This window comes from Ctenopharyngodon idella, chromosome 11, assembly GCF_019924925.1.
Source record: "Ctenopharyngodon idella isolate HZGC_01 chromosome 11, HZGC01, whole genome shotgun sequence".
In the NCBI taxonomy this organism is placed as follows: Eukaryota; Metazoa; Chordata; class Actinopteri; order Cypriniformes; family Xenocyprididae; genus Ctenopharyngodon; species Ctenopharyngodon idella.
The window spans coordinates 28,975,596-29,044,644 of record NC_067230.1 but is presented as its reverse complement, the minus strand read 5'-3'; the positions used below and the strand labels follow the sequence as shown (position 1 = coordinate 29,044,644).

The window sequence follows — 69,049 nt, the reverse complement described above, 5'->3', positions numbered from 1 at the left end:
TTGTCCATTTTTTTTTGTGTCCAAAGGCCATAATAATAATAAAAAACAAAGATATGACATCCAAAGTATGTAAGGTAGTACAACTAGATCTCTTTTATTGAATCCAAAAGGTTTTAATTATATTTTACTACATATAAAGGTATTTTAAAGATTTTGAAGTGTCAAAAGGTCATTCGGTTTAACCATCCAAAGGCCAATACGGCCATTTCATTTGTGATTAAAATATCTTAAAATGTAATAAATGTATATATTTTTATTCTGGCATGATTTTATAACATCATATATCAACATAGTGCAAAATGGTATTAAAATTATGTGTAGAAGTCGTTGCTTTGATATGAGAAAGAATGTCTGGAAAAATGAATTTCATTGATGTCATTCGGAGTAACCATTATAAAGGGACCATTTTGGATCAAGTCATGCGGTCAATATCATGTGACAGGATGTGACATCATTCAGACACCTGCAAAGGACCACATGGTCATGAAGCAAAGTAACTAACTCTCTTTTAACTATTTGAAAAATTCATGTTTTCACTTGCTCATACGCACATCCCGAAACATCAGGTCATTTGGTACAACCGCTATAAAACATGGAAAATGTTGTAATTTTTTAAAAACTTGTGCTAAATATAAAATGTTTGATTGTCCTTTTGCTAGCTAGCTATCAAGCTAACTAGCTAGCTAGCTAGATATCAGCCTGTTAACATTGTTTGAAAATACTGTCATTCGGTATAACCAAAAGTGTAATTCGGTAAAACCGAAATTTTGGTTAAACCGAATTACTTTTTTGGTGAAAAATTTTGGCCATCTTGATATATATCATATGGCATGCGGTTTTAAAATTAGGTATTCACAGGGATTTATCAAATGTAAATTCATGTCCCTGTTACGCTTAATGCCACATTTTTTCTGGTTAAATAAACATTACATAAAAAAGAGAGATCAAATACAATTCTATTGTATTTTTACACTATTAAAACCAAGTATAAATCTCATCAAGTTAGTGTTTTTACGCATTTTTACATTTATTTCAAAATAATAACTAAAGGCAGTAGCAATTCAAGCAATATATTTTATTTTTAACTGATGTTCAGCTGTTCTTTTTAAGTCAACTTATTTTCATCAGTCATCAAGCTCTGTAAACACTGATCACAGACATAAAGATACAGTGTGTAAATATACAGATGCAGTGTGTAAATTATAGCAGCATCTAGCGGTGAGGTTGCGAATTGCAATATAGAGAAGCTACAATGGCAGACACAGGACAAAAATGTTGTTGTCTGAGACAGCAGAGAGTAGCCAGTCAAACAAACGCGCTCTGTAGAGCAGTTTGTCCGTTTAGGGCTACTGTAGAAACATGCCGGCACAAAATGGCGACTTAAATTTAAGGGGTCCCGCAGTGTATGTAGATAGAAATGGCTCATTCTAAGGTAATAAAAAAACATAACAGTTCATTATGTTAGGTCTTTATACACCACTGAAAACATAGTTATGTATATTATATTGCATTTCTGTCAATAGATCCTCCTAAAATTGGAAAAACACATTGCACCTTTAATTTCACCAAGCTGATTGCTCACTAAAAAACCTTACAGTCATCATGTTTTCAGGCCAGTTCAAGCTTTATTTTGACGTGACATAAAGCGGTGACATCTAAGTGGCATTTCCTTCATTCAGGCCAATTCGAGAATGTGCACGAAAGCAAGAGGCGGGATTTTTTGCACAAGCCAATCATATTTAATCAGAACCAATCATATCCAATCATAGCGCAATGGAGGCATTGCCTCCTCTCACGTGACTTTCCCCCATTCATTCTAAATTATCCCCCAATAAACCCACTGCACGCTTTAGGGGGTCTGTTAAAAGTAAATGGGCTCAGGGGAGGCAAGCCTCTTGCTGTAACTTCACGTGTGGGTGTTACTGTTGGACACTGTTATATTATAAAAACGAGTGACTTTTACACTTTTTAATGTCACATTTTGTAATATTTGCGTTTTTTTTATTTTTGTAATATTGATATGTATATGTAACCCCTCTACCCAGGTCCTACTCGCCCCACTCTGCACAGGCCTCGAACCTGGGTCTCTGCCGTGGGAGTCGGACGCTCTACCAAGGAGGCTAAAGGCTGCAACCCTTAGCATCAGTCGCTAGAGCATCTCTTGAGATCAGAGGAGTGAGGTTTATTCGCACAGCGACTACTAGCTGGCCTCCGTTACACACACACATAACATATATATATTGTTACTCTGAGTTATAAGCCAAAGTATAACACTTAGAATTAGTTGGTTTGTTAATAGTAGTACAGTAAAGCAGAAAAAATCCCAAAGCTCTTATTTATTAGCCATCTTTATTTCACCTCACAGCGCCTGTTAAACAGAGGTAGTCCAAATCTGGAAGAGCAGCACGCAGGTTAATGTCCGCTGGCCTCTCATTATTCATAGGCCAGGTGGACTGAAGATCGCTGCGCAGTCGGGGAGATGGCAGGAACTGACATCAGCTTGGCGGGGAAGTGAGCTTCACTCCCACCGGTGTCAGATTGAAATGGCATGGTGCCCATACTCATTACCAGCCTGATTAACCACTGTAATTAGCTGATATTAGAGAAAGCGAGAGCCACCGGTGGCGGCGATCAGCACTGGTGCAGAACTGCCCAGCTGTCCATATCAGTTAGCCCATCATAACACAAGTCGAGGGATAAATGCTAGAGACCAGAATAGAATTAGAACAACCTTTAGCTCACAATAGGGAACATGGGTGAATGGCTGCTAATTACCGCCGTCCATTAAAGATGATGAACTTCTGCAGGGTGATCTCTACTCAGGTTTAGACATAGAAACAAGATGAGTGTGTCTGTGTTCAGTTCTGCAAAATTATTATTATTATTTACAAATGTATTCAGTTTAGTGCTGCCTGCTAAAGTAAGCATATTACTTAAGATTAGTGGTCTGAACAAACCCCTAACCCTAATAAAAGCAATAAAAAAAATATAGCTGTGAGCAGCAATTATCGGGGTTCAAGGCTTTAAGGCCTTTAAGTACATGCGTAAAAAGGAATGTTTTAATTAGCAAGCCTGTAACCATCTCGATCATAGATGGAAAAACCATTTAAAGCCAATACAGGGAATTTACCATAGGAAATATATGGTTAAAGTTTTTAACAGTTATCGAGGTTGAGCCAGAAACCTAGGATTAGTTCGCCAAAGTTGGTTTTTGAAATAATCTCCAATATTTAACAAATGATTAGATGGACAGCGGCAGTCCTAGAGGCAAAGTTGCTCAGAATGAGTTCTACCATGTGGTAGGAATGTCATGGGTGTGTGCAAAAAATCATGCGGCACACAATCCTTTACACACGTGAAAAAGGCGATTTCTTTCGAATTTCTCACAGTCAAACAGCCCCAGAGAGTTTCGTTCCGATCGGCCTCCTTTAAGCTTGTCTGATAGCTGCTCAAAATTCATTGGCCAATGGCGGACATGTTTTTTGAGATACATCAATGTCCTCATAGACAATCACAGCACATTGGACAAAGACACTGCATGCCAATTTTCAAGTCATTCAGACTAACAATGAAGTAGTTTTAGTCATTTTCATGTTTTTTCTGTTATAGCGCCACCAAGTGGCCAGTCGTCACATCCTTTTTCACATGACCACAGAATGAACTCTTACAGCTGAGTTTGGTGAAAATATCTCATTCCGTTCACGAGTTATAGCCATTTTAGTAAAAGTGGCTCCTCCCACTTTGAACGTTTTGGTGGCCCTTAGGGACCGTGAATCGAAAATTCAACCTTTTTTTTTGATAATTATTGACAATCAGACTCCAGAGAATCTTGCTGCACTGGTTTGGTTCCGACTGGGCCAAAAACCAAAAAATCCAAAATACCCAAAAATTTCACCAAAATTTTAGGAGTTATGAGCGATTTCGTACTTTTCACCGCTGTAGCGCCCCCGTCAGGCCAATCGGGGCGAGCCTTGGGGCACGTTCAAGCTCAAATCAGTGTACAACGTTTTGCTACAGTTTCCAGGTTGAACGATATGTTTCCTGGAAATGGTGTGCAACAGGGTTTGAGATACGTTTTCGCTTGTTTGGTGGGTGTGTCAAAAATGTCAGCCCAATCAGCAGCAACATGTATATAATTAAACATGTATATATTAAAGAGAGAGCTCGCACAATGGGTCCAAGTAAAGTCGTTTACAAATGTCTCCGCTGCAGCTCAGTATACGCAAGGGCAATGACTGTAACATCGACCGTGTTTTGCAGTATTAAACATGTATTTATACCGATTTCATCAGGCTCCAAAAATTCTTCAAAAAGAACACAAAGAATGGCTTTCTTAGCCATTTTGTCGGGGCTGAACGCAGCCTTGGTGATGATGCAGAAAATATGGACAGAAATATGGTACAGAATTTACACATTTCACCTTTAAAATCAATGTGAATTACCATTCACAATATGATGCATTTTTTAAATGAAACGACACATTCAGTAGGAAAAAAAGTGGGATGGTACTTGAATTAATGCATCGATTGATTGGATTGTGAAAAGTGGGCATTACACACCAGAGTGGTGCAAATCTGAACATGAGCTTGCTACAACAACTCCTTAAATAATATTAATAAAAAGCAATAAAAACCATCAAATTATTCATTTTAAACAATTCAAATCGACATGTCACAGTAAAAAAAAAAAAACTATTTTATATGTATTATTGTAATACTTAACAACAGAACTCATAAAAGAACAAGTATTACTCAGAGAACCAAATATCATTGCAATAAATATTAGTTCATCAGCAGAAACCTCATTTAAATAATGGGCTTTTAGCAAATATCAGCTAAGCTGCTCTTTTAAGATACGAGTTCCGCCTTAACAGCTTAATTAAAAAGCTTTCAAAGCTTGTTTTTTTCTATGTTCCTAATCATTGAGACAGTGAAGTATTTACCTGAGCGAACTCAATCCCCGGTCTTACACAGCATGGCAAATAAATCTCTAATGACTGAATTTGTTCTCCCTGCACTGGTACACAATTAGACACGTTTTGCCAAGAAGAGCTGAGTCCTCAGTCTGCCTCCAGGTGCCTGAGCATTCAAATGACAAGCCATGAAGCCAGTAATAAGTGCAAGCAGACATCTGAGACCAAGAGCATTCATCTTTGCTTCATGTCACATTAGAGGCCGCAGGTTCACGTATCAGCTAGAACTCAGAGGTAGAAGCACGACTTCACAATAAAGCCTATATGCAGGAGAGGTTTTATTTTAATAAGAGAGTTCAGTGTGCTACATAAGATTAAAGTGCAAAGGCGGACGATACAGCTTGGAAAATCTGCTGAATTTACATTTAATAAGCATGCATCTTGGTTCCAGGAAATCAGTGCTGCGGAGCAGCATGTATTAATGTCAACACTCAGGCAAATGCTCTTTAAATGGCGACAATCAAACTGGATTTTGACATTTTCCAGAGAAAATGTGAGTGGTGCGTGATTGTAAAACTCATGAGCATCTAGGATGTTATGGGGGCTTGCTGGGGCATTGCTATTTGGTTGGGTGTTGTGGATGGTTGCTAGGTGATTATGTAATATGGCTTCAATTTAACTTTAAGGAGTTATCATCCGCCAGGTGAAAAATAAAAAGTCTGATTGCTTAGAAAAGTAAATGTACAGCTCTTCTCATGATTTGAGATATCATTCATGTAGCTAACCCCTAACATTAAGTATTAAACTAGCACATAACTTGTCTGAATGAATGTTATATCAAACAGTTTGCCTGAAATTTTGCACATTATGCTATTTTAACTCAACAAACCTTGAGTTTGTGTGTGTATAGGACCTAAAACTTTTTTCCACACCTCCCAATGGCCAGTGACTTAAAGGGATAGTTCACCCAAAAAATGAAAATTTTGTTATCACTTACTCACCCTCAAGTTGTTCTAAACCTGTGTGGGTTTCTTTCTTATGAACACAAAAGATATTTTGAAGAATGTTGGTAACAAGACAGTAGACGGGCCCCATTGACTTCCATAGTATTTTTTTCCTAATATGGAAAAAAATGGCATTTTTGATTACCAATATTCTTTAAAATATCTTCTTTTGTGTTCAACAGAACAAAGAAACTTGTACAGGTTTAGAACAACTTGAGGGTGAGTAAGTGATGACAATATTCATTTTTGGGTGAACTATCCCTTTAAGAATATTTACTGGCCACAAATCATTTTTACCAGCCATGAAACATAGATTAATCCTTATTAAAGAGCATCTAGAGCAGAGTGATTTTTCTTTGTCTTTTGTTGTTTAATTAACATTAAAATCACAGCAGCAGGAATATTAGGCTGCTGTCACTTTAAAACATAATGCACGGATTCAATATACTGATACACATGTGTTTCTTTCTCAACTGTTTACGTTCACTTAAGACATAACTGACTATGTTTATGAGGATACTTGCCAAGACGGGCATTTTGACATAATTTTGTTTGAATATATCTGTTCAAGAGCAAAAACACATGAAAGAGATCTCAATTCAGTCTTTGCACTCTGTCTGAGACGCGGATTTCTGGGCGCTCGCTTCAGGTGTTTGCTCACAGAAAACTTCCCACACAGCGCGCGAATGAATTGAGTTCTCTTTCATGTTCTCACAATATTGCATTGTTAGAAGAATTAATAAATATGTTACCAGCCAACTTGCGATATGTACTCGCATTTGGCGTTTGGCGAGTGTTAATTTTAGATGTATATATATTTGTATCACCTTTTTTGGCTGTTTTAGTAACTGCATTCAATTATGTATTAAATGTAAAAAAATGAAAATGAATACATGTATTGATAAATAGACATTGGCAAACAACTTCACAATAAAATTGAAAGACACCATAAACTAAACTGGATTTAGACAAAAAAACGTGCTTGCCTGTGCAAAATTTTGCACATGATGCTATTTTAACTCAGCAAATCTTGAGTTTACTTGCACTTAAAAGAAACTTATTGACGTATTACACTATACTGCATGAATTCCTCCAAATTTATGTTCAAATGTGCCGGTTTGTTTCATATAAGCAAATGCATTTCTGTATTAGGTGAATATATGCACAATATTGTCCAATTAACATAAATCAATACAACTTACTATGATGGCTTGAGTTAAAGATAAGGAAATGCATGCTGGTGTTGAGCGACGCGAATGCTGAAGACGTCCATCTTTTGTGCAAGCAGCTCTTGGCAGATTCATGTGCTTTGGTCATGGTGTGGTGACCTGCCCTCCATCAAACACTCATTCCATTCCTGACTGACTGCTATGTTCCCTTCAGGAGATTTACTGCTCAAATTGAACTCATCCGACAAGGAACAGAAGGTGCAAAACAAGGAGATAGCAAGAGGCCATCAGTCACAGTACACCCTGTAATCAGAATGTAACTTTTTGTTCGGCCAATTAGCTCATGAATAACCTAGAATTAAACTAGCCTTGGTCTTAAATCTAATCCTATTGGTTAAGCTCTGTAAGCTAAGCGGTCAAAATACTGTGAAGAACAAGAATCAAATAAAAATGGACCTTTCTTACTTTCTTAATTCATATTCTTGGTCAGATTGTAGTTATTTTTATTGGTGTACATTATTTCAATGAAAAAAGTTTGACTTTGTAATGTTTCATCAGAATTAATTAACTTTTTTGGCTGACATCATCAAATCCTCTTATTTTTCAGCTCTTTCAACCACCTGTTACCTAAAAAGCAATCAAAATAAAATTATGAAATAATTCTTTTTCCTGTTGTCGCTTCATATGTAGAACCTTTTAGGGGTTCCCATCATGGGATAATTTTATGGATTTAGTTGTAATTCTGTCATCACAACTCTGTCATGAGTGTTTGACAATGTTGATATGTTTGGTCTTGGGGGAATAGATCTGTTAGGCTGCTGTTGGTTATTGCTTCTGCTGCTGCTGTTATTGCTGCTGCTGTTGCTTATTTCTGCTGCTGTTATTGCTGCTGCTGCTGCTGCTGTTGCTTATTTCTGCTGATGTTGTTATTGCTGCTGGTGGTTATTGCTGCTGCTGCTGTTGGTTATTGCTGCTGCTGCTGCTGCTTGTTATTGCTGCTGCTGCTGGTGGTGGTTATTGCTGCTGCTGCTTGTTATTGCTGCTGCTGCTTATTGTTGCTGCTGATGTTGTTTTTTGCTGCTGCTGCTGTTGGTTACTGCTGCTGATGTTGTTATTGCTGCTGCTTGGTTATTGCTGCTGCTGCTGTTGCTTATTTCTGCTGCTGTTATTGCTGTTGCTGCTGCTGTTGGTTATTTCTGCTGCTGTTATTGTTGCTGCTGCTGCTGTCGCTTATTGCTGATGCTGTTGGTTATTGTTGCTGCTGCTGTTGTTATTGCTGCTGCTGTTGCTTATTGCTGCTGCTGTTGTTGTTATTGCTGCTGCTGCTGTTATTGCTGCTGCTGTTGCTTATTGCTGCTGCTGTTGTTATTGCTGCTGATGATGTTTTGCTGCTGTTGTTGCTTATTGCTGTTGCTGTTGGTTATTGTTGCTGCTGTTGTTATTGCTGCTGCTGATGTTATTGCTGCTGCTGATGTTATTGCTGCTGCTGTTGCTTATTGCTGCTGCTGTTGTTGTTATTGCTGCTGCTGCTGTTATTGCTGCTGCTGTTGCTTATTGCTGCTGCTGTTATTACTGCTGCTATTGTTATTGCTGCTGCTGATGTTATTGCTGCTGCTGTTGTTATTGCTGCTGCTGCTGCTGCTGCTGTTGTTATTGCTGCTGCTGATGTTTTGCTGCTGCTGCTGTCGCTTATTGCGATGCTGTTGTTTATCTGCTGTTGTTGTTATTGCTGCTGCTGCTGTTATTGCTGCTGCTGTTGCTTATTGCTGCTGCTGTTATTACTGCTGCTATTGTTATTGCTGCTGCTGATGTTATTGCTGCTGCTGTTGTTATTGCTGCTGCTGCTGTTGTTGTTATTGCTGCTGCTGCTGCTGCTGCTGTTGTTATTGCTGCTGCTGATGTTTTGCTGCTGCTGCTGTCGCTTATTGCTGATGCTGTTGGTTATTGTTGCTGCTGCTGTTGTTATTGCTGCTGCTGATGTTATTGCTTCTGCTGTTGTTAATACTGCTGCTGCTGTTGCTTATTGCTGATGGTGTTCCTTATTGCTGATGCGGTTGGTTATTGTTGCTGCTGTTGTTATTGCTGTTGCTGATGTTATTGCTGCTGTTGCTGATTGCTGCTGCTGATGTTATTGCTGCTGCTGTTGTTATTGCTGCTGTTGCTTATTGCTGCTGTTGCTTATTGCTGCTGCTGATACATATTGCTGCTGCTGTTGCTTATTGCTGCTGCTACTGTTGCTGATTGCTGCTGCTGATGTTGCTTATTGCTGCTGCTGATGTTATTGCTGCTGCTGTTGTTATTGCTGCTGTTGCTTATTGCTGCTGCTGATACATATTGCTGCTGCTGTTGCTTATTGCTGCTGCTACTGTTGTTATTGCTGCTGTTGCTTATTGCTGCTGCTGCTGATGTTGTTGCTGTTGCTGTTGTTGTTGTTATTGCTGCTGCTGTTGCTTATTGCTGCTGTTATTGCTGCTGCTGCTGTTGCTTATTGCTGCTGCTGTTGTTATTGCTGCAGCTGTTGGTTATTGCTGCTGATGATGTTCCTTATTGCTGCTGCTGTTGGTTATTGTTGCTGCTGTTGTTATTGCTGCAGCTGTTGGTTATTGCTGCTGCTGCTGCAGAGCAAGTACTGGACTTGCTACTGACAATACATACAAGATACACTGCTGTGAGCAAGTAAGACATTCTGCTGCTCTACAATATAGCATACATGAATTACCTGTATGAGATCTATACAGGTGGAGCTGGGGAAGGTGGAGGGTTTCTGAACGCGTGCTGCACTGCTATAGCAAATGCTGACCAAGTATTAAAAGGCTGAGCAGCGAGTTCATTAGCTACTGAAACAGCTGGAACCAATCAGCTGCGCCCTATTGAGAATGATATGATTGCAAACAGATTGAGTTAAGGACATATCAGCCTGTGCCATCTAGAGTTTCATGACAGAACTTTGTATTTAATTAATTTTGTTTTAATTCTAATTAAATTTTATGAATTAAACAGCATACTTTATCACTAGAAAAAAAATGAAATTACCCATTAAACATGAAAGTATTATGCAATCATTTAATACATTTCTCCTAATATAGAACCTTTGTGGCATAAAGCGTTCTTTAAAACTGAGTCAAGAACCATAAGGTTCTATACAGGAACCTTTTTTCTAAGATTGTAGTAATAAACCACAGAAAATTTCTCTCAGAAGGGTTTTGCCATTTAACAGACTCTTTCTGATCCAAAGTGACTCCAAATCTTCTAGTACAACAAAGTGCTTTGCTCAAGGTTTCAGGGTCTAAACCCACAACATTCGGGTTATTAGCCCGGATCTTTAACCACTAAGCTGCACTTCCCAAAAGTGCCTTGCAGTAGCACTTTTAATCACATGCACAACAAAATAATTATGCTGTACTTTAGGCGCCCGCTAACCTGTTATTACTGCCCATGTTTCCAAGGCAATGCGAGGAAGTGCATGAATTCCCTTGTGTAGAGGATGACCCCTCTCCAGAAAATGCATGTTGTGGATTTTTCTTTAGCATCACTACAGCCACTTTACTGTTGTGTTATACTGCACTGAAATTATTTTGATAATGCCAAAACAGCAGTTCATAAAGTGAACCGTTAGACCTTGTTGCCCTGAGCTTGTCATCCAGTGTGTTCTTGCTATATTCAACAGCACTTGGCTCAAGACTTTTCATCTACCCGACTAATCCGTCTTATCTTAATAACATCCACCCTCTATCTGGCACATTGCAGAAACAATCGACCCAAAAGTGCTCTTTTATCAGTGCATTCACAGCCTGTTCAATATCAGGATACCTGTTCTATACAGCAACCGCCTCTGCTGATCTTATCGGTTTGACTTTTTCTCTGTGACAAGTTCACATTTTCATGCTAAATATTCTTATTCTGTTCAAATGTTATGCATTTAAATTCATATTAAACATTTGAGCATGCAGTTAACAGTTGAGATTTAAGCCTGTCATTTATACACAATATAGGCCTACAGAAATCCAGGCATTCACCATGACATTTACTTACTTGTCTAATTTACCAAATACTGCCCTCTGTTGGAATATCTCAAATACACATGCAAATAACAGACTTTATTTCACATTAGGTCGTGCATTTGATTAGTTTAACTGATATGTTTTCTTAGGCCCAAAATGCTCTGTTTGTTACTGCAACCTATTTTGATCTATTCCACTATTTACATCTTGTCCACATGTTTGTTTTTCTTCCTGTAGCGTGATAAATGATCCCTCATTAATGAGCTATGAAGTATTCAAGCAGCATGCATTAATTGTCCACAGCACAAACTGTGAAGCGAGAAATTATAGGAATGGTTAGAGGTGACCTGACTCCATGACCAGCACCGTTTAACGTTAATGGGATGCAGCACAACAGTGCAGTGGTCAGTCTAATGACATTGCACTTGCCTGGACAGCTCTGAACACATTAGATACGTGCTCTGAATATGGAGAGCTAATGCGCCTACACTAGTCTGCACTGCGCTGCAGGGCCACGTCCATATCATTACTGTCCTCACTCACGGTCACATGCTGTGCTTTGATTACTGCCATTACATCTGGACAGCACTGAGAGTGAAGCTGAACACTTAAGAATCAAAATACAAGGTGAATAAACTAATGTACAAATAAATATGAAGTAATATATGAGAGATTTTAAGCATACTGGGGTGTTATGCAAAAATGAGTGTAGCATTGCCAATGTTGTAGGTCAAATGTAGGCTCAAATTTTCTGTTGATTGTGGTGTAAAAAAGAGGATTTATTTAAATGAATCTCAATAAAAAAAGTTTTATAAAATCATGTACTGATGCTGACCTTTTACCCCCAAAATGCATTAAAAAAAAAAAGATAATAGAAACTTAATAAAAATAATAAAAATCATTGAATGTATATATTTTTTCTTTCTTTGTGGAACTTGCAAAATAAAATGACCAGCATTTTTCAAACAGATGAGAAAAAAAAATCAATAAAAAAAATCTAATAACATTTTTAGATAGATAGATAGATAGACAGACTAGATAGATAGACAAGATAAAGAGACAAACAAGATAGATAGATAGAGCGATAGACAGACTAGATAGATAGATAGATAGATAGACAAGATAGATAGATAGACAGACAAGATAGATAGATAGATAGATAGACAGACTAGATAGAGAGACAAACAAGATAGACAGATAGATAGATAGACAAACAAGATAGATAGATAGATAGATAGATAGATAGATAGATAGATAGATAAGATAGAGAGACAGGCAAGATAGATAGATAGATAGATAGATAGATAGATAGATAGATAGATAGAGCAATAGACAGACTAGATAGATAGATAAGATAGAGAGACAGACTAGATAGATAGATAAGATAGAGAGACAGACAAGATAGATAGATAGAGCAATAGACAGACTAGATAGATAGATAGATAGATAGATAGATAGATAGATAGATAAGATAGAGAGACAGGCAAGATAGATAGATAGATAGAGCAATAGACAGACTAGATAGATAGATAAGATAGAGAGACAGACAAGATAGATAGAGCAATAGACAGACTAGATAGATAGATAGATAGATAGATAGATAGATAGATAGATAGATAGATAGATAGATAGATAGATAAGATAGAGAGACAGGCAAGATAGATAGATAGATAGATAGATAGATAGATAAGATAGAGAGACAGGCAAGATAGATAGATAAATAGATAGATAGATAGATAGATAGATAGATAGATAGATAGATAGATAGATAGAGCAATAGACAGACTAGATAGATAGATAAGACAGAGAGACAGACTAGATAGATAGATAAGATAGAGAGACAGACAAGATAGATAGATAGATAGATAGATAGATAGATAGAGCAATAGACAGACTAGATAGATAGATAAGATAGAGAGACAGACAAGATAGATAGAGCAATAGACAGACTAGATAGATAGATAGATAGATAGATAGATAGATAGATAGATAGATAGATAGATAAGATAGAGAGACAGGCAAGATAGATAGATAGATAGATAGATAGATAGATAGATAGATAGAGAGACAGACAAGATAGATAGATAGATAGATAGATAGATAGATAGATAGATAGAGCAATAGACAGACTAGATAGATAGATAGATAGATAGATAGATAGATAGATAGATAGATAGATAAGATAGAGAGACAGGCAAGATAGATAGATAGATAGATAGATAGATAGATAGATAGATAGATAGATAGATAGATAGATAGATAGATAGATAGATAGATAGATAGATAGATAGAGCAATAGACAGACTAGATAGATAGATAAGACAGAGAGACAGACTAGATAGATAGATAAGATAGAGAGACAGGCAAGATAGATAGATAGATAGATAGATAGATAGATAGATAGATAGATAGATAGATAGAGCAATAGACAGACTAGATAGATAGATAAGATAGAGAGACAGACAAGATAGATAGATAGAGCAATAGACAGACTAGATAGATAGATAGATAGATAGATAGATAGATAGATAGATAAGATAGAGAGACAGGCAAGATAGATAGATAGATAGATAGATAGATAGATAGATGATAGATAGATAGAGCAATAGACAGACTAGATAGATAGATAAGACAGAGAGACAGACTAGATAGATAGATAAGATAGAGAGACAGGCAAGATAGATAGATAGATAGATAGATAGATAGATAGAGCAATAGACAGACTAGATAGATAGATAAGATAGAGAGACAGACAAGATAGATAGAGCAATAGACAGACTAGATAGATAGATAGATAGATAGATAGATAGATAGATAGATAGATAGATAGATAGATAGACAGGCAAGATAGATAGATAGATAGATAAGATAGAGAGACAGGCAAGATAGATAGATAAATAGATATATAGATAGATAGAGCAATAGACAGACTAGATAGATAGATAAGACAGAGAGACAGACTAGATAGATAGATAAGATAGAGAGACAGACAAGATAGATAGATAGAGCAATAGACAGACTAGATAGATAGATGACAGACTAGATAGATAGATAGATAGAGAGACAAGATAGAGAGACAAACAAGATAGACAGATAGAGCAATAGACAAACTAGATAGATAGATAAGATAGAGAGACAGACTAGATAGAGCGATAGACAGGCTAGATAGATAGATAGATAGATAGATAGATAGATAGATAGATAGAGCAATAGACAGACTAGATAGATAGATAGATAGATAGATAGATAGATAGATAGATAGACAGGCTAGATAGATAGATAGATAGATAGATAGATAGATAGATAGAGAGACAAGATAGAGAGACAAACTAGATAGATAGATAAGATAGAGAGACAGACTAGATAGAGCGATAGACAGACTAGATAGATAGATAGACAGACAGACAAGATAGATAGATAGAGACAGACAAGATAGATAGATAGATAGACAAGATAGAGAGACAAACAAGATAGATAGATAGATAGATAGATAGATAGATAGACAGACAAGATAGATAGATAGAGAGACAAGACAGACAAAAAAGATAGATAGATAGATAGATAGATAGATAGATAGATAGATAGATAGATAGATGTGCTTGTCCCTTTAAATAAGCCCAGTGGTCACACAGTTGCATTGTGGGAAATGTCCGGAACCAATCACTGTTCTCCGTGTACTGTTTAAGTTTGACCGTTTTACGCTTGTGGGGGACGTTTAGAATCTCTTATTCTTTTATTTTAATAATATTTCACACAGCATGGTTAAATAAGCTAATATTTAGCTACCAAAGATGTAACCGTTATCCGATGTTGTGTGTTTAATTTGTTCCACGTCTGATTCGCGTGCTGGGGTTTTTTAACTCGTTGCTATGGTGACGGAATGGCCGAGCTCAAGCAGATCGACGCTTTGCGAAAGCAGAACAAAGATTTATTGAAGAAACTCAAGAAACAAACCGAAAAACTGCATCAGCTGACTCCCTCGTGGCCGGATGAGAAAGACAAAAGTCAACGCTCTGAATACGAAGCGTTTACCGTCGAGAGTGTCTTTTTAACGGAGAGAAACGGAGCACAGTCGCCGCGTGTAGGTCGCCCGAGTATGGCGCGAGCTTCACCTTCTTCACCAACAGCAGTGAAAACCATCAACATATCCGGTCAGAATATTAAACTTCCTATCCCTTTGAACGATGATGTCTTTTAAGATGTGTTCAATACACGGCGAGGTGTTGTTTACAACTTATGGGCTCAGTTTAATCTGTAAATAATATATTTAAATATTTTTGTAATATTTGCCATTTACCAAACACGTCGTGTTTATGTCTATTGTTTATCTTGTTTTATCTTCTTATCTGTCTTTCAGTATGTCTTTTCATTCCTGTCACATATTAAAATGTGTGTGTGTGTGTTAAAATTAGCTGATAAAATGTCTTTGTATCTTTAGATGAACAACTTTCTGAACACTGTGAAGACTCCACACCGGACCAACATAAACCCAAACACAAGCAAAGTTCAGAAGTGACCAAATACAGCACACTCCTGCAAGACACAGACAACAGTCGCTGGAAGGGACGGAGCAGATCTGTGAGACTGATGCTGCCCAAATCTGCTCCTCTCACAGCAGACAGTGACCAGGTGTGTGTACTTCAACATTGAGACATTCACATTTTAAGACTGCTGGGCTGGTCAGCTGATGAATCCCGAGTCATGCTAGATGGCGCTACGTAACCAGACTACAGCAGAGAGGGACAAAAAAATGGTTAGTTAATCTAATGGAGATCTGGTGGTTTATATTGATTTACAAAAGTGAAAATGTGAAAAAGCACCTACGAAGAAAGAAATCCCCACCTGTTACAGTTTAGCCAGAGTGTTTTCATTTCAAGAGTAGCAGAAGTATATGGTTTTATGTTTTTTTTCTCCCTTTCTTGGGACTGCAGAGAGAGACTGACAGCGCAACAACTGCTGGGCTGGAGGAGACCGTATCCGAGAGACACATACAGCCTTTACTGGGTTATGATTGGATAGCAGGTAAGTTATTTGGATAATGTATAAATAATTAGTTTCAAGTTTCAACTCAACAGTTTTCCGTGCAGGTGCTGTTTGGAAACCAGTGAAGGGAACGGTTTGATTTGTTTGTAGGCCTACTGGACGCTGAGAGCTCTCTTGCTGATCGTTCGGAGCAGTTCTTCAGCGAGCTCCATAGCTTCCGTCAGGTCAACCGAGACGAGTGTGTCCACAACTTGTTATATGGGTCGGTCTCTCTCTGTAAAACTTCAGACTGTGTCATCTGTTAGACAATATGATTACCTGGTAATATGAAACCCCCCTTGAACATGGCTTTTGTTGCATAATTCTATCATGACTCTTCTGTCAAGAAATCTTGTGCTTAATTTTGAGACACATCACAAGGCCTCCATGTCAAAAGATGTTGTGATCATGCAAATGCTGTTTTTTATTTTTTATTTTCACAGACTTCCGTCTGTTGCTGATCTTGCGTCTTTCACACTTGGCGAAGAGCCGCAGCCGCATGCAGACACACATCAGTGTAAGAGATCTGCTGATTTGTGTTTGCATAACATCGCTTTGTCATGACATGAAGGTACCGGAAAACTGAAGTCTCCATTTTCCATTTGGCCTTCGGTCCACAGGCACGTTCTGCTACAGAATAAACAGTCGACTGTTTGCGGTTCCGCTGGACACACAGGCCGCCTGTCCCGTGTGCAAGATGCCCAAATCTGAACACCCTCATACTGAAACAGAGCCTGCTTTAATTAGGTGAATACAGCAAAGTGCTTGTTATGCAAAGATGCAAAAATGCATAAACAGTTTTGTGTGTGCCTGCTTATTCATATGCTGCAGTTAAAATGTATATTGTTATTCAGCAAGGATGCATTAATCTGATTCAAATTGACAGTAAAGACATTTATAATGTTACGAAAGATTTCAATATCAAATAAATGCATTTATCAAATAAACGTTCTATACATCAAAGAATCCAGAAAAAACACAGAAAGATGAATCAGCACAACTGTCTTTAACACAGATAATAATCAGAAGTGTTTCTTGGGCAGCAAATCAGCATATTAGAATGATTTCTGAAGGATCATGTGGCACTGAAGACTGGAGTAATGATGCTGAAAATTCAGCTTTGTATCCCAGGCTTAAATTATGTTTTAAAAGTTATTCAAATAGAAAACAGTTATTTAAAATTGTAATGATATTTCACAATATTCACAAATAAATGCAGCCTTAATGAGCAGAAGAGAAGAGACTTTTTTTCAAAAGCATTAAAAAATACTTCCGCCCCCAAACTTTTGAATGGTAGAAATCTAAAATAGTTTAGAATAGTCAATTGTGGTTTAGTTGAATTGCTTTAAACGGTCAATGACAAATTAAGATGTTTGAAGATGATGAAAGAGAAATACATATGGCATTTCCTTTAGAAATATGTTTGTAAATAATGTTGTTTATACCATTTTTTTTTTTTTTTTTTTTTTTTTAAACAAAATGTTTATTTTAGTGATTAAACTTGTAATGGCATGGCGTTAAACCATGAACAAACTTGTAATGTTTTTTTTTTTCTTTTTTGAATAAATTATTGTATCTGAATTCCAGACAAAGACACTCAAAAAAAAAAACAATGTTCGACAGAATTTAATGTGTCAGTTGCATATAAAATAGTTGTGTGGATCTGTAGACATTACAGCGCAGACATTATTGCCATTTCCAAGACTTGATTCATATTACCCTGTGAATGAGTGACTCTGTCTGACCATCTCTCTGCGTTTGTTTCAGGGTCAGTATTCCTCGCTCAACTCTGCTGCCAGCACACCAATACAAAGCCCATCGTCGCTGCAGTTTTGATTCCTCTGACAGTCTGAGTTTACCCTCAGTGAGTTTCATTATGGGAAATCAGCATATTATATATATGTATGATTTTAATAAAGACACAGAACTGTTATTTTGTGATAAAACACAATGAACATTTTTACTTTCGGTTTCACTCTTTTTTACTTTCGGTTTCAACAACAACATATATCTCTTAAAGGATTAGTTCACTTTCATATGAAAATAAACCCAAGCTTTACTCACCCTCAAGCCATCCTAGGTGTATATGACTTTCTTCCATCTGATGATCATAATCGGAGAAATACTAATAAATATCCTGACACATCCGAGCTTTATAATGGCAGTGAACGGGACCAACGAGTGAACGAGACCTATGATATTAACGTACGAAGAAAGTGTAAAACTCTTGCAGTTCACAAAGCTTACACTACTTCCTACACCTTCCCTATTCAATTTACGGGAAAAAGTGTAACTGATGCGAAGCCAGTTTACACTTTCTTCATAACTTGAATACGGAAGGCGGTCTGGAGGAAGCTAGATATTTTACATCATAACTTGTTAAATATGGATTTAAAAAAAAAAAAAAAACCTATAGCTTTGCTTCAGAAGGCCTTCATTAACCCCCCGGAGCCGTGTGGAGCACATATTTATGATGGATGGATGTGGATTGAAGCACTTTCTTCAACTCATACTCGTTGATCCCGTTCACTGCCATTATAAAGCTCAGATGCGTCAGGATATTAATATTTCTACGATTATGTTCATCAGAAAGAAGAAAGTCATATACACCTAGGATGGCTTGAGGGTGAGGAAAGCTTGGGCTAATTTTTAGTTGAAAGTGAACTAATCCTTCAAGGGAAAATCAATCAAGGATCACATGCCTTGAGCACCTCCTAGTGGTCATTATTTAAAACACAAAGGAAAAAACCTACAATAAATTGCTTAACGTCCTTAAGCTACGCAGTTGCGTGGGTCCACTTGTTTAAAGGATTAGTTCACTTCAGAATTCAAATTTCCTGATAATTTACTCACTCCCATGTCATCCAAAATGTTTATGTTTTTCTTTCTTCAGTCGAAAAGCAATTAAAGGATTAGGATGCGGCACCAGTTCTGTTTTTTCCGTAAGTTGAATAGGGAAGGTGTGCGGAAGCACTTGCGAGGCGATCATTTGTGTTTATAAAGCATATACATTTTATTTTTTTTTTAGAAAATGACCGATTGTTTCACTAGATAAGACCCTTATTCCTAGTCTGGTATCGTTTAAAGCCCTTTGAAGCTGCACCGAAACTGTAATTTTGACCTTCAACCATTTGGGGCCAGTTGAAGTCCACTATAAGGAGAGTAATCCTGGAATGTTTTCCTCAAAAACATTAATTTCTTTTCGACTGAAGAAAGAAAGACATATTCTTGGATGACATGGAGGTGAGTAAATTAACAGGAAATTAATTCTGAAGTGAACTAACCCTTTAAGCAGCAATGGAGGCAAAACAGATCCAAGTGAAATTTCAAAAGAGAATAAAAAAAAAAAAATAAAAAAAAGAAAGGAAAGAAAAGTACCATGTGGGAGCGTTTTACTGAAGTAGTTAACCAGGACGAGTCAAGTGCTGGCTCTTTTCATCCTCTCTCTTTAGCGCTTTACATTTTGCGTGCTAGTTAGCTCCGTCACGTGACAACGGAGCGCAGTGAAAGGGAGTGATTGATGGCTAATATTAACAAACCTAAAATCTGCTTTTAAGTTAAGAACGTAAAGATGAAGTTTAATTGGTTATGTGATAGAATGGTGGACCAGCTGACAGCAGGCACATACTGTGCAGTACTTAGCCAACATTTTGTAGAGAAATGAAAAGAGGTCGCACCTCAACAATAATTCGCACTTGCACAAAGGCTCCCAAATATATTTTGAGGTCGCACAGATTAAATTTCAGGAGCACATGCAACCAATTTTGCAATTTTGAGTCTATATAGATATAGAGAGACGGAGAGAGACCCATTATATGTTTGATATTTGGTTTTTGGGATTATTGGCTAATAATGTGCTCCTCAGCTTTGAATGGATAATTCACATTTTTCAGTGTTTGATTATTTTTGTATCATAATGACTATACATCATTATGATGATTATGAACATCTGCTAACCATTTTATTCTCAAAAGCTAAAAACATGCACATACGTATTTTACAGCACTGTTTGTCGGGGTGGTCCAATCCCACGCTGAACTCTGGCTCTCAGATGAGCAGTCTGGATCTGCGGGGCTCCATGACAAAACCAGCGGCCACGAGAGGCTCATTCTCATCCTGGTTTGACAATAAACTGGTGAGACATTATAGGAGAGCACAGTTCAGGTGTTTAACTGTTAAGCAACCATTGCGACTACAGCATATTTATAGTTGTCACTTTAATTATTAATGGCATTTCAATATCACTTCATATGAAAACAGTTTCATAATGCACTTGCTTTAATGGCTACAACTGTTCTTTCTGCTATCATGTTTCAGGCATCATGCAAATCAGGTTATCTATACAAGTTTACTTTACAGTCAGTCAACGGATAGGAAACAAAATGTAGTTTTCTTGGGAAACTCTGAAAGAAAAAAATTATCTGATCTTATTTAGAAATCTGACTATCTACATTTGAATGGCCAACGACTCAAATGTTTGCAGAGAAACACGTAGTCATGTTTGTTTTGCAAATGCATTGGAAATTTTGTGTGTCAAATCAGTAATGTTTGTTTCCATGCAATCTTCTAATATCACATTTGCATACACGTGCTAGTGTAGGAAAAACTTAGCATGGAAGCGAGTTATTTGTAGATTAAGAATAACATAGCTTCGTGTCTGTTTATCTTGGATGATTTGAGTCAGCTCAACATTTTTAGCAACTCTGAATGACTTTTAATCATGTTTTTAGGATTCATCCCCGACCAATGCATCAAGACAACGGCATTCTGACCAGCTTCAAAATGTGTCCCGTTTGCCACGTTATGCCTTTCAGCATTTAGACACAAAGAGGCCAGAACCTCACAGCTGCTCTTACACGCTTTACTGATGTCACTGAAGAAGTTGCATTCAAAATGAAGTAACACATGAACGTGTCACCATCCAATGGATTATCTGTAATGAGTGTTGTTTTTTTTTTGTATGTGTAATAATGAACAAACATGAATCATTTGTATAAGTCACGTCTAACATGTTGGTGATGTTTGCTTCTTTTGTTCTAAAATTCATGTAAATAAATGAAATGGAACATAAAGTGTTAGTCATTTCTGTTTTCATCTGTAGCTTAAAAAAGCATCACCTGGCGAGTCTTTTAATGTTCACTGAACAGTAAAACTTCAGTGTAAGTGCTATACGCAACCAATTTGTGAATACTCATAAATGTGTTATGGTCAATTATGCACATATTTAAATGCACATTACTGTGTTACATTAATTCACTTTATATTCACTAAATAAACTGCACATTTGGCAAAGCTAAAAAGGGATAGTTCACCCAAAATTCATCATTTACTCACCCTCAAGTAGTTTCAAATCTTTATGAATGTCTTTCTTCTGCTCAACACAAAAGAAGATCTTTTGAAGAATAAACAGTTGATGGACCCCATTGACTTCCATTGTATTTTTTTCCTCTTCTCCATACTGTGGAAGTCAATGGAGTCCATCATTTGTTTATTCTTCAAAATCTCTTCTTTTGTGTTCAGCAGAAGAAAGAAATTCTTAGAGGTTTGGAACAGCTCGAGGGTGAGTGAATGATATTTTTCATTTTTATGTGAACTATCCCTTTAATTTCACGTTACAATATTTATATACATAATTTACTGAATGTTGCTAATATGCAGAATTTGACTGCATGCATGGAACTTAATGTTTATACAATTAATGCTTAAACAAGTTTTTGAGTAATTCTTTTAAAATATGTAAAGGTAGGGTATGCGCATAATGAAAAAGCTTGTAAAATGATATTAATGTGTAAATATTGACTTAATCATATGGACGTGCTGATTTAGTGTAGATAAGTTAATTGTAGCGAATACTACAGTTAACGCCCCCTTGCTCTCACATAAAAGGCATCAAACTGAATGACACATTTACTGCAGCTCTCAGAATCTGTGTCTGTTCATCATGACACCATCTACCTCAAGAAGCAACACTTTTATTCTGCTGTTTTATCTGGTGAGTTTGGCTTTTCTTTCTATTTTCTTACTTTCTGTTTTCAATAATATTAGTTTATCACGGGTGTTTTAAAAAGGGACTTTTATTATTATTGTCGCTGTAGAATTTAGCTATCATAACTCGGACGGAGCTTCAAAATAAAGGTTCCAATTAGCGCCAAAAAATGTTACAATTTGATGCCACGGAAGTTTATATTCAAGTTCCACAAAGAATTTTACAGAGTTCTTCAGAAAACAAATATGATTTAACATCAAACAACTTTTTAGAATTCCAAACAACCATATACATTCTAAATGGTTCCTGCTAAGACGAGTGAGTGTTAGAAAGAATCTTTTAAAATTGTTTAAAGTCCAAATAAAATGCCGCCTAGAAAGGTTTTGAGACATGCAGATAATTTTGTGCCATCTCATTCTTGGTCTTTAATGAGATTTAATAATTAGTCAAAAGTTTTGCATGTTAAATCAGGTGACTGCTATTAAATATTCACACTAAGTAAAAGAGTTTAAACCAAGAGGCATTGAATGCAAAACGCGGCTTCTCAGTTCCAGCACATTGACCCTTTAAAAGGCTTTAACCAAGTGCACTTCATAATTTAGTCACAAAAGAATTTCCAGTCATTTTAGTAAGAGGACAACAAAGCCTGTCAATTACTGGTAATCTTCATCTGAACCTACTCATTTCTCATTTCAAAAGGAGAGCTTTGAGTTGTGATAGTTCTACCACAATATGACCAAGATAAAATAACCGATCTATAAAAGGATCTTTCAAAACAGATCAGTGAGATGAACCCTGGATAGAATGGACATTCAGTTTAGTTGGTTTGATATTACGCAGGGATCCCCAATGCAGAACCAGCCCACACTCACAACAGGAATGAAACCGTGTCTCTTGACTTGCTTTTCATAATTTGTTTCCCTGTACATTTTGTGTGGTTTTTAGTGACCAGGTCAGAAGAGCAAACCTGATAAGAATTTTTCTGTGGGTGTTTCTCGGGTTGAGAAATTTCCATTTTGTGACCTGTCCCTTATCTGTTTGTTCTCAGGCAGTTTGACAAAAAACGAGTATGTGTTTATGTGAATTTGGCAGTCACATTGATTGTCCTTTATTGGCATTTTTCCTAGAAGTTAGCCGACATCAACAGGTGGACGGTACCTGTTTTTACTCTGCGATAGGGTGACACGGAACTGTCTGTTTTCAAATTTATTAAACTAGATGTCAATTTCTGACTCATCTTGTCAGCTCATTTGTTTCATCTGATGATAGATTTTTTACTTTAAGATAATCTAGTTAAAAGCATCTGTCACAATAACGGCTATCAAACATGTTGGCAGACCTCCAAAATAAACACAGTTCGTCATCAAATGACTCTTTAAAACCGCACACCCTTCCTAGTAAATAGAATAATGCTAAGTTCATGCACTTTTCTCTATGTCATCTATTTAATAATGTCACAAGCTTATGTTACTACCTTGGAGACTTACTCAGTGATGTTACCTAGTTGTTTTTGAACTGATTGTGCAATCCTAAAACTGGTCAAAACAAAGAAACTTCTGTTGGTTACAAATGTTTTGAAGCTGTTTTTTTAACCTTTACTTCTTTTCCCAAAGACATTTAGATTCAGGGTGTGTTCACACTTGGCAGGTTCAGGTTCAATTAAAATGAACTTGATTGTTCTATAGATATCATTCGCTATATCTCCAGGGCACACGCATACCCAAATGTTTTTTGGCAGATGCAATCATAGAGGCTTGTTTGCTGTCGTCATCTTGGCTGCAACTGTGTATTTTCGTTCAAGTTTAAACCTTATAGTAAACAAGCCTAGTTTACTATGTCCGGTTTAATGATCGACAGAATACAGAAAAACAAAGAAAGGCCCAAGAAAAGTAGAAATTGATTTGGAACATTTGGGTCATCTGATATAAGTAAACAATATTTATGATTAGGATCCATGTACACATTTGTATTTCCACTGTTGTTCTTCTTTTTCAGCTTTTTCCATTTATACACACCAGCTGTCCTAAAAAATGTGCCAATGGTAAGTTTACCACTTCCTGAGTTGAATTAGATCCGCCTGTAGTATTCTTGGTAACTATGCCCATTATGACCTCAATGACTGGTCTCAGTTTATTACTCACTCATGATATATCTTTAGGCTGTTATCTTGAAATAGCTGGAAGAAAAAAAAAATATGATTAAGAGAGTTGGAAACAAAAGTACACTTCTTTTGAAGGCTGATTGATGTCAATGACATTTAAACAGCTGGATCTTATTTTTTTTTTATCAAAATTGCCCAAGTCTGGGTTTAAAACTTAGGTTCTAAAAGGAGGTTTTGGTAGCAATGCAATGGAAGAACCATTTTGGGATCCCCAAAAGAACCTTTTAGAGAACAGTTCTTAAAAGAATAATAATCTGAAGAACCTTTTCCCAATTTAAAGAACATTTTGTGCAATGTAACGGGATTTTAAAGACATTCTGGGTTGTTTCACCTCAAAATTATGACAACATCACCAATACTGAACACACCAAATTATACGCTAGACATTAAACAACCTTGCGTAAGCAGCATGACCTAATGCATGACCTAATGTCTTTTCATAGTAAAAAAAAGTGGTTACTTACTCAACCTTTCCATTTAGTTTCATGCAATTTTGTATTGCATAAGCCTTATGCTACATTTAGTGGTGTATTTTAAGCCAAGCATCACTAGACAAATGCGAGAAATGATACCTTAAAGGCAAAGTTCACCCAAATATGAAAATTCTGTCATCATTTACTGACCCTCAAGTTCTTCCAAACATGTATGAGTTTCTTTCTTCTGCTGAACACAAAAGAAGATATTTTGAAGAGTGTTGGAAACCAAACAGTTGATGGACCCCATTGACTCCCATAGTAGGGTGAATTCAGGTTTATTGGGACACTTTTTCCCAATCAGCTCAATGGCAAAAAGTGTCCCAATCACCCTGAATTCACACCTATTTTTTCATACTATATTTCAAAGAAATGCATACAGGTTTGGAAGAACTTGAGGGTTTGTAAATGATGACAGAATTTTCATTTTTGGGTGAACTGTCCCTTTAAATTGTGCAGCTTGAGGAGAAGTGTGCTCTTACTTTAAGCGGTCAGACTCCTATATACTATAGTTATCTAAAGACTAGAATATTATATAACCAACTCTTGGAGATGGATTCTTTCAACTTGGGCAGTAAAAAACACCTAGAAACTCTTCTGAACACCTTAGAAACCACATAGAAACCTTTTGGAACAGTCATAAGGTTTTTGCAACACTCGTGTTTCCTTGTGAAATTGAAAAATCTAGTGTCACGCTGCCAGTCAGCATAGGTTAAAGTGACAGATGGGTTGTTTAAAACAGTCAGTCTGTCCCTAACTTGCATTTACAAACATGAGCAGATCATCTCCCATGTTTTTTACAATGACCAAAAGCTTGCACCATCTGTCACAATAAAGCCTTGACTTGAGCAAACTGACTATAGGGAGTTTACTCAGCCTTTAACTGAATGCCTTTCCCTCAGGTTTCAGAATGTCTGTATGTTTGTGTATGAGTATGTGCTTATAGAAACCCTCCACCAGTCACTTCAAAACTCTTGTAATCATGCTGCTTAATGTGCTTTTACTCTTGCACATCCAGCAGAGTATCACATAAAGATTACTTTTGATGTCGGTGTTGTTTGTGTTCTGTTTCTCATGTAGGTTATAACGTACACGATTGTAAGTGTGAAAGTAATTGTTACCGGCAACTCAAACAAGGAATCCAGACATGTCAACGCTGCACTGAAATGTGTTCTGGTTAGTGATTGCATGACATTTCCCAGCATTTAAATGCTAGTAAGCTTTAAAAAAATATTTAACAAAGGGCCATATTTAATTAATGTAATCCTTTATTTAATTTCTTCATACATATTCCTGGTCTTACTGTGTGTGACTCATTATTATATTGAAAAACGTTCTGTTTTTCCTATGTACAGTAATAATTCATAGATTGTCTTTCAACCATATGTACTACCTTCCTCTGAAACATTTTTCCAATGATGTCACTAAGGACGTTAAGGAAGTTTCCAGGAGAGTAATAATCTGGAATGCCCACATTTCGTCATCCAATTCATTCACACTGGATAAAATAAAAAAAACTTATTCACATTATTCAGTGACAAAGTGGGGTGTCATTTTAACACTGAATAATGTGAATATCCCATTTCACTCAGGAAAGTGTTGCCTTTTACAGATGTAAAAACTGACAAATCGTGCACAAGACTGGGAATGTGATATAAGAAAGTAAACAGTCAATTTCATGTTGACTTTAACTCATGGTAAAACATCTGCATCGTCTTGCACATGACAAGCGTTCTAAAAAACGCAAGCTTAATTTAAAATAAGTTCAATAACGCATCTCGAGACCTTGCATTTTTATCTATTCCACTGCTGGCGTCTCACGTTTTTCAATGTAAAAAAGCGTTATGTGTGAATGGCATGTTTTTGCATTTTAAAACTGCCTGGCATTTCATATTTGAGCACTGCGTTTTAAAGGCCCACTGAAGTGCCTTGAAACGTGCAGCTTCATTGTGTTGACGTAATTTCCAATGAAACAGGAAGACACGGCGGGATATATCTAGAAGCTCCTCCCCTTTTTCAAAATAGCCAATAGCGTTTCGCCTAGATCACAGCACGGCCAGAGCCGTTAAGCTCGTAAAACCAAATTTTCTTCATAATCTCTAACTGTTTCTCCTCCATATTGCTTTAAAATCATAGCATTGTTTGTAGAATTCAAATGTGCCTGAACGTTTTGTGGTCTGTGCCAACCAGTATTGGGCACGTTACTTTAAAAAAGTAATTAGTTATAGTTACTAGTTACTTCTCACAAATAGTAACTGAGTTAGTAACTGAGTTACATCATTATAAAAGTAACTAATTACCAGGGAAAGTAACTATTGCGTTACTTCTTTTTTTTTTCAAATATGTCAAATAACTTGGATGCCCCCAATATTAAATATAAGTCTTAAAATAAATTATTCTTGATCCGACTCGTGACTCATGATCCGCTCTTGCTCACGACATGAAATTTCTCTGTACTGTACTACGTGTTGGTAGCCATTAAAGGAAAAGTAGTTTCATATTTATGTTTAAATAGGCTTAAGTTCTGTTTTAAATTTATCTATTTGATTATGAAAAGTGAACAGCATGAGTAAGATAGAATACATCATAAGATGCGCAATATATCGGGAGACATGCAGTGGGTCAGACATGATTTTGACCACTTCATTAAGTTTTGTTTTGTAGAAAGCCTTTCTTTAAAGTGAATTTCGTTTTTGTAAAAATTGTATCTTAATTTTAATCAATGGTTCACCAACCAATTATCTGGATTTAATAAATAAGAAGCAAATATAGCAGACAATATAATCATGACATGGAGGCGCCAGCGCGATCACTTGCACGTGAACTGGAGCGTGTCTTATAGGCTAAATGAACCGAAACTCACCATATAGGCTGCTTGCCTCACAGACATGAGATATATATCTATAGAAAGCTTGAAATGTCTACTTTTAAATGAAATAATTCAAAACAAAAAGAAATAGGCTACTCTCTGATTATGTAATCTGAATGAATTGTGCATTCTCTCTCTAAGCGCATCCACATGCAGAGATGATGAGAGTCAGTTATGTCAACTTCATCTTTGCAGCCGACACTGATTCAGAAAACATTAGTTTATTAATAAACAATTAAATGTCTCCTTGCTGTTTTTGCCACATTTATAATCATTACTTTTGCCGGTTCTTTATGGCAAGCTTTATGTGTGCGCTTGAGTGCTATATACAGTGCTCAGCGTAAATGAGTACACCCCCTTTGAAAAGTAACATTTTAAACAATATCTCAATGAACACAAAAACAATTTCCAAAATGTTGACAAGACTAAGTTTTATATAACATATGTTTAACTTATAACATGAAAGTAAGGTTAATAATATAACTTAGAGAACTAAATTTTCAGTTTTACTCAAATTAGGGTGATGCAAAAATGAGTACACCCCACTGAAAGTTTCTGGAGCAAAGCTAAATTTTAGATTACGAATGTCTAATTTAACAAGAATTCAACCACAGGTGAGTCTAATTATTCATTACACGGGTGTCCAGCAGACAGTTGACTATAAAAGGGTGTTAAAACCCCTTCCCATTTCATGCTGTCAGCAATGGTACCACATGGAAGAGAAATGTCACAAGAAAGAAAATAATTTCTTTACACCAGAAAAGTAAAGGCTACAAGAAGATCAGCAAAGCTTTACTTCTCAATACTGTAGCAAAAGTGGTACAAAAATTTAAAAAAGATGGAACTGCAACCATCTCACAGAGACGTCCAGGTCGTCCGTGGAAGTTAACACCTCGACAAGAGCGTCTTCTGATGAGAAGGGTTGAAGAAAATCGGCATGCAAGTTCGTTGCAGTTATCTAAAGAAGTAGAAAGCCAAACTGGAGGGACTACTTCCCGTGACACAATATGGCGTACACTGCAGAGGAATGGCATGCATGGGTGCCGTCCACGAAAGAAGCCTTTCCTAAAGCCCAGGCACAAAAAAGCCCACCTAGAGTTTGCCAGGGCCCATGCTGACAAAGATGAAGACTACTGGGACTCTGGAGTGATGAGACCAAGATAAATGTTTTTGGAACTGATGGCTTCAAAACTGTATGGCATCGCAAAGGTGAGGAATACAAAGAAAAATGCATGGTGCCTACAGTGAAACATGGTGGTGGCAGTGTCCTTATGTGGGGCTGCATGAGTGCTGCTGGTGTCGGGGAGCTGCATTTCATTGATGGCATCATGAATTCACAGATGTACTGCTCTATACTGAAAGAGAAGATGCTACCATCACTCCGTGCCCTTGGTCGTCGTGCACTTTTCCAACATGACAATGATCCTAAACACACATCTAAGGCCACTGTTGGATTTCTGAAGAAGAACCTGATCTGAACCCAATTGAACACCTATGGGGCATCACTCTCCATCCTCTTTAAAAGAGGTCATTCTTGAAGAATGGAAAAAGATAGATGTTGCAAAATGTCGCCAACTTGTTCATTCCATGCCTAGAAGACTTGGTGCTGTCATTAAAAGTCATGGAGGCCATACAAAGTACTAGATGTAGTAGTTTTTGTTGTGGGGTGTACTCATTTTTGCATCACCCTAATTTGAGTAAAACTGAAAAATGTGTAATCTAAGTTATATTATTAACCTTACTTTCATGTTATAAGTTAAACAGATGTTATATTAAACTTAGTCTTGTCAACATTTTGGAAATTGTTTTTGTGCTCATTGAGATATTGTTTAAAATGTTACTTTTCAAAGGGGGTGTACTCATTTACGCTGAGCACTGTAGCCTATATTATGTAAACGCTCATTATTATGGTTTATTCTCTCCAGCATTTAAGAAATTAAGTTAATACAAATGTGATTAGTCAACTAATGGCTTAAATGAACAACTAGGCTACTAGTCGACTAGAAAAAAACTTATTTCACATATTTTCGATCCAGCCTGTCAGAAAGGGTATTCTGGTTTAAGCTTGCGCTCCAACTCGCATGATCTGACACAGACACACACACACAGAGCATCGAACATTATTATCAGTTTAAAATTATATTTGTGTATGACTAACCTGTACTATTTCTTTACAACAAAACGCTTTGCAGGTCTATGATCTCTATTCACACATCAATCATTATCGGTTAGCATGTGTCCCACCGCCACACACTAGAGATAAAACTTTGCAGGTCCTATGGCTGAGAGAGAGACTACTCGGATGAAAACCTCTTCAGTGAGCTCAATTATAATAATGCGGCATTTTTTTGTCAGTAACGGTAACGGCGTTGTAACGGGAGAAAAAGTAATTTGTTTGATTACTCGTTACTGAAAAATGTAACGCCGTTTATTTATAACGCCGTTATTCCCATCACTGGTGCCAACTTGCATGTCTCTGAACCGGAGCAGACTGTGCTCATGCTGCGGCAGTTCACGTGACACTAACGCGAAAACGGACTTTGTTCGCGTCAATGGAAAGCATATTTACACTGTCTGAATCGTTCCCTATCCTCTATATAGTGCACTGTGCCATTCACCTTATATAGAAACTAGTAAATGTGTGAACAAACGACCGATTTCAGCCGCAGTCTGTTTATAGTGTAGGAGGGGGTGGGACTTCAGATTCGAGAGAGCATTTCATTGGGCAGAAGATTAGACGAGAAGCTGAAGTCCGCTGTGATGTCATGAAAATCCTTGATCTATTTTAGCGGAAGTGAGAGACTGTAAGTTTTGAATGCTTATATCTCCTAAATGCGAGTTTAGTCATTGTTTTGAAACACACCAGCTTATTCATAACCTTAAGGCTAACATAACACATAAAAGCTAAAAAACTTTGATTTCAGGAGGATTTTAAGAACGCTGTGTCAAGTGCGAAAAACGCTGCAAAAGTCGTGAGCGCAGCTCTCAAACACGTCCTTCTATGACGCAAGTTGCATTGTGGAATGCAGAAACGCAAGATGCAGACCAGTGGAATAGAAAGAAAAAATGCAAGGTCTTGAGATGCGTTAAAAGTTTAACTTATTTTAACTTGAGCACCACGTTTTTAGAAGGCTGTGTGTCATGCGCGAGCACAGTAACCAAAGGCGTCCGTCTATGACTCATCTTTACATGGAAAAACGATAGAAAAGTAGCACAGTGAAATACAAAAGCACTTTCTGTGTGAACTGTCCCTAACCTGGGTCAAGCGTAATGTGAAAAGTACACTTCAAATGGAAAGTTTTTCATACTAATAAAAAAACTATAAGATGTTTGTATGGTTTCGTAGAATTATTGTCATTGATGCAATGTGTCTTTGCATATTTGGGTGGAAACAGAGGATAAAAATCAGATGGAAGTAACTCCATGCACTCTGGAAAGTAATCGGGTGTGCTTCTGCAAACCTGGATTTTACTGTGAGAAAAGATACAATTATGACACATACTGCCATAAACCATGTGTTCCCTGTGAGATGGGCACATTCTCCAGCAAACCTTCTCTGAACCCAGCCTGCACACGTCATAAAGAGTGAGTAATATTCATACATATTAGAACATTCATCTATGGTCTGCATTTGTTTTTTAGTTTGCCATAATACCTTTGAATATGTTAGAAATAATGCATGCAAGTTCCTCAGACATGTATTCAATCCACATTGGGGCCAGAATATCTTGGTGACGGGCTCTTTTGTCCTTCATTAAACTAGCACTGTGGCAACAAGTGTTTTAGGGGACTTTTTTAACAGGCAAATGTGTGATTTACACATTATTTTTAATTGCCAATAAGCAGCTAGTCCTTCATGTACTGTAATAATTCAGCAGGGAAAATTTAAAGAGAATGAACACAGAAAATTCATTTGAAAGTAAGATGAAGAGTAATGTGAGGTCACACATGGCAGAGTAACCTAGTTTCACTCTCTCTCCTATATCTATTTTTTTTTTCTCACTCACTTTCTCTATCTCTCGCTCACACATTTTATATCTTTGAGGTTTCTGCTTGTCACTTCTGTTTACAGTGCAATTTAAGCATTCGATTTGTTATACTACAGTATATGGTTCATCGTAACTGTAAATACCGCATCAGCAGGGTAGGGTTGCACCAGCCGTTCGTAAGTTCTTTCTTAAAGTGGAACGTAAAGTCCACACTAGTATCTTAGTAACTACTAGCTAGTTTGTAACTAACTCTGTACTTTATTCGGTTGCACCATTTGTTCTTAAGGCAGAACGTAGCTAGTAGCTCGTAAGGTCTCCGTAAAGTAATGCGTAGTCGCATAATATGACGTTTACCCTCAGTGATCCTTCCAATACATGAGCAGAAGTTTTGAAATTCCGTGAATTTCAGTTTATCCTTCATTCTGACTTATTTTGCCTCACGTAGCTAACAGTAAAAATAAGTTTCTATTAAATATAATAGCCTACTACTTAATCATGAATGTTTTTATATGTAAATAACGTTCAGAAACTGTATTTGAAACGAAATTAATAAGGATCAATAAATAAATACTGATACAAAAAAACATAAAAAAATGACATTTATTGATTATTATGACTGATTTTATTTGACATGCACAACACGGAGTGATGGGAACGATGCACACAGCAGCGCACTGTTTAGGACGGGCTCGTGTTGAAGAGTGGCTAACAAAGTAATCTTTTCACATAATGTTTTCTTTCTTAAAATTTAAGAGAGTGTAAATGTCAGCAGCATCATATATGTGTAAAGAATGAAGTCTGTCAGGTAAAACAAGAGCTTATTGATGCAGTTCAGTCAGTCAGCTATTTTATTCCAACCATTACTCCTGATAGGAGGCTTCCGTAAATATTTAGTTAGAACGTATATTTACGTAGTGCGTAAGTTGTAACTTAGTGCCCATTTACGTCGAAACTAGGCTAAGTTGTAACTGACGCACTGATGGTGCAACCGGCCCGGCTTTGCTATTCGCATTCTGAGAATCAACACACAGTCACTGTGAAGTGTACAGACTGGTACAGACAGCTATAAATGGTTAAATATGCGCAAGGAAGATAAGACTAATCACAATTCAGTATGCAAATTACAGTGATAACAGCTCTGATGGTTACTTTTAGAATTACGAACATTCTATCTGGGAAGGTTGAGGTTAACAAAAGCACACATAAGAGTGAGTTATTTGCTTATTATTAAAGACTTTATAAATAGAAAGACCAAGCACTCGTATTATTATAAATGGGAGAAAGTGCAACACGCAATATGGCGGAATAATTCCCGCCTTCTAAATAAGAGCCAATCGGCGATTGATAAAGTCATCAGCTGTTTGAAATCGTGTACTGTTAAGTAGGTACTACATTTTAATTAAAATGTACTTCATAACCGTTGAAAAAGTATGACCGCCATGTTGTTACTGTCACATGACCTACCAGCGTCAGTTACGTCCCTTCAACTCCATTCACAAATCCTCTCCCGTGGCCTCATGGGATAGTAAAGTGTCCATCGTATGCGCGCTTCAGAATCTCACCGGAAGTAGTAAGTCATCTGGGTACTTTTCGCCTACTGTTTTTCGAATACTGTGAATTCGGACATACTACTCTGTTCGCATACTATATAGTAGAGAAGTATTCAATTTCGGATGCAGCTATCGTGCCACGGAAGCGGCCGTTAGAAGCTCCGGTTCCTACAGAAACAGTCAGACGTGCGCTTACTATAACCCTTATGCGCCAGAGAAACAAGCGCGCCGCCATCTTTATAATGTTGTCTTTGAACTTTCGTTTTTGCGGTAGCTCTGTATATTTCTATGGCATCGCTGTTGAAGAATAATTAGCTGGTGAAGTGGATTTACTTGTTGTAGAGTTTATTAAAGTTACCGTGAGCATTGTAATGTTTAAAGCAGATGTCTTAATAAATGTCAGTAGACCCAGAAGATTTTAAAACGAGCAGTTCATTCATAAATACGTAAGATCACTGTGGAAATACAAACCGGAAGTCAAAAAACGAGCGCAGCGCTGAAAAGGAGCGGGGCTACATAAAGTCTATAGAGACACGCACTTAGTACTGCGCATGCGCATTAGCTTGATCCAGCTTGAAAAATGCAGTTTTTTGTCATGATTCGAGCGTTTAGAAACAAAATTTATGAGACAGTTGTTGTCAGGTTTCATTGGTGATTTCAAATATGATATTTAATCGAAAACTTGGCGAACAGCTTTGGAGAATTTGATGTTTTCCCATTCAAAGAGATAGGAGCTGCACTTGCATGCCTGAGAGGTGTTTCAAAGATAGCCGCCGAGTGAAATAACTTGTCTTAAAGGGACTTTGATATTATTTAATAGAAGGATTAGAACAAACTCTGAGGAATATTGAACCAGTGCTGCCTTACAAACACCCAAGGCTGAGCTGTTCTTGTCTCATGCATTCTCTCTGGCCTTTTCCACAGTTGTGCTCAGTTGGGAATGATAACACTGAAGGAGGGCACAACGACACAAGACAGAGAGTGTGTGTATACCACAACAAAGATGGCATCATTGTCCACCCTCTCCAGTACCAATAATACCATCTATATCAATACAACTTCCACCCCGAGGACAGGTACTGTTGATATATGTTGTTTGGATATACAATCATGTCTTTTTGGAATCTAATGTATAAAATATTTGAATCTTAATGTGAAAAACATAGCAATCCATGGGAGCTTGGACAAAGAGGGCACAGCGACACAGGACGGAGAAAGTGTGTATGCCACAACAAAGATGGCAGCGTCATCAACCCCCTCCAGTACCAATAATACTATCTATACCAATTCAACTTCCACCCTGAGGACAGGTACTTTTGGGATGAGTTGTTTGGATATAAAATGTCTTGTTGGAATGTAATGTTTAAAATACTCAATCTTTATATTTGATTCTTAAAGTGAAAAAAAAATAGTAACCTTGCAAGATATAAACTCGTAATTCTGACTTTCTTAGAAATGCAAGTTTGTAATTGTGAGATTAAAAGTCAAAATTAAACTTTTTTTATTTTATTTTTTTCATAGGCAGAAATAACCAGATTTATTTAATGAAAAATAAAGAATATATCACCTAAAATTTGAAATGAATCATCAAAGAAAATCAAGCCTACTTTAGGACCATTAAGTTTTTTGTAGCATTAGTTTCATGAAAATTATGCACATTTTTCAAATCTAAATTAAAGTATTTTTATAATATGGTAGTATTTTTGTGCTTTTAAATAATAAAATGAGAATCACCATGATAATCATAGCCTCAAAAATGAAAAAAAAAATTTACTGTAATGAGAATTTGTGGGGAAAGTGTGCTTAACTGTAATTAAAATAATTTCAAAATAAACAAAAAATGGCTTAATTTAAAAAATAATAATAATAATTTTGTTTCTTTCAGTTTAGGGTGAAAGTTTTTTGTTCAATTTATGGATAAAAAGTAATTACATTCTCTTAGAATGACCATAAAACTAATAGTCAAGTCACCTTTATTTATATAGTGCTTTATACAATACAGATTATTTCAAAGCAGCTTTACAGTGATAACAGGAAAATGATTCAGTGATGCAAACGGAGATCAATTCGGCTGTACAGCAGCTTTAAAAGAAAACAGTGTTATTGTTCAGCTGAAGTCAGTTCAGTATTGATTGATTCAGATCTGTTGTAAAGCTCGTCAGTAATTCAATTAGTTTATTACATCCATTAAGCAGTTCTGCAGAAAAACAGTGATGTCTTCATCCAGCTCAGTTCAGTTGACATCCAATAGCGTCAGTGCAGTCAAATCAATATTGTCGAATATACAGTAATACATAGCATTATGAGTGAAATGACATTGTGTTTCTCTTTGTCATCACCAGAGGGCATACCACAACCCATAGACCAGGACAAAGAGAAAAGGGAGTTCCATTGGCTGCTGCTACTAATCTTACTTCTGATGCTCTTGTTCATGGCTGGATTTTGTATGCTGATGAAAGGCAAGGCCCTGAAAACCCTTTCAAAATGCTTCGGTATGATATGAAGTCTATAATGCATTGGCTCTTTTGAATACTTCAGCATGCAATAGGCTACAAATCAATACAAATAACACAACCCTGCAATGATACTGTGTTTTTTTTTTTGTGGAGTTTTCAAAAAATGAAATCTAAACCCAAGAAACTCCTTTTGAACCACAGCATTCTATTGTCATGTCTAAAGTGCAGTGTACTGGCTATAAGCGTCCTGGAATCCACCCAGATCACTTCTTACAGTAAAGCGAATTGCATTGTGTCTCACGTGCTTTAATTCCCATAAGGTCGCACTCAACATAAACATTCACAGTGTTTCAGAATGACATGGAATTAACACATCTGTTCAACCTGAGAAACCACAGAACGCCTATTAGCACGAAACATATATTTCACATTGTCACTGTGCACCTACATGAGCTGCTCTGACTCTTACACATACAGTGTATTAACTTATTTCTTGTTTTCATTTTAGGTTTAATAAATGGAGAACATGTAAGTACTTTTTGAGATTGCATATCACAATAAATGAAATAAACTTGATTTTGTTCATATAACCAAAGTGTTAAAGAGGACCTATTATGCTCTTTTTCAAAGTCTTGATTTTGTTTTTGGGCTCTACTAGAACAGGTTTTCATGCTTTAATGTTCAAAAAACACATTCATTTCCTTACAGTCTCCATTGTTGCAGCTCCTCTCTTCCCAGTCTGTCAGTAACGCTCTGTTTAGTTCCTGTCTCTATGAAGCCTCTCCTTCTGAAAAGCACAATGTGCTCTGATTGGTCGGCTAAACCAGTGTGTTGTGACTGGTCAAATGCTTTGAGCATGTTTGGAAAATGCCCCGCCCCTTACCATAACCACCAGTTTCATCACACTACTAACTCAACCAGGCCCCGTCCCTTTATTTTGCGTATGCATTGGGCGGGAATTATTTAAATGAGGAATATTGTGACTTGTTCGTTCCTGGAAGAAAACTTAAGACTACACTCTAAAAAAATGCTAAAACCAACCCAAAGTTGTTAAAAACAACCCAAGTTGGGTTGAAAATTGACAACCCCAGCGTTTGGGTTAAATGTTTGCCCAACCTGCTGGGTAGTTTTATTAAACTCAACTATTGTTTAAAAATTACTGTATTGCTTGCTTAAAATGAGCCCAAAATATGTTGGAAATTAACATTTATTAATCTGTTTACAACCTAAATTCTGGAAATGTTGGGACGTTTTTTAAGTTAGAATAAAATGAAAACTAAAAGACTTTCAAATCACATGAGCCAATATTTTATTCACAATAGAACATAGATAACATAACAAATGTTTAAACAGAGAAATTTTACACTGGCTGAAAAAGCAAGAAATTTTGAAAAGATTCAGCTGGGAGAACATCTAGCAACTAATTAAGTTAATTGATATCTGGTCTGTAACATGATTAGCTATAAAAGGGATGTCTTAGAGAGGCAGAGTCTCTCAGAAGTAAAGATGGGCAATCTGTGAAAGAGTGTGTAAAAAGATTGTGGAATACTTTAAAAACAATGTTCCTCAACGTCAAATTGCAAAGGCTTTGCAAATCTCATCATCTACAGTGCATAACATCATCAAAACATTCAGAGAAACTGGAGAATCTCTGTACGTAAGAGACAAGGCCGAAGACCTTTATTGGATGCCCGTGGTCTTCGGGCCCTCAGACGACACTGCATCACTCATCGGCATGATTATGTCAATGACATTACTAAATGTCAATCAGCTGTGCCTAAACACAATCCGCCGTGCCATCTGCAGATGCCAACTAAAGCACGATCATGCAAAAAGGAAGCCATGTGTAAACATGGTCCAGAAGCGCCGTCGTGCCCTGTGGGCCAAGGCTCATTTAAAATGGACTGTACAAAAGTGTTCTGTGGTCAGACAAGTCCAAATTTGACATTCTTGTTGGAAATTACGGACACTGTGTCCTCCAGGCTAAAGAGGAGGGAGACCTTCCAGCGTGTTATCAGCGTTCAGTTCAAAAGCCAGCATCTCTGATGGTATGGGTGTGCATAAGTGCATACAGTAAGGGCAGCTTGCATGTTTTGGAAGGCACTATGAATGCTGAAAGGTGTATATAAAGGTTTTAGAGCAACATATGCTCTCCTCCAGACGACGTCTATTTCAGGGAAGGCCTTGTGTATTTCAGCAGGACAATGCAAAACCACATACTGCAGCTATTACAACAGCATGGCTTCGTCATAGAAGAGTCCGGGTGCTGAATTGGCCTGCCTGCAGTCCAGACCTTTCACCTATAAAAAACATTTGGCGCATCATTAAACGAAAGATGACCACAAACTCTTCAGCAGCTGGAAACCTATATCAGGGAAGAATGGGACCAAATTCCAACACCAAAAACTCCCAGAAACTCATAACCTCGATGCCCAGATGTCTTCAAACTATTTTGAAAAGAAAAGGAGATGCTACACCATGGTAAACATGCCCCCGCGCCAACTATTTTGAGACCTGTAGCAGGCATCAAATTTGAAATGAGCTCATTTTGTGGATAAAAGTGTAAAATTTCTCAGTTTAAACATTTGTTATGTTATCTATGTTCTATTGTAAATTGGCTCATGTGATGTGAAAGTGTTTTAGTTTTCATTTTATTCAAATTTAAAAAATGTCCCAACATTTCCGTAATTCGGGTTGTAATACATGAACATTTATTAAGAAGTTTAATGAATAATAATTAAACAATAAACATTTATTAAATTGTTTATTAATAAATGTTCACCTTTGCCTCTAGTAATTATGCGTCTGATTTTTAATTTTCAACCTATTTTGGGTTCATTTTAAGCCAGCCATATAGTAATGTTTAAACAATAGTTGGGTTACATAAGTCTGCCCAGCATGTTGGGCAAACATTTAACCCAACCGCTGGGTTTGTCCATTTTCAACCCAACTTGGGTTGTTTTTAACCCAGCATTTTTTAGAGTGTACAACATCAGTGCACACCGTTTCAGGGAGTTCAGAAACGGTGCGCACTGATATAGAGAATAACTCCCGCTGGAGGGACTTTGTGCTTTGTAACTTTGCAGACAGAAAGTTGAAGAAAAAAGCATAAAAGGTCCTCTTTAAAGTGAAACTTCCCCTTTAATTTTGTTTTATGGTCATTGTAGGAAGAACAGCAGCACTCGAGTCTGATGGCAGGTGACCACCAAATTTTGTCCAATTCCCAATCCAACAGCTCAATAGACATGGAGACTAAGATACCGCTCGGCAGTGATGTCAGAGAGGTCAAAGGTCAGAGTATGGAGATGATACCCCAATCTGGGGTTGTGCGGCAGGTCACAGTCGAGCACAATGGGAGGGGTGAGAACGTCAACAATACTGTAGGTGAGTCCTGGAAGCCTTCTTGAGCATAGAGTCACGAACATTATGTTGAACATCGCGTTTGAATTTGCATTTGAACTTGGATCTTTGTCAAAGATTTAAAGATTAAACAACAAAGGAGATTTTAGGAAGAACCACTACAACTCGAAGATTTTGTGAGCTGCTATTTACTTATAATCTCCTTATAATTTAATTTGCATTGAATATATATATAATATATGCTCACTCAGATCTGGGAATATAGTGCATAAGTCATGTGGACACTGAAAAAAAACTTCTCTGCAAACCTGGAATTTATTATATATTGAGATTATTGTTGTAATTTGCTTTGGATAAAAGCATCTTCTAAATATATAAATGTAAATGACATGCAGTATGACAAAGGTATTAATGCATGTTTTCGGAAAAATTTATCAAAATGAAGTGAGTAAAACAGGGAAAAAAAATATCTGCCAGTGTGGTAAGAAAAATAAACTTTATTTATTTATTAACTTTGTTTATTAAACTTTATTTTTCTGAGCCCACTGAAGCATTTTAAGATAAAGATGAACATAACTATAGCGTCCAAAACAGTGGAAGATATCATTCTGTTTATTCGAAGCGTGTGCTCGTCTGTCAATTTAAATGCTCAAGCTTATTACAACAGGATGGATTCTGATTGGCTGTCAATGTTTTTATCATTCATCAGCTGGATAAAATTGTTCTGAAAGTGATTCCAACAATATCGTTTCTCTGTGCTGTTATCGTTATAGCGGTGGTGTGAGCTCTTCTATTCTTAAAATTTAAGAACTATTTTTAGAACTATATCTTTATCATTATCTTTATAGTTATCATCCTTGGTGTGAACAGACATTAAATCGCCATCCTTTATTGTAGGCAAAAGAGCAGCATCTTTTGTGTTTCCCGGGTCTGATGAGTAAATGATGACAATTAATTTTTGGGTAACTACTCACAAGGAAGTAACCGCTGTAATACTTTCCATAGAATATTTCTTTTTTGTTAGAACTGGCAAGTCACTGGCAGGTTTGAACTTGAATGTTTCTGCTTATGTGATGGTAATGTGTGATTAACTTGTGTTCTGTCACTTAAGGCAAACACACATTTCCTTGCACTTTATCTTCAAGTCCACTATTGTCTAAATTCCCATTTTCACTTCCTGTTACTGTATGTGGGGCTTTTTTCTTTTACAACATAGGCGCTTTTTTGTTTGTTTTGGATTTCCTTCTAACATAAATTTCCAAGACTCAATAGTCTATAAAAACAAAAACGCCCAAAAATGGATGTAAGCTGCTGAACCAGGAAAAATGTGGAGGGCAAAATCCAAGAGACCTTGGTAAACAAGCAATGCATGTTAGCTTTTCACTGCTCCTGTTGGATTTGATACAAAACGGTTGGGTTCCTCTCTGTCCACCTAGACAGTATTTTAAAGAGGCCATATTATGCCCTTTTACAAAATCTTGATTTTGCTTTTAGGGTCTACTGCTTGAATGTTCAAAAAGACCTTATTTTTCCACACATTTGACATTGTCACAGCTCCTCTCTTTCTAGTCAGTAACGCTCTGGGGTGATTTTCCCAAAGCCAAATATGGTCACAAGTTCTGTTGTTACCAAGAGAGTTCATCAGATCTTGCAACCGTAGTAGGATAACAATGCTTTTGGGAAATGCACCCTTGTTTAGTTCCTGTCTCTCTGAAGCCCCTCCTTCCGAAAAGTGCAATGTGCTCTGATTGGTCAGCTGGAGCAGTGTCTTGTGATAATAACTAACTCAACCAGGCCCCACCCCTTTATTTTGCATATGCCTTGGGAGGGAATTATTTAAATGAGGTATATTGTGACATGTTCGTTCCCAGAAGAAAACTCAAGACTACAATGGAGGCATTTCAGGGAGTTCAGAAACAGTGACACTGATATAGAAAATAACTCCCGCTGGAGGGACTTTGTGCTTTGTAACTTTGCAGACCTTTTTCATGCTCAAACACTAAAGAAAGATGAACGTGGAAAAAAGCACAAGTCCTCTTTAAAGGGGTCCTGAATTGAGAAATCAACTTTTCCTTTTGATATATAAGAGGTCATCGTACTATGAGAATATCCTGTAAGTTTCCGAACTGAAAACTTCCTTGTTAGGCCAATAAAAGTTTTTAATGACACCAGGCCCAGCAAATGACTGATCCTGGAATGTGCCTATCTATGTCATAGATAGGTGAAACCCTGCCTCCGCAGAAGAAATCAACACCTACTTCATCATTGCATCGTTAGCCCCGCCCACTAGCGTGTTAGTGAGATGACGAGGAGAGAAGAGCGATACAGAACTAAAAATAACGTTACCTTTCAAAGGATCCTAATGCTAGGAATATGGTTATTTATTTTCAACAATGTGAATGTCTCAGTTGAGATTTATTTATTTGTATTCGTTACATTTCACTGTGGATTCTTTGGTAAATCAATCGCATTTCGGCGCAGGCTTTGCAAACAGACTTTTACGATATGGACTCGACAGTAATGCGAGAACATGTGAGTAACTGTGTTCATTCTAATGCCTGATCTGATATGTAATGATTCATGTACAGTCAGATGTTCTTTGTCTATGTGTCAGTAAATCAAACCAGTGACTAAACTGTCAACTTCACGTTAGTAGAATGAAAATAATCTGTTATTTAATAGTGATTAAATTATATATATATATATATTGTCCCTTTACAATCGCTGGAGCTGTCAATCAAACAGCGCAAGTTTATCGGTGACTGAGTTCTGGACACACGGCAATACTCCCATTTTATTCAACGAATCTCTTAGTTACATCGCGTTTGCACTGTTAGTTATGATGAAAGCATTCATTAGTGTGCAGAAATTGAGTTTGTCTGTGATCGGCTACAATGTTCATCACTGCAACCTTTCATGCCACGATCTAAATATAATGCTATAATCAACACTTTTTACGATTAGTAAACCTTGAGAGCTGTAGTAGTAAAAGGTGCTAAAAGTTTTCAAGAGAGTAATACTAAGCTATTTCATATGCAAAGATGTCAGCCAATCACAGCAGTGGGCGTTTACACTGAAGTCTCACAGCAGACACGCCCCTTAAAACAGAGCGTTCAATTCTAAGGGCTAAAATCAAGGTAGGAAAATGTCTTTTATTTCTAAATTATAACCATTTTTGATGTAAAAAGCATACTAACATTATAAGTGCACCCCAAGAAACATTATAAAACAATAAAACAACCCAGTTCATGACCCCTTTAAGACTTAAATGTTGCACACATCAAAGGCTGTTCCAAAAGGTAGACAGCAACATTATGATGTCCTCTAAGATTCCTTGCTTTGGACAAAAGCTATATATATATATACATGATGCTACCATAGATTTGGGCTAAAAAAGGTACCTTAGAAGCCAGTATAAGTTTGCTGCATATATTTTTGCATTGAGAGGGCAAAAATAAGGCCTGTTTTGATTTTAAGAACAAGAAAAGGTGTGTTGACTTCATCATCATTTGTCTATTTTAGGGTCCATCTACATCTACTCTCCTGGAACAGTGATTTTAGGCTCTAACTCGGGCGATAAAAAGGAAGAGGCAGGAGTTTGCGAAGAAGCCCGTCCCCTCATTGGCTCACCACAGCAAGAGTCAAATCCACCCTCACAGGAGGTCAGAATAAGAATGAGTGCACAGGAAGAGGCCGAGGAGGAACTAAGCTTGAGTTTTCCTGTGCCAGCAACTGGAAAGTGAGAACTTAAATATGTGGTTTCTTGCATGAACTTCAGAATTACCTTCAAAAAGGTTCCATGTTGAATCACAAGGCTGAAAATCACAAGTGGCCAGATGTAAGATCCCTGGTAGATCGAGGCATGATATTGAATGCCAAGGTCATGGTTTTACTTCCTGAGGAACACGCATGCTAACATAATGTATAGGTTAGGCTACCTTGAATGAACTGTTGAGTCGTATACCGAATGCACAAATGTTCTAGATGGAGAGCGTCGAGTAATGAGTTTTGCTTTTTTGCACATTAAGATGATTTACGCTTAATTGATGTTTGTCAATTTTACAAGAAATGCACGTCTGAATTGCTGCTGCAGCAAAAAAAAATATTTCAGACAAAATGTGCTTTTCCTCTTAGAGACACTGTATGAAGAATGTTTGCACAGGAGGTACAGACTAAAGGGTGAGAAAACACCCACGAAGGTGTTATGACTATGAGGTTTTCATAACATGTATCCTATAAGACAGAGGCAATAAAACTAAAATGCAGGTGATGTGCATGAATTGTTTTATCGTTTAAGTGAGTGGTCAAGAACTAAGAGACTTCATCTGTATGTTTAAACACAGGCTTTTGTTCTACCATGTGGGTGTTTAATATGCATGTCTAAAAATACCCAACCTCACCTCTGGAAAGAAGGCGTCTGATTTTACTTCTGTAGGAGTTCGGGGCAGACTGCGTTTACCCTGCAACCTTTACAGCACATCTTAAAAAGGACATTTCTATATTGTGATGGAGTGCTTTCATACATTTCACATCCTCCATTCACTTTAGCATGTGTGTTTGTCTTGTTTTCAGTCTCGCTACACATGAGCTTTATTTATTTTGGTTTGTTTTTCTTCATTGATATTTGTCTTTGGCAGTGTACATTGAGGTTTTGTAAATTAATGTGTTCTGATGCAAAGCAATAAAAGCAAATAATGAAATGAAAGCAAATAAAATCTATTACTTCAATTACATTCTTCCTATCTATCTATCTATCTACCTACCTAATATATAACATTTGAGAGATTCACCTGAAAAAAATTCTCACTATTTTCACAAATTTGCTTAGTGATCATTCACGTAGTATTTTTTTAATTTGTTTTATTTTTTTCTAACTCCTTATTTCCAGGCTTAAATAAGTTTTTGCTCATGTGAGCTCGTGTGCATGTGGGGACTTCAGAGGTCTATGTTTATGTGTCATACACGCCGTCGCTTCCTGATTGCAGGGGGACTGCGTCGTTCAGCATTTCCGGGACGCGAAGAGCTCGAGTGATGGTCAGTTCGCAGTCAGTCTCGCGGGTCGCCGAAGGATCATGTTGATTCTCATCTCACGGTTTATATTTATGACGGCGGTGTGGCGCGTGGCGGAGGGGAAGGTAACGAGCAGGTTTATATGTGTTGCTGACAAACACAATGTAATGATTCATTCTTATACTTAAGACTTTCACAAGTGTATTTGATAGACGTGAAAATATACTTTTGAAAAACACTAAACGAAAAAGAAATGTTATTCTCGGGTTCTAAATGTGTATCGTAAATGAAAGATATATTTATTTTCAGTTATGTTTTGCTCTTTTGCTGTTGGAATTTCCAGCCGAGGTTGCGTGCTTGGTTATGTCTCAAATAGTGAGCTGCCTACTGTTTTGGGCATCACGTGCATAGGCAACATAGATTGTCTACCTAGGCTGCATGTTTGGACATAGTGTGCTGCCTACGTAGACAACATTGTGGGTGTCATAGTGACCTAATGAGCTACATGCCTTGATTTTTTTTTTAATTTGGGCATCATAGGCATCCTAAACCTAGTGTGCTGCCTATTTAAGCATGTATTTTGGGAATCTTGGGCACCACTCTACTTAGAATGTATTTTTGGTCATCACTAAAGCCCAGCAAGCTGCTTACCTAGATGGTATTTTTGTGAAAGATGGACATGAGAAAGACTAGTGACCTGCCTACCTAGATTGCACTTTTGGGCATCATATACTGCCTACATATACAGCATTTTTGGGTGTCTTTGGCAAAACAAAGTAACCTGTCCTAGACGTCATAAGTATCTCACAACAAGTGTGCCTACGCACAAAACATGGGCAAAACTACACTGTAAAAAAAGAATTGTTGGTTTAACTTAAAAAAAGTAAGTTACTTGTTTGCCTTTTGAAAAAATTGAGTTCACTGAAATTAAAAATTTGAGTTAATACAATGAAGGCGATTGATTCAAACAACAGAAACCCAAAATATTATGTTATCTGAACCACATTAATTAAGTTGATTTGACAAAAGAAAAAATGTTATGATAACAAATCATGAAAATAATTTTTTACATTGTAGTGAACTGTCTAGCCAAACTGCTTTTTTTTAATTTATTTTTTTATATAGCATCGTAGGTATCTTAAAACATAGTATGCTGCCTATTTAGACAAAATTTTAGGCATCATGGGTATAAGCACAACTCTATAGACTGAATTTTTGGTCATCATGGGCATATGCAAAACTCAGCAAGCTGCTAACCTAGATGGTATTTTTGGGGAAAAAACCTAGTGACCTGCCTACCAGATAGCATATTTGGGCAACATAAAGCATAATATACTGCCTATATATACAGCATTTTTGGGTGTCTTTGGCAAATCAAAGTGACCTGGACATCATAAGTATCTCAGAACAAGTGTGTACATTTAAGCACACAACACTGGCAAAACTAGTGAACTGCCTAGCCAAACTGCATTTTTAGCATTATAGGTATCTTAAAACATAGTGTGCTGCCTATTTAGACAAAATGTTAAGTATCTTGGGTATAAGCACAACTCTATAGACTGAATTTTTTGTTATTGTGGACATATGCAAAACTCACCAAGCTGCTAACCTAGACGGTATTTTTGGGAATGATGGACATGGGAAATACCCAGTGATGGGAATAACGTCGTTATAAATAAACAGCGTTAGTAACAGCGTTATATACAAATATAATTTTAAACTGATAATAATGTGTGTGTGTGTCTGTGTCAGATCATGCGAGTGGAGCGCGAGCTCAAACCAGAATACCCTTTCTGACATGCTGGATCGAAAATATGTGAAAAGTTTTTTTTCTAGTCGACTAGTAGCCTAGTTGTTCATTTAAGCCATTAGTTGACTAATCACATTTGTATTAATTTAATTTCTTAAATACTGGAGAGAATAAACCATAATAATGAGCGTTTACGTAATATAGGCTATATAGCACTCAAGCGCACAAAGCTTGCCATAAAGAACCGGCAAAAGTAATGATTATGAATGTGGCAAAAACACATTTAATTGTTTATTAATAAACTAATGTTTTCTGAATCAATGTCGGCTGCAAAGATGAAGTTGACATAACTGACTCTCATCATCTCCGCATGTGGACGCACTTAGAAATAGAATGCACAATTCATTCGGATTACATAATCAGAGAGTAGCCTATTTCTTTTAGTTTTGAATTATTTCTTTTTAAAAGTAGACATTTCAAGCTTTCTATAGATATATTTCTCATGTCTGTGAGGCAAGCAGCCTATACGGTGAGTTTCGGTTCATTTAGCCTATAAGACGCGCTCCAGTTCACGTGCAAGTGATCGCGCCGGCGCCTCCATGTCATGATTATATTGTCTGCTATATTTGCTTCTTATTTATTAAATCCAGGTAATTGGTTGGTGAACCATTGATTAAAATTAAGATACAATTTTTACAAAAACGAAATTCACTTTAAAGAAAGGCTTTCTACAAAACAAAACTTAATGAAGTGGTCAAAATCATGTCTGACCCACTGCATGTCTCCCGATATATTGCGCATCTTATGATGTATTCTGTCTTACTCGTGCTGTTCACTTTTCATAATCAAATAGATGAATTTAAAACTGAACATAAAACTATTTACACATTAAAGAAAACGTAGTTTCATATTTATGGCTACCAACACGTAGTACAGTACAGAGAAATTTCATGTCGTGAGTCACGAGTCGGATCAAGAGTAATTTATTTTAAGACTTATATTTAATATTGGGGGCATCCAAGTTATTTGACATATTTGAAAAAAAAAGAAGTTACGCAATAGTTAATTTCCCTGGTAATTAGTTACTTTTATAATGATGTAACTCAGTTACTAACTTAGTTAATTACTAACTCAATTACTTTTTTAAAGTAACGTGCCCAACACTGGAAATACCTAGTGACTTGCCTACCTAGACGGCATATATGAGCATAATAAAACATAATGTACTGCCTACGTTTGCCAAAAGCCTTTGCCAAAACAAACTGTGCAAACTAGTGAACTGCATAACATGGGCAAAACTAGATACCCAAACTACATTCTTGAGCATCATAGGTATCTTAAAACATTTTGGCCGTCATTGGCCTACAGCTACCCATCTAGACAGTATTTTTGAACATAATAAATTAGAAAAACCTAATGAGCTGCATATATGGTGTCCTAGGCTAAATAAAAGTGTGCTGGCCTACACAGCAGTTTTATCTATTATAAGTATCTCAAAACCAAGTGTGCAGTTTGGGCATCATAGGACGATAACCACTACTGCAAGTGCTGTGTCTAGATTGGCAGGTCATTAGATTGTAAAATACAGTCATTCAGTGTAATGTCAAGTAGCTCTTGTGGTCTAGATTGAGAGGGTGGGGAGTTCACGTATATCACATCTTAACTAGAACACATCCGCGTACTTTACCATGTAACAAAGGACTGTCAAGTGAGCATGCTAATGAAGTGTTGTCAACCAGCCTTGTTTTCTATAGTTTCAATAAGGCAACCTTTTAAAAAGTTACACTGCAGGTTCCACTTGCTGTACGTGTTGTAATTCCACTTGCAGGATCTGTAGGCCATGGGAAAATGTGCTGGAGGCCAGATTAAAAAGCATGCTTAAATAGTAAACAGATATAGTGATTCATTTTTATTAAAGATTACGCACTGATTTTGGTAGGTTACATACAGCATTTTAGTCTTTTTAACAAAATACGTGTGTGCATTTTGCATGCAATGTTTAAATGTTTTGCCACTGTAATCAGCTAAGAGACCGCCTTTTACTTGTTTAGCTGACTTACAAGGACACTGATATTGTAAAGATAAGCACTCCGGGTCTGTTCTTCAGTGAAGCTCACTGTTGCATGAAGGAAGTCTGCTGGCCTGTAAATGTGGGTCGTTTCCCAGTAACACACCTCAGCAATTTCCTCTCAACATCTTAAGTGTTTGTCATTTGTCTGAGAGGACGTCAGTGGTTTTAGAGATGATGCAGTCGTTTTTCGTAACGTCTAATCTGCGGGATTATCTTAGAATGTGCGTTTCCTGCTGAAAAGCTTGATTTTTTTTTTTTTTATTTGAAAGTTGACGTTAATGGTTGCCTTTTCATCTTTGATAGTTTCTTGAGCCAGGTTTTTGTTCTGTCTGTCTTTTTTCAGTTATAAATGAGTCATTTATGAATGCACCACATGAATTGAGTGTGAATCGATTGCAACAACTCTTAGATCATTCTGTGCATTTCGGTCTGTGGCAGAAAGCAGAATCCTTATGCAACTTCCTTTTTTAGATGAACAGACCAGATGTGTTCACACTGGGAAATACCTGGATCTTTGAATGTGAAATGTGTTTTGTACTGATTTCATGTTAAACTTGATTGGAGGGCCACTGGCCTGCAGAGGTTAGCTCCAACTTGCCTGGAAGTTTCTAGTATGCCTAGTAAGATTGAGATATAAATGAGATATAAAAAGGTGAGATGTAAACTCGCAGTTGCAAGTTCTAAAGTCCAATTCTGAGGAAAATTTTTTTTTTTATCAGAATTGTGATTTTATATCTCGTAATTCTGAATTTATTACTCAATTGCGAGTTTATTTTTCAATTCTGACTTTATAACTCGCAATTCTGACTATAACTCGCAATTGCGACTTTATAACTCACAATTGAGTTTATATAAAAAAATTCTGACTTAATATCTCGCAATTCTGACTTTATATCTCGCAATTCTGACTTTATAACACGCATTTGCAAGTTATATCACGCAATTCTGACTTTATAACTCGCAATTGCGACTTTATACCTCGCAATTCTGACTTTACAATTCACAATTGCGATTTTATATCACGCAATTCTGACTTTATAACTCGTAATTGAGTTTATATCACAAAATTCTGACTTTATAACTCACAATTATGACTTTATATCTCGCAATTCTGACTTTATAACACGCATTTGCAAGTTATATCACGCAATTCTGACTTTATATCTCGCAATTCTGACTTTATAACACGCATTTGCAAGTTATATCACGCAATTCTGACTTTATAACTCGCAATTGCGACTTTATACCTCGCAATTCTGACTTTACAATTCACAATTAAGATTTTTATATCACGCAATTCTGACTTTATAACTCGCAATTGAGTTTATATCACAAAATTCTGACTTTATAACTGCCAATTACGACTTTATATCTCACAATTCTGACTTTATACCTCGCAATTCTGACTTTATAACACGCATTTGCAAGTTATATCACGCAATTCTGACTTTATAACTCACAATTGAGTTTATATCACAAAATTCTGACTTTATAACTGGTAATTACGACTTTATATCTCGCAATTCTGACTTTATAACTCGCAACTGGGATTTTATATCACGCAATCCTGACTTTATAACTCGCAATTGAGTTTATATCACAAAATTCTGACTTTATAACTTGCAATTACGACTTTATATCTCACAATTCTGACTTTATAACACGCATTTGCAAGTTATATCGCAATTCTGACTTTATAACTCGCAATTGAGTTTATATCACAAAATTCTGACTTTATAACTTGCAATTACGACTTTATATCTCACAATTCTGACTTTATAACACGCATTTGCAAGTTATATCGCAATTCTGACTTTATAACTCGCAATTGAGTTTATATCACAAAATTCTGACTTTATAACTCGCAATTGCGACTTTATACCTCGCAATTCTGACTTTACAACTCACAATTGCGATTTTATAACACGCAATTCTGACTTTATAACTTGCAATTGAGTTTATATCACAAAATTCTGACTTTATAACTCGCAATTACGACTTTATATCTCGCAATTCTGACTTTATAACTCGCAATTACGACTTTATATTTTGCAATTCTGACTTTATAACACGCATTTGCAAGTTATATCACGCAATTCTGACTTTATAACTCGCAATTGAGTTTATATCACAAAATTCTGACTTTATAACTTGCAATTATGACTTTATATCTCGCAATTATGACTTTATAACTCGCAACTGGGATTTTATATCACGCAATTCTGACTTTATAACTCGCAATTGCGACTTTATACCTCGCAATTCTGACTTTACAACTCACAATTGCGATTTTATAACACGCAATTCTGACTTTATAACTTGCAATTGAGTTTATATCACAAAATTCTGACTTTATAACTCGCAATTACGACTTTATATCTCGCAATTCTGACTTTATAACTCGCAATTACGACTTTATATCTCGCAATTCTGACTTTATAACACGCATTTGCAAGTTATATCACGCAATTCTGACTTTATAACTCGCAATTGAGTTTATATCACAAAATTCTGACTTTATAACTTGCAATTATGACTTTATATCTCGCAATTCTGACTTTATAACTCGCAACTGGGATTTTATATCACGCAATTCTGACTTTATAACTCGCAATTGCGACTTTATACCTCGCAATTCTGACTTTACAACTCACAATTGCGATTTTATAACACGCAATTCTGACTTTATAACTTGCAATTGAGTTTATATCACAAAATTCTGACTTTATAACTCGCAATTACGACTTTATATCTCGCAATTCTGACTTTATAACTCGCAATTACGACTTTATATCTCGCAATTCTGACTTTATAACACGCATTTGCAAGTTATATCACGCAATTCTGACTTTATAACTCGCAATTGAGTTTATATCACAAAATTCTGACTTTATAACTTGCAATTATGACTATATATTTCGCAATTCTGACTTTATAACTCGCAACTGGGATTTTATATCACGCAATTCTGACTTTATAACTCGCAATTGAGTTTATATCACAAAATTCTGACTTTATAACTTGCAATTATGACTTTATATCTCACAGTTCTGACTTTATAACTCGCAATTGTGAGTTAATAACTCGCAATTGTGAGTTTATATCTCGCAATTCTGACTATAACACACATTTGCAAGTTATATCTCGCAATTCTGACTTTATAACTCACAATTGCGATTTTATATCACGCAATTCTGACTTATAACTCGCAATTGAGTTTATATCACAAATTTCTGACTTTATAACTCGCAGTTCTGACTTTATAACACGCATTTGCAAGTTATGTCTCGCAATTCTGACTGTATAACTTGCAATTGAGTTTATATCACAAAATTCTGACTTTATAACTTGCAATTATGACTTTATATCTCGCAATTCTGACTTTACAACTCACAATTGCGATTTTATAACACGCAATTCTGACTTTATAACTTGCAATTGAGTTTATATCACAAAATTCTGACTTTATAACTCGCAATTACGACTTTATATCTCGCAATTCTGACTTTATAACTCGCAATTACGACTTTATATCTCGCAATTCTGACTTTATAACACGCATTTGCAAGTTATATCACGCAATTCTGACTTTATAACTCGCAATTGAGTTTATATCACAAAATTCTGACTTTATAACTTGCAATTATGACTTTATATCTCGCAATTCTGACTTTATAACTCGCAACTGGGATTTTATATCACGCAATTCTGACTTTATAACTCGCAATTGAGTTTATATCACAAAATTCTGACTTTATAACTTGCAATTATGACTTTATATCTCACAGTTCTGACTTTATAACTCGCAATTGTGAGTTAATAACTCGCAATTGTGAGTTTATATCTCGCAATTCTGACTATAACACACATTTGCAAGTTATATCTCGCAATTCTGACTTTATACCTCGCAATTCTGACTTTATAACTCACAATTGCGATTTTATATCACGCAATTCTGACTTTATAACTCACAATTGAGTTTATATCACAAATTTCTGACTTTATAACTCGCAGTTCTGACTTTATAACACGCATTTGCAAGTTATGTCTCGCAATTCTGACTGTATAACTTGCAATTGAGTTTATATCACAAAATTCTGACTTTATAACTCGCAATTACGACTTTATATCTCGCAATTCTGACCTTATATCTCGCAATTCTGACTTTATAACACGCATTTGCAAGTTATATCACGCAATTCTGACTTTATAACTCGCAATTGAGTTTATATCACAAAATTCTGACTTTATAACTGGTAATTACGACTTTATATCTCGCAATTCTGACTTTATAACTCGCAACTGGGATTTTATATCACGCAATTCTGACTTTATAACTCGCAATTGAGTTTATATCACAAAATTCTGACTTTATAACTTGCAATTACGACTATATCTCACAATTCTGACTTTATAACTCGCAATTGTGAGTTAATAACTCGCAATTGTGAGTTTATATCTCGCAATTCTGACTATAACACGCATTTGCAAGTTATATCTCGCAATTCTGACTTTATACCTCGCAATTCTGACTTTATAACTCACAATTGCGATTTTATATCATGCAATTCTGACTTTATAACTCGCAATTGAGTTTATATCACAAATTTCTGACTTTATAACTCGCAGTTCTGACTTTATAACACGCATTTGCAAGTTATGTCTCGCAATTCTGACTGTATAACTCGCAATTGCAAGTTTTTATCAGGCAATTCTGTGATTTAAACTCACAAGAAAAGCCAAAATTGTGAAAGAAAATGTCACAATTACTTTTTTTTGTTTTTTTATTCAGTGGCGGAAACAAGCTTCCATAGATGTGACCTCATTAATATTCTCTGTAAAATTCTTGTGGATATCAATGTAGCAAGATTCTACATATCATTAAATATAAATCTCCTCTTGGTATATTTTATGTGTGGCAAGTTTTGAAAACCCACAAACAAATTCAAGCTTGACTATTAAAGCAGTCAAAAAGTTCCTGATGATTTGCAAAAGTCCCTTGCTTTTCCTCTAAACAGTTTGTCTGGTTTCCCGATCTGTGTTTTCCGGTCATTATTGTTTCTCCCTCACTAATTTGTATATTATTATTTAGCTAGTCATATCCCTCTGATTTCACTTCTGCTTTTGTCCTCTTCTGCTCCACCTCCATCCCCTCTGTCAGTGTTTATCACATGTACGTTCATATATGGACACCTTCTGCACTCAGACAGCAAACTGCTGGAGATTCTGTATGCATGCAAAGATATGCATCTGTATGCATCTCAAGATATCTATATCATATCTATTGGTCAGGAGATTATCTTTGCCACTCTCCATTGCCATTGGCTAATTTTGGCCATTCATATCGGCTCATGTCAGTTTCCACTGTGCGTTTGGTTCACCTCTTCACTGCGTAGGTTAAAGGAGAGTTGTGTTTGTGAATTTATATATATCCCCTTTCCTTTCAATAAATTGAATCGTATTGATCGTATCTATATTTACAAATCTGCAACCGCAGTGAAAAACCACATCTATCAAAACTCTAGATAGTAAATTTGTGTTTGCCAAATTAGTGGTTGACCATGTGAGTTTTTCAGTGTTCGATAGTGATTCCTATATGGCAAAATTTCAGTAATTAAATGAACACTTATTAAATAATATTTTTGCTGAAATAAAACAATGGATTTGTCAATATGAGGTAGTTAATTCATTCTGTCACTAGACTGAGTCTCTTTGAGTTTTTGTAGCTGACGAGTGCAGATTTGAAACTATCACATCAGCATTTTCAACATCCATCCATTTGAAGTCACTCTGTTTTTCACAGGTTTCATCATGTCAATTAACATTGTGAGAAAGCAACATCTATCCTACACTGAATACCCTAATAGTAGCAGCATTGGTGTCCTTGGGAAAAAGACTCAAAGATGTATATTGTGACTATGAGGAAACAATGCACACAAGTCACATGACATGTGCAAGTATCAGTTCCTGATAGTCTAAAGAAAATGTCACTGTCTGATATTTTTGGCTTTGTCCCTTTGCTTTCATAGGCACCACTTCCATATAGCTCAGATGGAAAATGTAACAACTTGACCTCTGAATATTACCACAAAGAACTGCAAATATGCTGCAGTAAATGCAAACCAGGTTGGTTGTAAAGCAAGATTACAAATGTTTCTGTGTTTTTTAATACAATAGTTCTGACATATTTATAATTTATTCTAGGGACGCGTCTGCATGTGCATTGCACTAGGAATTCAGACGCCGTCTGTGAACCCTGTCAACAAGGGCAGTACTCAGAAAATTATAACCATTTTAAAAATTGTTTCAGCTGTCCACAATGTAAAGATGGTGAGTCGACTATTTTAATAAAAACAATCCACAATCAAAAAGGCTTGTTTTAGTATTAATTGGAATATATCTTAGAGGGATAGTTCATCATAAAAATAATTCTGCCATCATTTACTCACCCGCTTGCCCTTCCAAACCCTTGAAGATTTTCTTTCTTTAATAAACTACAAAAGTAGATATTTAGCACAATTTTCACACTTCACTTTTCTGTACAGTGGAAGGGAATTGTGACCAGAGGCTGTCAAGCAACAAAAATGACAAAAAAGCACCATAAAGTAGTCCATATGACTATATTTCAACTATAATCCATGTAATCTGAATATGAGCATACAGAGGTGAAGGTTATCAGTGAACTTCTGACTATTCTTCACATAAAGCTACCGTAAGACTTAAGAGAATTTGCTTTTTTGGATGAACTATTCCTTTAAATTTTAGAAAATTACAAATTAAAATATAAAATGTACAGATTACATAAACTACATGCTGATTTCCACAAAATTGCGGCAAAATCACAGTCTTACGAATTTACAGTAACGCTTTGCGTTAACTAACAATAAGCAATACATTTGTTACAGTATTTATTCATCTTGTTTACTTTAGTTACGTCTAAATAGTAAAATACGTCTGTTCATTGTTAGTTCATGTTAGCTCAGGTCCATTAAATAATATTAACAGATACAACTTTTGATTTGAATTTGTTCGAAAATATTGAAATGAACATTAACTAAGATTAATAAATGCTAATTAACATTAAAGCTGCTGTCCGTAACTTTTTTGGTTAAAAATGATCCAAAATCAATTATTGAGCATGTACATAACCAGCCAGTGTTCAAAACTATCTCCTTACCTTAACCTGATTCACAACGGCAAGCTTGTAATAATGTTTTATATTTCTGGTGGTACTGGTGGGTTACCACGGGAAATTCAAGCATGTCTTTGCATCACGTCTGTAAACAGAAAGAACGAGTCCCAGCTAGAAGGCTATATCGCATGCAAGGCATATCATTTATAGCCTTTTCTCACCGCAGCTGCAATAATTAAACTTATCATTTGGATGGTGGATTGTATGGTATGACAAATTATTGTTAGGGATTAGACTGTAGAGAAATTGAAATCTACAGGTAACGCTAATACACACTAAATATACAGTCACGCAATGCTGATGTTGTTAACATTAACAATTTGAGAACAAAGTACAGTATCCACACTTACAGCAAATATTAGATTCATCTGCGCTGAGGAGCCGTGCAGAGGCACAACTCACATAAAAATGATAATTCCGCAAATAACTGCAATTGCAGGTTTCAAACAGAGATGGTGACAAAGAGGCAAAACTTACGAAATGCAGCTTTAACTAAGATTAATAAATGCTCTTTGTTAGTTAATTTTTACTAATATAGTTACAACCCGAATTCCAGAAATGTTGGGACGTTTTTAAATTTGAATTAAATGTTAAATGAAAACTAAAAGACTTTCAGATCACATGAGCCAATATTTTATTCACAATAGAACATAGATAACAGATGTATAAACAGAGAAATTTTACACTTTCATCCACTAAATGAACTCATTTCAAATTTGATGCCTGCTACCAGTCTCAAAAAAGTTGGCACGGGGGCAACAAATGGCTGAAAAAAGAAATTTTGAAAAGATTCAGCTGGGAGAACATCTAGCAACTAATTATGTTAATTAATATCAGGTCTGTAATATGATGAGCTATAAAAGGGATGTTTTAGAGAGGCAGAGTCTCTCAGAAGTAAAGATGGGCAATCTGTGAAAGAGTGCATAAAAATATTGTGGAAAAACAATGTTCCTCAACGTCAAATTGCAAAGGCTTTGCAAATCTCATTATCTACAGTGCATAACATCATCAAAAGATTCAGAGAAACTGGAGAAATCTCTGTGCATAAGGGACAAGGCCGAATTGTATGCCCTTGGTCTTCGGGCCCTCAGACGACACTGCATCACTCATCGGCATGATTGTGTCAATGACATTACTAAATGGGCCCAGGAATACTTCCAGAAACCACTGTCGGTAAACACAATCCGCCGTGCCATCTGCAGATGCCAACTAAAGCTCTATCATGCAAAAAGGAAGCCATATGTGAACATGGTCAAGAAGCGCAGTTGTGTCCTGTGGGCCAAGGCTCATTTAAAATGGACTGTACAAAAGTGTTCTGTGGTCAGACGAGTCCAAATTAGACATTCTTGTTGGAAATCACGGACACCGTGTCCTCTGGGCTAAAGAGGAGGGAGACCTTCCAGCGTGTTATCAGCGTTCAGTTCAAAAGACAGCATCTCTGATGGTATGGGGGTGCATAAGTGCATACAGTATGGGCAGCTTGCATGTTTTAGGAGGCACTATGAATGCTGAAAGGTATATAAAGGTTTTAGAGCAACATATGCTCCCCTCCGGACGATGTCTATTTCAGGGAAGGCCTTGTGTATTTCAGCAGGACAATGCAAAACCACATACTGCAGCTATTACAACAGCATGGCTTCGGCGTAGAAGAGTCCGGGTGCTGAATTGGCCTGCCTGCAGTCCAGATCTTTCACCTATAGAGAAAAATACATCAAAGACGACCACGAACTCTTCAGCAGCTGGAAACCTATATCAGGCAAGAATGGGACCAAATTCCAACACCAAAACTCTAGAAACTCATAACCTCGAAGCCCAGACGTCTTCAAACTGTTTTGAAAAGAAGAGGAGATACTACACCATGGTAAACATGTCCCCATCCCAACTATTTTGAGACCTGTAGCAGGCATCAAACTTGAAATGAGCTAATTTTGTGCATAAAATTGTAAAATTTCTCAGTTTAAACATTTGTTATGTTATCTATGTTCTATTGTGAATAAAATATTGGCTCATGTGATTTGAAAGCCTTTTAGTTTTCATTTTATTCAATTTTAAAAAACGTCCCAACATTTCCGGAATTCGTGTTGTAAATATCGAGTTCAGTCATGAAACTGTAGAGGGTTCAATCTGCTTACAATCACATGATTACCACATGGCACAAGCTGATTGGTCTCTGCTGATCCTGCAGCTAATGAGATTGCTCGCTCAACATTTAAATGGTCTGGTTCAGTGTTTGCTGTAAGCTAGTCCTGCAGCGACTTTGAACCCCTCCACCTTCCCATCTCCACCTGCCTAGATCTGCTTCAGGATTTCTGTATGTCTATTTATGCAGCAGCAGCGTCTCTTACATGCTCATAGTAGCATCTATAAACAGTAGCAAGTCCATACTTGTTCTGCAACAGCAGCGTAGCAGATCTAGTCTGCCAAGACCAAATACATTGCCATATTCAATAACAATAATGCTAAAACTATTCAGCGAGTTGTCATGATTGAACTAATGTTAACAAATTGAACCTTATTGATAAGTATTACGGAATGTACTTGTATAATTAATATTTATTTCACTTTTCTTCACATTGAATTTCTTATTGAATTGTTGCTGTTCAATTCTTCGTCTTAGAGAAAGGACTGGCTTATGGCACGAAGTGCTCCGCTGATACCAGATCTGTTTGCGTTTGCAAGCCTGGAATGTTCTGTTCTGTTTTCCTTTCTGAATGTGAGGAATGTAGAAAATATAAATCCTGCAAACCTGGTGAATACACAGCCAGAAAAGGTAAGAGGCAAACATAATCTAGCTACTGTATATAAACACTAATAAGAGCCTGTGAAGCCAGAATTTAGCAACATGTCTGTTGACGAAATTCATTTTGAGCACACATTCACTTCTAAAATTTACAGTCTCTTCTGGGAAAACTGTAAAAATATTGATGACTAATTCAACTTTTGTCAAATAAAATGCTCTCTAGATTAGGAATGCTAATCACTAAAACAACATGTAGCAATTGATTGCTGGTTACCTGCTATTTATAAAACGGTTAATTCTTGTCCTTGATTCTGATTGGCCAATAGCTGTGTTTTATTCACGATAAAACATGGCTATGATCGCTTCACCCAACGGTTCTGTGTATCACTACACAACACCCTTAGCAACCACACTTAGCAACGTAAACTGTATGTTCTCAATTGATATTGGTCATTGAAGCTTACTGTATTATATAGAAGAGTTTTGTGAGAAAGAGATTGATTGAGCGAGTTTATTACCTATGCATTCAGATTTAGCATTTTCCTTCAGGTCAGTCCTATGTTCATAATAAAAAATCTGTTTAAATGTCCGATGTATCAACTTGTCCTTTTAACAGTTAAGGGGTTTTCCCGTGACTGACAGCGCTAGTCAAAGCATTTGTCAGTTGCGTCTTGTTCCGTGTTCACAACAGTTCAGTCTTTTCAATGTAAAAGTCTTCGCTACTGACTGACACACTCATAAAGACAGTCTTTGCCGCCATCTAATGGCGTAATAATGTAACTTCTGTTGCTGTTCTCGGTCAGGGACTATTTTTTCTGGCGGAAGGAAGGCCTTTAGTGAAAGTTTACTTCATGAAAGTTGTATTGATACATATTTTTGGCTTTAATATTTGTATTGTGTGGTAACCGTTTTATAAAAGCAATAAGGTACTCAAGGCTAGTGCTGTATCATGGATAAGTCACGGCTGAAGGGCGTTGTTAGGCACAACGCAAAGCTTATTCAGCACAGCCTCTCGTACCTTATTGCTTACATAAAAAGCTGTCTGTTTCAATGGGAAATACATCAATTTGACATAGTCATTTGATGCAATATGTGAATATTTGTTTCATTAGGCCAGTTATATGTGGCATCATCATTGTGTTTGTGTTTGTGAATGCAGGAACACCTAAAAATGATGTCAAGTGTGCACCGTGTCCACCTGGAACGTTTTCAAACCACATTAATGCTGAGTCCTGCCAACCACACACACAGTAAGATGTGAATGGAAAGAAAGATTCACTGCTTGCAAATACACACAAATGCATATGGCTTATTTGTCTCTTTCTCTCTGTAAGATGTGAAGGTGGTTCAGTTTTAAGACAAGGCAACTCTACAGCTGACACACTGTGTGATGTGACACCACCCCCTTCAACAACAACAGAGGTTTCTCTTCAGACTTCATCCAAGCATCCTCATTCTCGCTTAAGAGGACCGAGTAGTGTCTGGAGTCAAACGGAGGAAGCACAGCCCACGAACACAACCACCACACCATCTCTGCTTCCATCAAGCAGCACGACAGCAAGCAAAACCACAACAAGCTCTGACATAGATACCCCAACTATAATCTACTGCACTGGTAAATATGAGGCCATTTCATTAAAATGTAGTTTACAACCCTTTTAAAAGTACAGTGTTGTTACCATGGTATCAGAATACTATGCAGGAAATCAGTTGTCTAGTACAAAGATCAGATTTGCGATCATTATGCAAAATGTGTGACTGCAGAATGCTGTGATCAACCAAACAGAAACAAGTATTCCAGAACACACAACAGTCCCACCCAGTTTTTCAGCTTCCTTGAATGCCATAAACTAAGCCATGAATTAAACCAAAAAGCTACGAGGTGAATCGTAACATTACAAACTTCGATTTGAAGCAAAAAAAAATATTTGAAAACCAGACAAAAAGACAAAGGTACAAGACTTCATAGGGAAGTATGAGGGGAAAGAACTACAATCCCATGAAGCATTGCAAGTAATATGAATGATTTCATATTTTAAGAATAATGTAGTAATACCATCCAAAAATAATTGTAAAACCTGGTACTTTTTGTAAGTGAACAATTATTAGACTTTGAGCTCATGTTGTTAATGTGTCTGTCAGTGGTGAGTCACTTTTTGATGCATTGCTTTTGACATTGTTTTCATTTTTTATTCTCCTAGTCATGCATTTCCTTCCCCACTTCCTGTCACCTTTGACCTTTGTTTCTTCTTGTATGGTCTGTGACTTTATCTCTCTGTCTCTGTTCTCTGCAGTTATAGTTTGTGGTGTTCTGGTTTTGCTGACGCTGGCAGTGATGGTGATTACTTGCAAGTTACGAAAGAGAAAAGGTATTGTGGGTATTTTCATTTCAATTATGAAGAGATCAAAGATCAAAAAAGTGATTTTGCTAGATCAGTTAAATGTTATCAGCTTTTTAGATTCAGATTTGGCTCTTTTAAAAAAAATTTTTTTATCAAGATCACCTTTAAAGTTTTCAGTGACGTCTTTCTCCAGCAGGTATAAAAAAGGTTCCGGTCGCAGGGGGCAACAAGGTACGTTTTTTTTAAGTGCATACTACACAGTATGTACTATGTAGTGTGTACTAGAATAGTATGTTTAAAGCAATTATATTGGTGTAGCTTTACTATCAAACAAGGTAAACCACTAGTAAAAAAGGTAAACTACTAGCACAATGTTAATTAGGGCCCGAGCACCGATGGTGTGAGGACCTATTGGAATTGCTCAGTCAATTCTTCTTCTTCTCCGAAATGAATCACATTTATGAGGGCCTAAACATGCTCGAAAACTCATGAAACTATGCACATACGTCAGAAGTGGTGAAAATTTACATCTGATTTGGGTTTCAGAATTAGGTGTGGCAAAATGGCTCGATAGCGCCACCTACAAAATTTCAATCAAACGCTCTTCGTGCTACGTTTCATGTACAAGTATGAAATTCGGTAGACAGATGTAACATCCCAATACCTACAAAAAAGCCCCTGGGTGCAAAATCTGTAAACCCAACAGGAATTGAGATATTTTGAATTTTCTTTGCAAAATTTTGGCAGTTTTTGCCATTTCCAGACGTTGTACTTTAACAAACTCCTCCTAGAGCTTTAATCAGATCAACATCATATTTGGTCAGTCTAATCTAAAGGCTTTTGTGATGTTAAATTGCGAAGATCTAGAGTTTTCGCTGAAGGGCAACAGAAAGTTGTTGTAACTCGGGCATACAATGTCCAATCTGCCCCAAACTTCATGTGTTGTATTACAGTCCTGACCTGAAGACATCTACATGGCAATATTCAGTTACAGTCAAAGCGCCACCTGTGGGTAACAGGAAATGACATGTTTTACACTGTGATTAACTCCTCATTGAGATTTAACCAGAAGCACATCATATATGGTCAGTCTAATCTTAAGGCCTTTGCGATGTTAAATTGAAAAGATCTTGAGTTTTCGTTGAACGGCGTGTCCGTGGTGGCCTGACAAAGTCTGATGTTTCGCCATGAAAGGGAAATCACATTTTTGAGGGCCTAAACATGCTCGAAAACTCAGGAAACTTTTGCACACGTGTCAGAAGTGGTGAAAATTTACGTCTGATATGTGTTTCAAAATGAGGTGTGGCAAAATGGCTCGATAGCTCCACCTACAAAATTTCAACGAAGTGCCCCTGACGCTACGTTTCATGTACAAGTATGAAATTCGGTACACACATCTAACAGCCCAATACCTACAAAAAAGTCTCTTGGAGCAAAATCTGAAAACTGACAGGAAGTAAGATATTTTGAAATAACTTTGGAAAATTTGTGCAATTTTTGCCATTTCCAGACGTTGTACTTTAACAAACTCCTCCTAGAGCTTTAATCAGATCAAGGTCATGTTTGGTCAGTCTAATCTAAAGGCCTTAGTGATGTTAAATTGCGAAGATCTAGAGTTTTCGCTGAAGGGCGTGTCCGTGGCTGCTTGACAAAATTTGATGTTTCACCATGAAACAGGAAGTTGTTATAACTCAGGCATACAATGTCTGATCTGCTCCAAACTTCACATGTTTGATAATAGTCCTGGCCTGATAATAGTCCTGGCCTAAAGACATCTACATTGCAATATTCAGTTACGGTCAAAGCGCCACCTGTTGGCAGCAGGAACTGTGGCACTTTTAAATGATTTTGCCATAATTCTCCTGTATTTACTCGCTTACATGCATATGTCGCCCACTTTTCACTGTTTTCCTAAGGCCAACGGGTGGCGGTGAGCCCGGGTGCGAGGGCCCTTTCATCGCTGCTTGCAGCTTTAATTTAAATTAAAGTTTAAGTTCTCCAATCAACAAACCTACATTCGGAATAGCATACTAGTGTAATACTATTGTATACTAATACTATTTCTGCCATATAAAGATATAGTAAGTCTATATATCTTGTTTTACTCTATATAAAAGAGTAGCATACTAGCATATTACACCGTGTCCTAACCAGATGCGATGTGATAAGATTCCAGCGACAAACAATTTGTCTGTCCACACAAGTCAATCAAAAATCACAGCCAATCAGAAGAGCGCGTGGGCGGGCTCTTCCTGCAAGCTCCCGGCACTCACTACAAAATGGAGTACAAATTCAATTTCATGAATATTACACCATTTTAACATTACTAAAATACATACTGAGTTACTGAAACAATCTTTGTCATAGAACACACTTGTCTGTTCACAATGAGTTGACAGTTTGAACGTTGTTGTTTACTTTTATTTATTTTGAAGATCTGAGGTAAATTGTCCATTGTTGCTTCCTGTACGGCTATAAAAGACACACAAAATGATATTCAAACTCACATTACATGCTTTTAAGTAAGGGATAATTGACGACGGGCTGTTGAATTCTTAGAAAATAATGCACACCCGAGATGGTAATGCGACCACGACGCGAAGCGGGATTATTTTCTAAGAATTCAAAGAATACCACACCTCAAGACCAGTGATGGGAATAACGGCGTTATAAATAAACAGCGTTATTAACGGCGTTACTTTTTTCAGTAACGAGTAATCAAACATATTACTTTTTTTCCTGTTACAACGCTGTTACCTTTACTGACAAAAAAAAATGCAGCGTTAATATAATTGAGCTCACTGAAGAGGTTTTCATCCGAGTAGTCTCTCTCTCAGCCATAGGACCTGCAAAGTTTTATCTCTGGTGTGTGTTGGGGTGAGACACATGCTAACTGATGATGATTGATGTGTGACTAGAGATTATAGACCTGCAAAGCGTTTTGTTGTAAAGAAATAGTACAGGTTAGTCATACACAAATATAATTTTAAACTGATAATAATGTTTGATGCTCTGTGTGTGTGTGTGTGTGTGTGTGTGTGTGTGTGTGTGTGTGTGTGTGTGTCTGTGTCAGATCATGCGAGTGGAGTGCGAGCTCAAACCAGAATACCCTTTCTGACATGCTGAATTGAAAATATGTGAAATAAGTTTTTTTTTTTCTAGTCGACTAGTAGCCTAGTTGTCCATTTAAGCCATTAGTTGACTAATCACATTTGTATTAACTTAATTTCTTATATACTGGAGAGAATAAACCATAATAATGAGCGTTTACATAATATAGGCTATATAGCACTCAAGCGCACGCATAAAGCTTGCCATAAAGAACCGGCAAAAGTAATGATTATGAATGTGGCAAAAGCAGCAAGCAGACATTTAATTGTTTATTAATAAACTAATGTTTTCTGTGTCGGCTGCAAAGATGAAGTTGACATAACTGACTCTCATCATCTCCGCATGTGAACGCGCTTAGAAAGAGAATGCACAATTCATTCGGATTACATAATCAGAGAGTAGCCTATTTCTTTTCGTTTTGAATTATTTCTTTTTAAAAGTAGACATTTCAAGCTTTCTATAGATATATTTCTCATGTCTGTGAGGCAAGCAGCCTATACGGTGAGTTTCGGTTCATTTAGCCTTTAACGCGCTCCAGTTCACGGTAATTGGTTGGTGAACCATTGATTAAAATTAAGATACAATTTTTACAAAAACGAAATTCACTTTAAAGAAAGGCTTTCTACAAAACAAAACTTAATGAAGTGGTCAAAATCATGTCTGACCCACTGCATGTCTCCCGATATATTGCGCAACTTATGATGTATTCTATCTTACTCATGCTGTTCACTTTTCATAATCAAATAGATTAATTTAAAACAGAACATAAGCCTATTTAAACATAAATATGAAACTACGTTTTCTTTAATGGCTACCAACACGTAGTACAGTACAGAGAAATTTCATGTCGTGAGCAAGAGCGGATCATGAGTCACGAGTCAGATCAAGAATAATAATTTATTTTAAGACTTATATTTAATATTGGGGGCATCCAAGTTATTTGACATATTTGAAAAAAAAGAAGTAACGCAATAGTTACTTTCCCTGGTAATTAGTTACTTTTTATAATGATGTAACTCAGTTACTATTTGTGAGAAGTAACTAGTAACTATAACTAATTACTTTTTTAAAGTAACGTGCCCAACACTGCTCAAGACACTGTTCAGATGTTGTATTTCAAGATTAATGTCAGGTTTTTGTCCTTAAAAACACTCTTATGTGCGGGACTAATTTCTTACGCATCTCATCCCAAGCCTCCATTGCTAATACCAAAACGTAATTTCAGAGCTAGTAATGGAGGTTTGAGCCTTAATAGCAGACTAATACAGTTGATACAGTTATTAACGCAGTTGAGAGAGAGAGAGAATAAGCATATGTGAACTACCCGAATCTGTGCAGCAGTGTCTCTACTAATAGCAAAACTATAAGTTTATCTACCTCAAGAACCACACAGTTAAAATGTCATTTAGCTTTTAAGTTGCTAAACTATTTTACAGATTAATTAGTCAGAGCAGTGCTGACAAAAAGTTTCGGTGTGAGTGTGTGTCTGTGTGTACGTTTGAAAGAGAGAGAGAGCGGGAGAGTATGCGCGCACTTTCAATAAAATGTATTTTGTGGCAAAAACCATGAAAATAATTTGTCGTTTTCATCCTATTGTTTACTATATTTATTTGCTTGGTCGGTGTCGTTGTGGGTTTTGTTTCTTTTGCTGTTGTAGGCTGTAAGGACCTATTGAAATAACTGAAATCATTTGGTGAAGTGATATGGAACTGCAATGCGGTCAAGACCTGCCTAGAACTACTTTAGCTGTGCGTTTCCCTGAAAATAATTGCACACCTTAAAACGTTTGTCAACCAATCAGATTCGAACATTCAACAGCCCCGAAGTATAACGTTAAATAAAGCACATAAACATTACCTGAGATTTTCAGTGTTGTTATTCCAGCAAGGACAAAAACTCTGATTAACATGGAAAAGATACCCTTTGTCACGTGTTGTGGCGTCGCGGTGCGTCTAGTTAGGACACGGTGTTACTATTTCTGCCACATAAAGATATAATAGTATATATCTCGTTTTCTGCCAAATAAAGAAATAGCATAATTTTATATAGCCTAAATAGAGTAGTAATTCTTGTATGCTATTTCGAAATTGGTCTATTTGGTTTACCTTCTCTACTAAGAACAACAGTGTGCAATATACAACAACAAATTCTTCAAACAGTAGTACACTAAGCTAATGTCACATGACCCATTTCCACATTGCATATTTAATTCAGTGTCATTTAACGTATTATTTTCATTAATCCAATCAAATAATGTGGAAAAAGATGGTAATGGAATTTCAAACCGAACCCATTGCATTGTGGGATACAGTATTCCACACATCCTCATTTCATCTTTCCCATCTCTTGTTCTCTTCAGCTAGTGCAGGATTCCTCAGAGAGCGGCACACTTGATCATCACTGTCTATTACACGCTGACAAGTGCCAGAAGGAACCCTCCATGACTTCATCGGACAGCCAGAGTCAGCCAGACTCCAGCCAGAGTCACAGCAGCGGTGATTGGCTGGAACGCACCAGCCAGGAGGAATCCATACCGGAGCAGCTGTCTGTTTCCAGCCCGTTAGTTAATCTCAGCATCACGGCCACCTTCAACTGCCAGGTGAATCCGACGACAGCTTCCTGTTCCATCCCTCTGAACCCATCTACACTGACACCCCATATTGAAGCTCCGGTACCGCTTTCTCAAGAGGAGGTCTGTATATCCTGCCAACAGGAGGACGGCAAAGAAGCTCTGCAGTCAGTGCAGGAGAGCAGCCCGTGTGCCTTCTGATAAGATGAACTGATAAAATGTATAGCCTAAGTTTAGATAAATGTATTTGCCAAATGCCCGAATGCAATGAAATGTTACACAGGGATTTAAAAGACATTTATTGCATTTTCAAATGTAAGGCTGATATACAAAATAGCTTATGTTAGTACTTAAAGGGACCGTTCACCCAAAAATAAAAATTCTGCCATTATTTACTCGCCCTCAAGTTCTTCCAAACCTGTACGAGTTTCTTTCTGTTGTTGAACACAAAAGAAGATAATGTTGGTAACCAGACAGTTGACGGTAGCCATTGACTTCCATAGAATTATTTTCCTACTATGGAAGTCAGTGGGGTCTATCAATGGTTTGGTTACCAAAGAAAGAAACTCTTGCAGGTTTGAAACAAGTTGAGAATTTTAATTTTTGGGTGAAATGTCCCTTTATGAGTTAATTAGGGGTTACCGATATGTTTTTCACCATCTGATGCTCATATCGCTTGACCTCCGGTGTGAATTCTTTACATTAGTGACGTTTCATTGTTATAAAGCTTTATGATTACGTATTTAGTAATTGTCTTTGACATTTGACCCATAAAATGCTCCTCCCTGATGATACTTAAAGGGTTAGTTCACCCAAAAATGAAAATAATGTAATTTATTACTCACCCTCATGTCGTTCTACACCCGTAAGACCTCCGTTCGTCTTCGGAACACAAATTAAGGTCCATAAAGGTACTAAAAACATATTTAAAACAGTTCATGTGAGTTAAGTGGTTCTATCTTAATATTATAAAATGACAGGAATACTTTTTGTGCGCCAAAAAAACAAAATAAAGACTTTTCAACAATATCTATATGGGCCGATTTCAAAACACTGCTTCAGAGCTTTACGAATCGAATCAGAGCGCCAAAGTCACATGATTTCAGCAGTTTAGTCGTTTGATAGGAGATCCGAATCACTAATTCGAAACAAAAGATTCATAAAGCTCAGAAGCTTCATGAAACAGTGTTTTGAAATCGGCCCATAGAGATATTGTTGAAAAGTGGTTATTTTGGGGTTTTTTGGCGCACAAAAAGTATTCTTGTCGCTTTATAATATTAAGATAAAACCACTGAACTCACATGAACTGTTTCAAATATGTTTTTAGTACCTTCATGGACCTTGAGAGTTTGAATGGCCTTATTGAGCCATCGGATTTCATCAACAATATCTTAATTTGTGTTCCGAAGATGAATGAAGGTCTTATGGGTGTAGAACGACATGAGGGTGAGTAATTAATGGCATTATTTTTTGGGGGGGGTGAACTATCCCTTTAAAGGATTAGTTGACTTCTGAATGAAAATTTCCTGATAATTTACTCACCTCCATATCATCCAAGATGTTCATGTTTTTCTTTCTTCAGTCGAAAAGAAATTAAGGTTTTTGAGGAAAACATTCCAGGATTTTTCTCCATATAGTGGACTTAACTGGGTTAAACAGGTTGAAGGTCCAAATTGCTGTTTCAGTGCAGCTTCAAAGAGCTCTACATGATCCCAGACGAGGAATAAGGGTCTTATCTAGCAAAACAATCGGTCATTTTAAAAAAAAAAAGTATATATTTTTTAACCACAAATGCTCGTCTTGCACTGCTCTGCGATGCACCACGCATTACGTTGAAAGGTCACGCGTGACGTAGGCAGAAGTACCGCGGTAGGGTGAAAAACTTCATCTAATTTATCAGGAAATTTTCATTCAGAAGTGAACTAATCCTTTAAAGGGATAGTTCATCCAAAAATGAAAGTTGTTCCAAACCTGTATGAGTTTCTTTGTTCTGTGGAAATTAAAAGGGTATGTTCTGAAGAATGTTGGTAACCACACAGTTTCTGGTCCCCATTGACTTCCATAGTATTTTTTTTCATACTATGGAAGTCAATGGGGACCAACAACTATTTGAATACCCACATTCTTCAAAATGTCTTCTTTTGTGTTCAACAGAGCAAAGAAACTCAACTACTTGGGGGGTGAGTAAATGACAAAATTTTCATTTTCATCCCTTTAATGAATAGTAAACAGATTTGTTTAGATATATGAAGCTAGCGCCACCCAGTGGTTATTTTCTCTACCTCCCTTGCAAATCTACAAGGTGTTTTACTGTCCTATTGTTTTTTCCCATGACAATAAATAGACTCCGTGAATGTGTTTTTAGGGATTACATGAGATGAATGAGAAGTAGAACCTTCTGTTACAGCACGTGTTGTCCAAATCTTTTGATAGATTACAATGGAGTCAACATACTGTATATTTTGCAAAGCCAAGTATTTTACCAAAGATGATAGATATGTATATAGTTATTTTTATATGTTTTAAACTTGTAAATGAATTGTTGTCATTGTAAAAAAAAAATTGTATATATACGTATAAAACACAATGTTATTAATAATTGTTTGTCTATATAAATTTTTCTATTAGGCAAGCTTTTACTATCACTTATACACATATAAGCTGTCTAACTCATCCAGCATTGTTTGTGCTACGGACATGGTCGAAAACTCTCACATGGTGGACAATTAAATAGGCTAAAAAATGCCTTGGTATTATGTCAGAGAGTTTTGCACAGGAATCTACCACAAGTCTAAAGCTCATATTTTATTAAGTACATTGCTTTGATTCATATATTTCCTCAGACCAACAACTGTGGAAGCTACAGTGTAGTAAAGGCTGTGGTTCTGCTTGCCAGAACATCCATTATATACACACTATTGGTAGACCACCAGCACAAAAAGGGGTTTAAGATTAAAGTACGTTTAATATGAGGCCGGAGGACAGCCTCCAGCAGGTGGATCAATGCAGCTGTTAACAGACTTAAGGAATCACAGAGAAGTATCTCTTTAGGAGCTGATTAAATATTGATCATGCCCTCCACCGCTGTTTTGATGGTTGCTGTACTCCCACGTCGATATTGCACTGTGGAGTGAGCTGCTTGCTTTTTCTGAGCGTGGAACAAAGTCTTCAGTAAGCCACAGTCTGTTTGTTGTGGGATTGGGTTCAGGAAGCCTGGTTTTCATTTCTAGTTCACTGAGTAATCACTTGATTTATTCAGAATTAGAACAGATGATGTAAGTATAGGAATGTACAGGTGTTTTTTTGGACACA

The 69,049-nt window shown here is 36.7% G+C and overlaps 3 protein-coding genes and 1 long non-coding RNA gene across 9 annotated transcripts; 3 read left to right on the top strand and 1 right to left on the bottom strand.

Moving 5' to 3' along the window:
* Positions 1-14,739: 14,739 nt before the first annotated feature.
* Positions 14,740-21,180, top strand: miip (migration and invasion inhibitory protein). The gene is made up of 9 exons (XM_051913305.1): positions 14,740-15,237; positions 15,525-15,715; positions 16,018-16,108; positions 16,220-16,331; positions 16,552-16,625; positions 16,729-16,855; positions 17,876-17,972; positions 20,112-20,243; positions 20,839-21,180. Exons 1-9 carry the CDS (start codon positions 14,967-14,969, stop codon positions 20,974-20,976), a joined length of 1,233 nt encoding a protein of 410 aa, XP_051769265.1. The 5' UTR covers positions 14,740-14,966; the 3' UTR covers positions 20,977-21,180.
* Positions 21,181-22,002: 822 nt separating this feature from the next.
* On the top strand, positions 22,003-43,657 carry si:dkeyp-61b2.1 (uncharacterized). Of its 2 annotated transcripts, none has more exons than XM_051912124.1 (10): positions 22,003-22,100; positions 24,090-24,135; positions 25,809-25,904; positions 30,993-31,182; positions 34,061-34,212; positions 34,303-34,446; positions 35,479-35,628; positions 36,101-36,120; positions 38,760-38,976; positions 42,475-43,657. In XM_051912124.1, the coding sequence occupies exons 1-10, from the start codon at positions 22,050-22,052 to the stop codon at positions 42,693-42,695; spliced, it is 1,287 nt and encodes a 428-aa protein (XP_051768084.1). In that variant the 5' UTR covers positions 22,003-22,049; the 3' UTR covers positions 42,696-43,657. The 2 variants fall into 2 exon arrangements, with proteins under 2 accessions (XP_051768084.1, XP_051768085.1); XM_051912125.1 differs by having other exon boundaries at positions 22,034-22,100; positions 35,479-35,595.
* A 246-nt stretch (positions 43,658-43,903) lies between these two features.
* Positions 43,904-68,336, top strand: tnfrsf1b (tumor necrosis factor receptor superfamily, member 1B). Of its 2 annotated transcripts, none has more exons than XM_051912123.1 (9): positions 43,904-44,087; positions 53,813-53,909; positions 53,988-54,113; positions 57,593-57,745; positions 58,875-58,965; positions 59,050-59,330; positions 60,010-60,084; positions 60,254-60,288; positions 65,528-68,336. In XM_051912123.1, exons 1-9 carry the CDS (start codon positions 44,025-44,027, stop codon positions 65,936-65,938), a joined length of 1,332 nt encoding a protein of 443 aa, XP_051768083.1. In that variant the 5' UTR covers positions 43,904-44,024; the 3' UTR covers positions 65,939-68,336. The 2 variants fall into 2 exon arrangements, with proteins under 2 accessions (XP_051768083.1, XP_051768082.1); XM_051912122.1 differs by having other exon boundaries at positions 60,251-60,288.
* Positions 44,094-53,805, bottom strand: LOC127522309 (uncharacterized). 4 transcript variants are annotated; one of them, XR_007932559.1, is made up of 3 exons: positions 50,039-53,805; positions 49,666-49,954; positions 44,094-49,523 (listed from the first exon to the last, which is right to left on the bottom strand). It is a non-coding gene; the product is annotated as an uncharacterized LOC127522309 (long non-coding RNA). The 4 variants fall into 4 exon arrangements; XR_007932561.1 differs by having other exon boundaries at positions 44,094-49,402; XR_007932562.1 differs by having other exon boundaries at positions 44,094-49,134.
* Positions 68,337-69,049: the final 713 nt, after the last annotated feature.

Excerpts from the sequence above, each read along its gene's own strand:
- miip (XM_051913305.1), top strand. The coding sequence starts at position 14,967 with ATGGCCGAGCTCAAGCAGATCGACGCTTTGCGAAAGCAGAACAAAGAT. Across the intron at positions 15,716-16,017 it reads TCACAGCAGACAGTGACCAG|AGAGAGACTGACAGCGCAAC; the intron begins GTGTGTGTACTT and ends TTGGGACTGCAG. Across the intron at positions 16,626-16,728 it reads GCATGCAGACACACATCAGT|GCACGTTCTGCTACAGAATA; the intron begins GTAAGAGATCTG and ends TTCGGTCCACAG.
- si:dkeyp-61b2.1 (XM_051912124.1), top strand. The coding sequence starts at position 22,050 with ATGACACCATCTACCTCAAGAAGCAACACTTTTATTCTGCTGTTTTAT. Across the intron at positions 24,136-25,808 it reads TCCTAAAAAATGTGCCAATG|GTTATAACGTACACGATTGT; the intron begins GTAAGTTTACCA and ends TTTCTCATGTAG. Across the intron at positions 35,629-36,100 it reads AACCCTTTCAAAATGCTTCG|GTTTAATAAATGGAGAACAT; the intron begins GTATGATATGAA and ends TTTTCATTTTAG.
- tnfrsf1b (XM_051912122.1), top strand. The coding sequence starts at position 44,025 with ATGTTGATTCTCATCTCACGGTTTATATTTATGACGGCGGTGTGGCGC. Across the intron at positions 58,966-59,049 it reads TCCTGCCAACCACACACACA|ATGTGAAGGTGGTTCAGTTT; the intron begins GTAAGATGTGAA and ends TCTCTCTGTAAG. Across the intron at positions 59,331-60,009 it reads AACTATAATCTACTGCACTG|TTATAGTTTGTGGTGTTCTG; the intron begins GTAAATATGAGG and ends TGTTCTCTGCAG.